Source organism: Engystomops pustulosus, chromosome 7 (genome assembly GCF_040894005.1).
Source record: "Engystomops pustulosus chromosome 7, aEngPut4.maternal, whole genome shotgun sequence".
NCBI lineage: Eukaryota > Metazoa > Chordata > Amphibia > Anura > Leptodactylidae > Engystomops > Engystomops pustulosus.
The window spans coordinates 142,957,066-143,029,154 of record NC_092417.1 but is presented as its reverse complement, the minus strand read 5'-3'; the positions used below and the strand labels follow the sequence as shown (position 1 = coordinate 143,029,154).

The window sequence follows — 72,089 nt, the reverse complement described above, 5'->3', positions numbered from 1 at the left end:
TCCACCAAGTTAACCCAATGTGCCATCAGCGATATATAGTGGCCCTGCCCGGCAGCACTCGTCCACGTGTCCGTGGTCAGGTGGACCTTGTCAGAAACGGCGTTGGTCAGGGCACGGATGATGTTCTCTGACACGTGCTTGTGCAGGGCTGGGACGGCACATCGGGAAAAGTAGTGGCGGCTGGGGACCGAATACCGAGGGGCGGCCGCCGCCATGAGGTTTCGAAAGGCCTCGGTCTCTACCAGCCTATAGGGCAGCATCTCCAGGCTAAGCAACTTGGAGATGTGGACGTTGAGGGCTTGGGCGTGTGGGTGGGTTGCACTATACTTCCTTTTGCACTCCAGCGTCTGGGGTATGGAGAGCTGAACGCTGGTGGATGCTGTGGAGGATCGTGGAGGCGAAGATGGGGTTTTCGCACGGGAGGTGTTTGGGCCGTGGTCCTGGGCAGGGGGCTGACTAGCAGATGACACAAGGGAAGGAGCAGTGGTGTGCCCGGCCGGAGGTGAACGGGCTTGGTGCCATTGAGTGGGGTGTTTAGCATTCATATGCCTGCGCATACTGGTGGTAGTTAAGCTAGTATTGGTGGAACCCCTGCTGATCCTGGTTTGGCAAAGGTTGCACACCACAGTCCGTCAGTCATCGGGGGTTTCTTTAAAGAACCTCCAGACTTCTGAAAATCTAGCCCTGGCCACGGAAGCTTGACTACGGGCAACATTTGGCACTGGTGCACCAGCTCTGGCCCTGCCTCTCCGTCTGGCCCCACCACTGCCTCTTCCAACCTGTTCTGCTATAGGACTCGCCTCCGTCTCAGAAGCACTGTGTTCACCCGGCCTATCAACCCAGCTTGGGTCTGTCACCTCATCATCCTCCTTCACCACTGTCTGACAACCGTGTCTCCTCATCGTCCGACACATCTTTACACACTTCTTCCACTACGTCAATAATGTCATCATCACCCACAGACTGCGACTGGTGAAAAACCTGGGCATCGGAAAATTGCTCAGCAGCAACCGGACAAGTGGTTTGTGACTGTGGGAAGGGTCCAGAAAACAGTTCCTCAGAGTATGCCGGTTCAAATGCCAAATTTTGCTGGGAGGGGGCAGACTGGGGGGAAGGAGGCTGAGGTGGAGGAGCTGGAGGAGTGCTGATTTCGGTGACATGGATGGACTGCGTGGAAGACTGACTGGTGGACAAATGGCTAGAAGCATTGTCCGCAATCCACGACATCACCTCTTCGCACTGTTCTGGCCTCAACAGTGCTCTACCACGAGTCCCAGTAACTTGAGACATGATGAACCTAGGGAGTGTAGCTCTGCGGCGTTCCCCTGCTCCCTCATCAGCAGGTGGTGTCTCACCCCGCCCAGGACCACGGCCTCTGACCCCTGCAGTAGTTGGACGCCCACGTCCACGCCCTTGTCCTCTACCCCTAGCCCTCGGGTTAAACATTTTCCAAATTAAAGTGTAAACTTTTAATTTTTTTTTTTTTTGTGTTTATTTTTTTTTATTTTTATTTTTTTTTAACAAAACGATGCTATCCTATTGCTATGGCTAGTTTCTAACCTACACTGACAGCACACAACTGGATTTTGTGCTGTGCCTGATGACTTTGAGCTATAAAATGAAATAAAGGTAAAAAAAAAAAAAATCAGCAGACTCTGCCTAATTCTAATCAAACCCCTAATAAATTGTCCCACTTCGGTGTTTGAGGTGAATATGCGTGTCACTAATAGCTAAACACAACGGTCGCAGGTCTCCCAGCAAATTCCTCACAATATGGTACTAGCTGCACTACTAATGCCAGCAAGCCCAGCCACAAGCAAACAAAAAAAAGGAAAATATAACGCTATTGTAGGCCTAAGTAAGCCGTTGGGGTTCTCCTATGGCTATTTTGTAGCCTACAATGAGAGCACACTGCTTTGCAAGATGAGTTTGAGCTATAAAATGAAATAAAGGTAAAAAAAAAATAAATCAGCAGACTGTGCCTAATTCAAATCAAACCCCTAATAAATTGTCCCACTTCGGTGTTTGAGGTGAATATGCGTGTCACTAAGAGCTAAACACAACGGTCGCAGGTCTCCCAGCAAATTCCTCACAGTATGGTACTAGCTGCACTACTAATGGCAGCAAGCCCAGCCACAAGCAAACAAAAAAAAAGAGAATATAACGCTATTGTAGGCCTAAGTAAGCCGTTGGGGTTCTCCTATGGCTATTTTGTAGCCTACAATGAAAGCACACTGCTTTGCAAGATGAGTTTGAGCTATAAAATGAAATAAAGGTAAAAAAAAAAAATAAATCAGCAGACTCTGCCTAATTCTAATCAAACCCCTAATAAATTGTCCCACTTCGGTGTTTGAGGTGGATATGCGTGTCACTAAGAGCTAAACACAACGGTCGCAGGTCTCCCAGCAAATTCCTCACAATATGGTACTAGCTGCACTACTAATGCCAGCAAGCCCAGCCAAAAGGCAAACAAAAAAAAGGAAAATATAACGCTATTGTAGGCCTAAGTAAGCCGTTGGGGTTCTCCTATGGCTATTTTGTAGCCTACACTGAAAGCGCACTGCTTTGCAAGATGAGTTTGAGCTATAAAAGGAAATAAAGGTAAAAAAAAAAAAAATCAGCAGACTCTGCCTAATTCTAATCAAACCCCTAATAAATTGTCCCACTTTGGTGTTTGAGGTGGATATGTGTGTCACTAAGAGCTAAACACAACGGTCGCAAGTCCCCCTGCAAATTCCTCACAATATGGTACTAGCTGCACTACTAGTGCCAGCAAGCCCAGCCACAAGCAAATAAAAAAAAAAAATGTATAACGTTATTGTAGCCCTAAGAAGGGCTGTTGGGTTCTTGTAGAATCACTCCTGCCTAACACTATTCTAATAGAACAGCCTAACGCTTTCCCTGACCAGCAGCAGCTCTCTCCCTAGCGGCATCCAGACACAGAATGATCCGAGCAGCGCGGGCAGGGGCTAGTCTATTCCAGGGTCACCTGATCTGGCCAGCCAACCACTGCTATCGACGTGTAAGGGTACCACGTCATGCTGGGTGGAGTGCAGAGTCTCCAGGCTTGTGATTGGCTCTGTTTCTGGCCGCCAAAAAGCAAAACGGCGGGAGCTGCCATCTTCTCGAGCGGGCGAAGTATTCGTCCGAGCAACGAGCAGTTTCGAGTACGCTAATGCTCGAACGAGCATCAAGCTCGGACGAGTATGTTCGCTCATCTCTAGTCGTCTGTAAGTTGGGTGTTCTTAAGTAGGGGACCGTCTGTATTTGATTTACAGCCTATCATATCTGTAATTTCATTCTTTGTTTACTACTCATGCAGTAGTTCTGATTACATATACATACCAGGGTAGTGTTGGCTGTTTTATCTGCCTTTTGCCTGATTAAGGGTATATTAGTGGAATATTGGCAAGCAACATAAGACCTTCAAGGTTTTTTTTGTTTTATGGCCCATGGTTAACTTGTGGCATTGTCCAGAAAATCAACTTTGAAGGGAAATCTTAATTGGTTGTATAAACTGAAGGAGTTGGAGTTTAACACTAAAGTCAAGGTGGGAAACTTTGAACACCTCCTCCTCTGTAAATGACATTGTGCACCGGACTTCTGGAGATCTGGTTAGTGATGTCTCTGGATGCAGGATCATTAATTACAGTGAAGGAAGCTTTCAGTGAAAGAGCAAGCTTGACTTCAGTGCTAAAATCTCCGCCTCCTTGACTTTATAAAACCAATTTACATCTTACTTGTAAGTTGCTTTTCTGGATGACGTCACTACACTGGGTCATCTGGAAGGTGCTTGGCAACATACTGGTAGTGGTTTATTAGGTCAATTTCTGATGGCAGTTTCTCTATTAACTATGGAAATTGTTTTCCCCTCTTGAATAGGTTATCAGATGTGTCTGTAAGACAATGGGGCACATTTACGAAGGGTCCGCATATTTGTGGGGTTTCCAGACTATTTTCGCGCAATCGCGCCGACTTGAATTCAGACAAACCGCGGGATTAACAATTCAAATGATGTCACAAGACAATGCACTCACATACACCGGGAAGAAGATGGTAAACTCCGGCAGACCTCAGCGGGGAAGCGACACATGCAGGAAAATGGACGCACGCTCTTGAAGAATCGCGACGGACTTCATCCTCGTTGGAGAATGCACCTTGGTGATCGCGACAGGACCGGGTAAGTAAATCTGCCCCAATGTATTATTATCATGATGTGGCACTGATCACTAGGGAGACATCACTTACTTACCGTCATCTACAAGATAAATGCAGTTTTGTTCTGTGGAATTGACTAAAAACTGGAGATTCTGGTTTATTAACATTTAAAAAGAAAAACTGTCCCTTTTGGCTATGTGCTTACTAGAATATTTTGTGCATGTGTTCCCCAGGTCCAGATACATGTACATTAACCCCTCAAAGTGAGCTGTTTCAGAAGTAACACATGTGGCCTTTTTTCAATTAAAATTGTGTCCCATTCTGTATTTCTATCTGCTGTCATATGATGATATGTAGCTAGTGCACAGTGACATATTTGGGATTCAGATTTATTGCATTGTTTTAGTCAGGCTGGATATAGAACTGAAATACAGTATTTTCCCGCATATATGATGACTTTTTAACCCTTGAAAATCTTTTCAGATTTTGGACATACAGTGAGAGATATTAACTCCATACAGTGAGGAACACTACCACCATACAGTGAGGAACACTACCGCCATACAGTGAGGAACACTACCCCCGTACAGTGAGGAACACTACTCCCATACAGTGAGGAACACTACCGCCATACAGTGAGGAACACTACCACCATACAGTGAGGAACACTACCGCCATACAGTGAGGAACACTACCCCCTGTGAGACACTGAAGGGGTTAACTGTGGATGGGCGGTATGTTTCCCCTAGGTTTTGCTTCTATGCAAGGCCTTAGTGCTGAGGTGGGTTTGTCCAGCACCTTGGACACAGGTGATGGGTGCAGACTAATGAGCCTGGATAAAGTCACTCAGCAGAGTTGAGTGTGTGGTCTCTCTCTGGAAGGAGGCTGGGGAGCACGCAGCCTTGTTCTCTGGGCCTGGAGCAACAAAAGTGTTTTGTTAGCGGTGAGTCAGAGAACCAATGTTTAGTTAGCGCCCTGACGGGTAGGATATTATTTTGTTTGGATGCCTGAATGTGAAGGCTGTTTTATTTTACTTTTGCTGCAATAATCGCAGGCGAGACCTGTTTTGGACTGTACCTTGGTGTCACTGTCTTGAACTGCATCACAGCACCCCGTTACCACGGTCTCTACTGGGCCAAATCCCCACATATGGTGCTTCGGATTGCGGGCAGTTCAAAGACACACACCTGAAAGGCTCGCTACATCCTGCAACATTGCATGGCCTGGGTGAAAGCAGCAGGCAAATTGCAGGATAAAGCCAAGATGGAGGACTTTATTAAATACCTGCAAGAGGAGGCCAGAGCTAATCGGCAGCAGCAGCAGGAAGAGTCCCAGGCTAATAGGCAGCTGCAGCAAGCCATGCTCCAACAGCAGGAGGAGAGGTCCCGCCAGCAGCAAGCCATGCTCCAGCAGCAGGAGGAGAGGTCCCGCCAGCAGCAAGCCATGCTCCAGCAGCAGGAGGAGAGGTCCCGCCAGCAGCAAGCCATGTTCCAGCAGCAGGAGGAGAGGTCCCGCCAGCAGCAGGAGGAGAGGTCCCGCCAGCAGCAGGAGGAGAGGTCCCGCCAGCAGCAGGAAGAGTCCCGGGCTGATCGGCAGCTGCAGCAAGCCATGTTCCAGCAACAGCGGGAAGAGTCCCGAGCCATGTTCCAGCTGATGATGAAAAAGTTTTCTGGCGTTATGGCAGCACCGCAAGCGACGACTTCTGAGGGGTCCCATACTGGTTTGCAAGGGTACCCGGTTGTCCAGCACTCCGTACGGGCTGCAGTGCAGAAGGCTTTACAAAAGATGACGGCGACCGACGATGTGGAGGCGTATCTCACTGTGTTCGAGCGAGTAGCTGAGCGAGAGGAGTTACCAGCCAAGCAGTGGGCAGATGTCCTGGCACCGTTCCTGACAGGCGAGTCGCAGAAGGCTTACTACGAACTGAGTGAAACGGAGGCCCGTGAGTACCCCCAGCTAAAGGCAGAGATTCTGGCTCGTCTTGGGGTCACCGTTCGTTCCAGCCGGGTCCACCAGTGGGCTTACTCAGAAAAACTACCCCCACGCTCCCAAATGCATGACCTGATCCATCTTGTCCGGAAGTGGCTACAACCAGAGGACTGCACCCCAGCACAGATGGTGGAGAGAGTGGTTCTCGACAAATTCACCCGTTCTCTGCCCTCTCGGCTCCAGCGGTGGGTTGGACAGGCCGGTCCCACAAAAGCTGAGGAACTCGTGTCCCTAGTAGAGAGATATTGGGCTACGGAGGACTTTCTACTTACCTCTCCCACACGAAGCAGTGCCAGTGACAGGGTCACCAAACCGTCTGGTAAGACTACTACTGCGGAAAAGGGGAGACATGTCATGTTGGGAGGGGGTTCATTGGGGGGCGTGGATACCCAGAAACCCAGTGAGGCTCGTGACCGAGGTCATAGCCGTATCCAGTGCTGGCGATGCCATGAAATGGGCCATATTGCTGCCAACTGTCCCCTGTCAGTGGAGCCAATGGACTGCAACCAGACCCGGCGAGTGTCACTGTTTGCCCGGCCGGTTCTGGCAGCCAAGTCAGTCACGGATGCAGAACCCCAAGTGTGTATGGTCACAATCGGTGGTCACACGGTGGAAGCCTTGCTAGACTCAGGGAGTCTGGTCACCCTGGTGCGGGGAACTTTGGTTGATCCTGGACTGTACAGTGGGCGGAAAGTGGGAGTGCTATGTATACATGGGGACACTCGCGAATATCCCACTGCCGTCATCAACCTACATACACCTTGTGGTACTGTCACCCATGAAGTGGGGGTGGTGGGGACCCTGTTTCATGAGGCTATTATCGGCAGAGACTTACCGGTGTTTTGGGACCTCTGGAGACGAAGAGCCACCTCAGGTGCTGTTGCAGATAATGGACGTCACGTGTGTCCGGCCTTGGCCCCTGAACCCTTTGAGGCCAATGTACCCACACCAGCAGTAGGGGTGACCCCATGTGATGAATTCTCTCCCCTAGAGGTCCTAGCTGGTGAGGTCGAGGGCCACGAGGAAGTGGCCGACATGCCGGACCTTGAGATTTCCCGTGAAAATTTTGGGGCTGCACAGCTACAGGACCCTACCTTGGTTAAATGGGGTACTCCAAATACCAGGGGCTGATAAAATATACCCCCGAATGGTGATTATTGGGGAACTGTTGTACAGGGTCGACCAGATACGGGGTGAGGAGGTTGAGCAACTTGTAGTACCCCAATCTCACCGTAGGCTGGTGCTAGAGTTGGCACACAAACATGTGCTGGGAGGGCACTTAGGTGCAGAGAAGACCCGAGAGAGGATCCTGCAGAGATTTTTCTGGCCCGGGGTGTGGGAGGAGGTAAACCGGTATTGTAGCTCCTGCCCTGAGTGTCAACTTACTGCCCCGGTGTCCCACTTCAGGAGTCCTTTGGTCCCACTACCAATCATAGAGGTGCCATTTGAACGGATTGCAATGGATCTGGTTGGCCCCATAGTCAAATCCTCAAGGGGGCACCAATACATCCTGGTTATCCTGGACTACGCTACGCGGTATCCCGAGGCGATTCCATTAAGGAACACCTCCTCCAAAAATATTGCTAGGGAGCTGTTCCAGGTATTCTCACGCACCGGCCTCCCCAAGGAAATCTTGACTGACCAGGGTACCCCATTCATGTCTAGGGTTATGAAGGAGATGTGTAAGTTACTGCAGGTTAAACAGCTCCGCACCTCTGTGTATCATCCTCAGACAGATGGCCTGGTCGAGAGGTTTAACAAGACCTTGAAGGGGATGCTAAAGAGGGTGGTCAGCAAAGATGGGAAGGACTGGGATTGTTTGCTGCCCTATTTGATGTTTGCCATACGTGAAGTTCCCCAGTCCTCTACGGGTTTCTCACCCTTTGAGCTGTTATATGGCCGTTCCCCACGTGGGCTGTTGGATGTAGCCAAGGAGACCTGGGAACAGGAGAGGACCCCCCACCGTAGTGTGATAGAACACGTCTCCCTTATGCAGGACCGCATAGCGGCGGTAATGCCCCTTGTAAAGGAGCACATGACAAGGGCACAAGAGGCCCAGTCTAGGGTCTACAATAGGTCAGCCAGACTCAGGACCTTTAACCCAGGCGACAGAGTGCTAGTTCTGGTGCCCACCGTTGAGAGCAAGTTCTTGGCAAAATGGCAAGGACCATATGAGGTCATGGAGAAAATGGGGGAGGTAACCTACAAGGTATCTCAACCGGGGAGGAGGAAACCCGAACAGATATACCACGTGAACCTCCTAAAGCCATGGAGGGAAAGAGAGTCCCTGATGGCCGTGGGAGTAGAAAAGGCGTCTGTCCCCAAGAAGGGGACACTGGAGGTAGGTGTACCCGATGCCAAGGTGCCTGAAGTACGGATCTCGGAGTCCCTCTCCAGGGCCCAGATTCAGGAAGCGAAGGAGTTTGTGCTCCGAAATGTGGATGTGTTCTCTAAATTACCGGGACGTACTTCAGTCATCAAGCATGACATCATAACCGAACCCCACATCCGGGTACACCAAAAACCCTACCGGGTCCCTGAAGCGCGCCGGCTTGCCATATCCGAAGAAGTCAGGCAGATGTTAGACCTGGGGGTTATCGAGGAGTCTAAAAGTGACTGGTCGAGTCCTATTGTGTTGATTCCCAAACCTGATGGTTCCCTACGGTTCTGCAATGATTTTAGGAAGTTGAACGAGGTGTCCAAATTTGATTCTTATCCCATGCCCAGGGTTGACGAGTTGATAGAACGACTTGGAAAGGCTAGGTTCTTCTCCACCCTTGACCTGACAAAAGGGTATTGGCAGGTACCCCTTACTGACAGGGCTAAAGAGAAGACCGCTTTTGTTACCCCTGATGGGCTTTTCCAGTACGTGGTACTCCCCTTTGGGCTACATGGGGCTCCCGCCACATTCCAGAGGTTAATGGATCTCGTGCTAAAACCTCACCGGAGTTATGCCTCGGCCTACTTGGATGACATCATAGTCTACAGTAACGATTGGGAGAGTCATCTAGCCAAAGTACAAGCAGTGGTAGACTCCCTGAGGGCAGCAGGGCTGACAGCGAACCCCCAAAAATGTGCACTGGGTCTGGAAGAGGCCCGTTACCTGGGGTACCGTATTGGGCGAGGGGTCATCAAACCCCAAGTAAATAAAGTAGAGGCGATCCAGCAGTGGCCGCGACCTTTGAGCAAGAAGCAAGTGAGGGCCTTCCTGGGCATAGTGGGCTATTATCGCCGATTTATCCCCGATTTTGCTACCATAGCGGCACCCCTGACTGACCTGACCAAGGGTAGCAAGGCGGTGATGGTAAAGTGGAGTGAAGAGGGTGAGGGGGCGTTTCAGCGACTTAAGACGATTTTGTGTGAGGGACCGATACTGATCACCCCTAACTTCACCAAGACCTTTGTTGTGCAGACTGACGCTTCTGACGTGGGCTTAGGGGCTGTCCTGTCCCAAGTAGTGGAGGGTGAGGAACATCCCGTGACATTCCTGAGTCGCAAGCTCACACCTCCTGAGAAGAACTATAATATAGTTGAGAGGGAGTGCTTGGCGATAAAATGGGCTCTGGAATCCCTGAGGTATTATTTGGTAGGGCGACAGTTTACTCTAGTGACTGATCACTCTCCCCTCACCTGGATGAGTCAGGCCAAAGAGAGGAACGCCAGGGTCACAAGGTGGTTCCTAATGCTCCAGAATTTTAAATTCACAGTGGAACATCGAGCAGGAAAGCTGCATGGGAATGCCGATGTCCTATCCCGTACCCACTGTCTGATGGCCAAAAGTGTTCGTCCCCACAGGGTCAAACAGAGGGGGAGGGTATGTGAGACACTGAAGGGGTTAACTGTGGATGGGCGGTATGTTTCCCCTAGGTTTTGCTTCTATGCAAGGCCTTAGTGCTGAGGTGGGTTTGTCCAGCACCTTGGACACAGGTGATGGGTGCAGACTAATGAGCCTGGATAAAGTCACTCAGCAGAGTTGAGTGTGTGGTCTCTCTCTGGAAGGAGGCTGGGGAGCACGCAGCCTTGTTCTCTGGGCCTGGAGCAACAAAAGTGTTTTGTTAGCGGTGAGTCAGAGAACCAATGTTTAGTTAGCGCCCTGACGGGTAGGATATTATTTTGTTTGGATGCCTGAATGTGAAGGCTGTTTTATTTTACTTTTGCTGCAATAAACGCAGGCGAGACCTGTTTTGGACTGTACCTTGGTGTCACTGTCTTGAACTGCATCACAGCACCCCGTTACCACGGTCTCTACTGGGCCAAATCCCCACACCCCGTACAGTGAGGAACACTACCGCCATACAGTGAGGAACACTACCGCCATACAGTGAGGAACACTACCGCCATACAGTGAGGAACACTACCGCCATACAGTGAGGAACACTACCGCCATACAGTGAGGAACACTACCGCCGTACAGTGAGGAACACTACTCCCATACAGTGAGGAACACTACCCCCATACAGTGAGGAACACTACCGCCATACAGTGAGGGACACTACCCCCGTACAGTGAGGAACACTACCCCCATACAGTGAGGAACACTGCCGCCATACAGTGAGGAACACTGCCGCCATACAGTGAGGAACACTGCCGCTATACAGTGAAGAATACAGCCATACAGTGAGGAGCACTACCCCCATACAGTGAGGAGCACTACCTCCATACAGTGAGGAACACTACCGCCATACAGTGAGGGACACTACCACCATACAGTGAGGAACACTCCTCCCATACAGTGAGGGACACTACCCCCATACAGTGAGGGACACTACCCCCATACAGTGAGGAACACTACCCCCATACAGTGAGGAACACTACCCCCATACAGTGAGGAACACTTCCCCCATACAGTGAGGGACACTACCCCCATACAGTGAGGAACACTACCGCCATGCAGTGAGGAACACTACCCCATATAGCCAGGAACACTACCCTCATACAGTGAGGAACACTCCTCCCATACAGTGAGGGACACTACCGCCATACAGTGAGGGACACTACCCCCATACAGTGAGGGACACTACCCCCATACAGTGAGGGACACTACCCCCATACAGTGAGGGACACTACCCCCATACAGTGAGGGACACTACCCCCATACAGTGAGGAACACTACCGGCATACAGTGAGGAACACTACTGTCATACAGTGAGGGACACTACCACCATATAATGAGGAAAACTACCCCCATACAGTGAGGAAAACTACCCCCATACAGTGAGGGACACTACCGGCATACAGTGAGGGACACTACCGGCATACAGTGAGGGACACTACCGGCATACAGGGAGGGACACTACCCGCATACAGTGAGGAACATAACCGCCATACAGTGAGGAACACTACCGCCATACAGTGAGGGACACTACCGCCATACAGTGAGGGACACTACCGCCATACAGTGAGGAACACTACCACCATATAATGAGGAACACTACCCCCATACAGTGAGAAACACTACCCCCATCCAGTGAGGAACACTACCGGCATACAGTGAGGGACACTACCGCCATCCAGTGAGGAACACTACCGCCATACAGTGAGGGACACTACCGCCATACAGTGAGGGACACTACCGCCATACAGTGAGGAACACTACCGCCATATAATGAGGAACACTACCCCCATACAGTGAGAAACACTACCCCCATCCAGTGAGGAACACTACCGGCATACAGTGAGGGACACTACCAGCATACAGTGAGGAACACTACCCCCATGCAGTGAGGAACACTACCCCCATACAGTGAGGAACACAACCCCCATACAGTGAGAAACACTACCGCCATACAGTGAGGAACACTACCCCCATACATTGAGCAACACTACCGCCATACAGTGAGGGACACTAACGCCATACAGTGAGGAACACTACCCCAATACAGTGAGGAACACTACCCCCATACATTGAGCAACACTACGTCCATACAGTGAGGGACACTACCGCCATATAGTGAGGAACACTATCCCCATACATTGAGGAACACTACCCCTATACAGTGAGGAACACTACCCCCATACAGTGAGGAACACTGCCACCATATAATGAGGAGCACTACCGCCACACAGTGAGGAACATTACCCCATACAGTGAGGAATACTACCGTCATACAGTGAGGAATACTACCCCCATACAGTGAGGAACACTACCACCATACAGTGAAGGATACAGCCATACAGTGAGGAATACTACCCCCATACTGTGAGGAACATTACCCCCATACAGTGAGGAATACTACCGCCATACAGTGAGGAACATTACCCCCATACAGTGAGGAATACTACCCCCATACAGTGAGGAACACTACCTCCATACAGTGAGGGACACTACCGCCATACAGTGAGGGACACTACCCCCATACAGTGAGGGACACTACCCCCATACAGTGAGGAACACTACCTCCATACAGTGAGGAACACTACCGCCATACAGTGAGGAACACTACCGCCATACAGTGAGGAACACTACCGCCATACAGTGAGGAACACTACCGCCATACAGTGAAGAATACAGCCATACAGTGAGGAGCACTACCCCCATACAGTGAGGAGCACTACCCCCATACAGTGAGGAACACTACCACCATACAGTGAGGAACACTACCACCATACAGTGAGGAATACTGCCCCCATACAGTGAGGAACATTACCTCCATACAGTGAGGAATACTACCCCCATACTGTGAGGAACATTACCCCCATACAGTGAGGAATACTACCGCCATACAGTGAGGAACATTACCCCCATACAGTGAGGAATACTACCCCCATACATTGAGGAACACTACCTCCATACAGTGGGGGACACTACCGCCATACAGTGAGGAACACTACCTCCATACAGTGAGGAACACTACCGCCATACAGTGAGGAACACTACCGCCATACAGTGAGGAACACTACCCCCATACATTGAGCAACACTACCTCCATACAGTGAGGGACACTACCGCCATATAGTGAGGAACACTATCCCCATACATTGAGGAACACTACCCCTATACAGTGAGGAACACTACCCCCATACAGTGAGGAACACTGCCACCATATAATGAGGAGCACTACCGCCACACAGTGAGGAACATTACCCCATACAGTGAGGAATACTACCGTCATACAGTGAGGAATACTACCCACATACAGTGAGGAACACTACCACCATACAGTGAAGGATACAGCCATACAGTGAGGAATACTACCCCCATACTGTGAGGAACATTACCCCCATACAGTGAGGAATACTACCGCCATACAGTGAGGAACATTACCCCCATACAGTGAGAAACACTACCTCCATACAGTGAGGGACACTACCGCCATACAGTGAGGAACACTACCGCCATACAGTGAGGAACACTACCGCCATACAGTGAGGAACACTACCGCCATACAGTGAGGAACACTACCCCCATACATTGAGCAACACTACCTCCATACAGTGAGGGACACTACCGCCATATAGTGAGGAACACTATCCCCATACATTGAGGAACACTACCCCTATACAGTGAGGAACACTACCCCCATACAGTGAGGAACACTGCCACCATATAATGAGGAGCACTACCGCCACACAGTGAGGAACATTACCCCATACAGTGAGGAATACTACCGTCATACAGTGAGGAATACTACCCCCATACAGTGAGGAACACTACCACCATACAGTGAAGGATACAGCCATACAGTGAGGAATACTACCCCCATACTGTGAGGAACATTACCCCCATACAGTGAGGAATACTACCGCCATACAGTGAGGAACATTACCCCCATACAGTGAGGAATACTACCCCCATACAGTGAGGAACACTACCTCCATACAGTGAGGGACACTACCGCCATACAGTGAGGGACACTACCCCCATACAGTGAGGAACACTACTCCCATACAGTGAGGAACACTACCTCCATTCAGTGAGGAACACTACCGCCATACAGTGAGGAACACTACCGCCATACAGTGAGGAACACTACCGCCATACAGTGAGGAACACTACCCCCATACAGTGAAGAATACAGCCATACAGTGAGGAGCACTACCCCCATACAGTGAGGAGCACTACCTCCATACAGTGAGGAACACTACCACCATACAGTGAGGAATACTACCACCATACAGTGAGGAATACTGCCCCCATACAGTGAGGGACACTACTGCCATACAGCGAGGAACATTACCTCCATACAGTGAGGAATACTACCCCCATACTGTGAGGAACATTACCCCCATACAGTGAGGAATACTACCGCCATACAGTGGGGAACATTACCCCCATACAGTGAGGAACACTACCTCCATACAGTGAGGGACACTACCGCCATACAGTTAGGGACACTACCCCCATACAGTGAGGAACACTACCCCCATACAGTGAGGAACACTACCTCCATACAGTGAGGAACACTACCGCCATACAGTGAGGAACACTACCGCCATACAGTGAGGAACACTACCGCCATACAGTGAGGAACACTACCCCCATACAGTGAAGAATACAGCCATACAGTGAGGAGCACTACCCCCATGCAGTGAGGAGCACTACCCCCATACAGTGAGGAACACTACCACCATACAGTGAGGAACACTACCACCATACAGTGAGGAATACTACCCCCATACAGTGAGGGACACTACTGCCATACAGTGAGGAACATTACCTCCATACAGTGAGGAATACTACCCCCATACTGTGAGGAACATTACCCCCATACAGTGAGGAATACTACCGCCATATAGTGAGGGACACTACCCCCATACAGTGAGGAACACTACCCCCATACAGTGAGGAATACTACCCCCATACAGTGATGAACACTGCCCCCATACAGTGAGGGACACTACTGCCATACAGTGAGGAACATTACCTCCATACAGTGAGGAATACTACCCCCATACTGTGAGGAACATTACCCCCATACAGTGAGGAATACTACCGCCATACAGTGAGGAACATTACCCCCATACTGTGAGGAATACTACCCCCATACAGTGAGGAACATTACCCCCATACAGTGAGGAATACTACCACCATACAGTGAGGAATACTACCCCCATACAGTGAGGAATACTACCCCCATACAGTGAGGAACATTACTCCCATACAGTGAGGAACAGTACTGCCATACAGTGAGGAACACTACCACCATACAGTGAGGAACACTACCACCATACAGTGAGGAATACTACCCCCATACCGTGAGGAACACTACCGCCATACAGTGAGGAACACTACCACCATACAGTGAGGAATACTACCCCCATACAGTGAGGAACACTACCCCCATACAGTGAGGAACACTACCCCCATACAGTGAGGAAAATTACCCCCATACAGTGAGGAACACTACCCCCATACAGTGAGGAACACTACCACCATACAGTGAGGGACACTACCCCCATACAGTGAGGAACACTACCTCCATACAGTGAGGGACACTACCGCCATACAGTGAGGGACACTACCCCCATACAGTGAGGAACACTACCCCCATACAGTGAGGAACACTACCTCCATACAGTGAGGAACACTACCGCCATACAGTGAGGAACACTACCGCCATACAGTGAGGAACACTACCGCCATACAGTGAGGAACACTACCCCCATACAGTGAAGAATACAGCCATACAGTGAGGAGCACTACCCCCATACAGTGAGGAGCACTACCCCCATACAGTGAGGAACACTACCACCATACAGTGAGGAACACTACCACCATACAGTGAGGAATACTACCCCCATACAGTGAGGAATACTACCCCCATACAGTGAGGAACACTATTGCCATACAGTGAGGAACACTACCATCATACAGTGAGGAATACTACCCCCATACAGTGAGGAACACTACCCCCATACAGTGAGGAACACTACCCCCATACAGTGAGGAACACTACCGCCATACAGTGAGGAAAATTACCCCCATACAGTGAGGATCACTACTGCCATACAGTGAGGAACACTACCACCATACAGTGAGGGACACTACCCCCATACAGTGAGGAACACTACCTCCATACAGTGAGGAACACTACCGCCATACAGTGAGGAACACTACCGCCATACAGTGAGGAACACTACCCCCATACAGTGAGGAACACTACCCCCATACAGTGAGGAACACTACCCCCATACAGTGAGGAACACTACCACCATACAGTGAAGGATACAGCCATACAGTGAGGGACACTACCGCCATACAGTGAGGAACACTTTGCCCCATGTAACATGTTGTGCTTGCGGCCATTTTGCTAATAAAGGGGGGAAAAAAATAGAAATTCAATCCCACAAAACAAAACTTCGAATTTCTGACGAATCGAATTTTCCCATAAATTCTAAATGAATTTAGAATCAATTTGCCCATCTCTACATATAACCTAATATCACCTCACATACAGTATTACCTCATATCACCTCACCTATTACCTCACATATTACCTCATATCACCTCATATATTACTGAACTTTACACTGTTGTCTGTGAAGTTTTATAGCTTCAAAACATAAAGATTCAAAAACTTTGTTACACCCCTAAACAACCTAGTTCTCCCATAGACTTCTGTGAGGCTCCAGCTCACCTCAGGATTAATGTGCACCAAGAAGGAGAAAAATTATTCCAATAGCTACTTATGTCCATGTCATGGCTGCCCTTTGTCGTTTCATATGATTGATATAGTGTTAGCATAGCACAGTAATAATAATAATAATACAGGAATATTTCAGAGATATTTCAATATTTTTTTTTCATTATGGTCAATGAAAACAAAATCATTACAGACAGTTAAATATTTTTTTTGTGCCTATTATTTCTGAAAGCGTAAAATCTAGAGGAAACAGAAAACATTTAAATAGCATTGTTCTATGTATGGAAGCCTATTGTCCTAGAGGCGTCAGGGTAATGTTATAACAATAACACAATGGTTTTGATAAGTGACGGAGACACTAGGTACTTGATATGGACCCTCTTTTGAATGTAAAATCCAGATATGGGTGAAGGGTCATTGTTTACTTCATGAAGATTATGGTCATGTGATGTCACACAGGTGTATGGCTCATTATAACACACAGTGTAATCAAATCATAGCAATTATTTGTTTCAAGTGGACAACCCCTTTAAATTCTGGAAGCATCAATTTACTGTTCAACAATAAAATATTGGTGTGAGAAGAACTGATATTTGGTTTTCCAATTAAATTTCTCTTGTAAAGCCAAAAAGCTAAATCTCTTACAATTCATTTTCTACAAAAACAAAACATTCAACAATAAATTTTATAAAATGTCTTTTTTATTATAAAAAATACAAAATACAGCATAAAAGCATTGTTTGACTGTATATGTGGTTTATGATTCATGAGTGATGGACCTCTATTGTATTACTTTGCTTGTATGGGGGTAAATTGAGTTATGTCAAGAGATTTAACAGAACAAATCAGGTCAATTCCCTGTACACTTTTTAAAACACATGAATTACAGAACAGATTTCCAGGCCAGAGTCAGTGACAGATCCTTGATCACGGGTGATTATCATCCATGGTCCTGACCACTGCAGACCCCGCTCTTGCCATTGCGCTTAATATTTAGTTTTGACCTAATATTCGCCAGATCCCTCTATCTCATTGATGAATAGGATTTTCTTTTGCTCATGGTCAGTAGTGCTGCTTGATACTTGGTTTTGTCCATATAAACCTCCAGATCCTTCTGTGTGACTGAAGATCTCACCAAGAATTTTCTCTTTGTCTGTATCGCTGCCTGATCCTTCGACTTGTCCATATGAATCTCCAGATCCCTCTATGTGACCGATGATATCACCGAGACTTTTCTCTTTGTCTGTATCGCTGCCTGATCCTTCGACTTGTCCATATGGATCTCCAGATCCTTCTAATTGACCAATGATATCACCGAGACTTTTCTCTTTGTCTGTTTCGCTGCCTGATCCTTCGACTTGTCCATATGGATCTCCAGATCCTTCTAATTGACCAATGATATCACCGAGACTTTTCTCTTTGTCGGTTTCGCTGCCTGATCCTTCGACTTGTCCATATGAATCGCCAGATCCGTCTATTGATCCGACTGCAAAAGAAAAGGGGGATTTAGTATGTAAAATATATTTATGTTATACAGGACACAATATACAGTAACTAAAAGAACCGGAAAATGTAGAAGACTTCAACAGAAAAACTTTAACAAAATTGTTGTACTCTGTTCTGGTGTTCTGGTTCTGTATAATTAACAGAAAAACATAATGACATATATGATATATATATATGTACACATTTTTTGATGTATGATAATAAAAAATAAAAACTATAATTTATCTGGACTTACATGGTAAGGAGTGAATCCGGGTCACACCACAGAGAACAAGCAGGAGGGCGAAGATCATTGTGGTCCTCATTTCTATCACAGTGCAGCAGAAGAGATGTGAGGAGCAGAGGAGAGAGGCCTCTTTATATAGGACAGTCCTGCTCCGCTATCTGGGGGAAGGGGAGGTCCTCAATGATTGTTAATAGCTCCACCCACTTGTACGCAATTTCTAAACAATAGTATCAAGGAGTAATGTAAATAACAATCAATGTGACATGGTAACATATGTTTGAAATATTATGCAAAACAAGGAAAGAAAAAGGTGGGATGCGTACACAGGATTAGACAATAAGACAATGTTTATTAAGTCATCATCAAAACAAATAACCCCAGGACAACAAAAGAAGATAAAATCACTTAAACATATACAAGAAGGGGTGTATGTAGCTGCCAAGGGCAAATGGGCCCTGAGCTCCCTCATACAATCTGACGATACAAAAGATGAGCAAATAAATAAATGAACAATGAGAAAACCAGGTAATACAATACCCAAAACATATATGAATTCCAAAAGTGCTTTTATTTTCTTCTGTTGTCCTGTGGTTATTTGTTTTGATGATGAATTAACCCCTTAACGCTCTGCGCCGTAGCTCTACGGTGCAGAGGTACAGGGAATGTATTAGGAGGGCTCATGTGCTGAGTCCTCTTCATACAAAGGTGGGGGTTGCTGCATATTGCAGTAAACCCCCACCGCTAATAACCGCGGTCAGTGCTGGCACCGATTGCGGCTATTAACCCTTTCAAAGTCGCTGGCGGCATTTAAAAGGCGGTCGCGCGCGGGTGCCGCCATCTTTATTCCGATTGCCGCACCCCCGAACGTCATCGGGGGGGCGGCGATCAGTTGCCATGGTAGCCTCGGGTCTTCGTTTCACCCGAGGCTATCTAGCTTCTGCAGATTCGTTACAATTAGCCAGTGGCTCATTGTAATGAATGACCTGCAAAAATGCCATATATTGCAATACAGAAGTATTGCAGTATACAGTAGGAACGATCTGACCATCTAGGGTTAATGTACCCTAAATGGTCTAAGAATTAGTGAAAAAAAAAGTTTAAAAAAGAAAAAAAATTATAAAATATTAAAAATTCAAATCACCCCCCTTTCGCTAGAACTGATATAAAACATAATAAACAGTTAAAATCACAGACACATTAGGTATCGCCGCGTCCCAAAATGCCCGATCTATCAAAATATAAAAACGGTTATGGCCGGCGGTGACCTCCGAGACAGGAAATGGCGCTCAAATATCCGAAATGCGACTTTTACACCTTTTTACATCTTATAAAAAATGGAATAAAAAATAATCAAAATGTCGCATAGACCTCAAAATGGTAGCAACGAAAACGTCGGCTCATTTTACAAAAAAATAACACCACACACATCTCCGTGCGCCAAAGTATGAAAAAGTTCTTAGCTTCAGAAGATGGCAAATTTTTTTTTTTCTTTTTTGTACACATTCGTTTAATTTTTGAAAATGTATTAAAACACAATAAAACCTATATAAATTTGGTATCACCGCGATCGCACCGAACCAAAGAATAATGCTGAGGTGTTATTTTGAGTGCACAGTCAAATTCGTAAAAACTGAGCCCACAAGGAAATTTTTTCAATTTTTCCACATTTGGAATTTTTTTTCAGCTTCGAAGTACACGGCATTTAAAATGAATAATATTACAGGAAAGTAAAATTTTGTTACGCACAAAATAAGCCCTCACACAGGTCTGTACACGTAAAAATGAAAAAGTTATGGATTTTTGAAGGTGGAGAGCGAGAAATGAGCGAAAAAACCCTGCATCCTTAAAGGGTTAATAAACATTGTCCTATTGTCTAGTCCTGTGTACACATCCCATCTTTTTCTTTCCTTGCTTTGCATTATGTTTCATATAGGGATGCGTGGACGCTCTACTTACATATCACGCTGGTAGTGCCTGCTCTTTTTCTGTTTTTCGGATATGTTTGAAATATTGTTGTTTATAAGACATTTTATGCTAAGCTTATATATTAAAGATAGCAGTTTGTATTGTTAGATTATATAGGACAGTCCTGCTCCGCTATCTGGCGGAAGGAAACATACTGGGGCAGATTTACTTACCCGGCCCCGTCGCGATCCCGCGGTACATTGGCTGATGAGGATTCGGGTCCAGCGCGATTCACTAAGATCGTGCGCCCGAGTTCCTGCATCCGTCACTTCTGCGCCGAGGTCCGCCAGAGTTCTTGCTGGTGCATGTGAGTGCTTGATCGTGCGACACAATTCTTTTTTAAAATTCGTCGGTTTGTCCGAATCCATCGTGTTGTCCGACGGCCTCGCCCCCCAATTTGTGTCGCATGTAGCTGGCGCCGATGCGCCACAATCCGATCGTGTGTGCCAAAAACCCAGAGCAATTCGGAGCGAAATGAAAATAATAGCGAATACCGACGAAAGTGTGGCGTTTGGACTCTTAGTACATGCGCCCCATAATTTCAATGGCCTGGACTACGCCAGTTTTCTGTCTGACATTGCACAAAAACGAAAGTCAAATCAGCTTGTACATGTATTTATGAAGTTTTGTGCTCCAGTTTTGTGTCAAGGCTGCACTATGTCTGACAAGACAAAGAAAATTGTGAATTTAAAGGGATGTGTTAGTGCATAGTCGGAGATTGTGACACTTTTAGTACAGAATTGTGTTGCATGCTGTATATCATAGGTGCACCCAAAAAATGGTGCACACTTCTAGAGAAGTGGAGGGTGCGCTAGATTAATTGTAGACTGTGCGGTAGTGTTCAATAATCTGGCGCACAATGAATAATCGTGAGATAAATTCCACTTAGTGTTGTTTGCCTCACTATTGATAAACCTGGGCCAATGTATGATATATTTCACCTCTGGATTACTTTTCACCAGAAAGGACATAGATTGATAGAAAGAAATTACGTTTAATTATGAAAAAAATTTAAATTTGTCAAAAATTTGGAAAAATTCTCAATTTTCAAAGTTCTAAATTCTTTTTCTTTAAGTAGATAGTCATAACACCCAAATAACTTTAAAACATTTCCTAAATGTCCGCTTTATGTTGCCATGGCTTTTTCCGCATCCTCTCGTTTTCCTACGTTGTTATGGGGCTTAGAATCGTGGGTGCATTTTTTCACATTTTTATGAAAATCGCCAAAACCTATATTCACAGGCACCTGCTCAGTTTTCAAGTGACTTTGAGAGGCCTAACAATAGTAAAAACACATAAATTACCCCATTATAGAAACTACACCCCTCAATGTATGAGAAACCAACTTTAAGAAGTTTGTTAACCCTTTAGGTGTTTTACTAGGGTAAAAACAAAGTGAAGGGGAAATTTACAATTTGTAACTTTTTTTGACAATATGTTAATTTTGGCCCAAAATTAAAAATTCCCAATGGATTAGATGACAAAAAGCTCTGCAAAGTTTAATACCCAATTTCTCCTAAGTAGACTGATACCCCATATGTCGTGGTAAACTGCTGTATGGGCACACTGCCGGGCATAGCATGGAAGAAGGTGCTCCATTCAGAGCACAGTTGCATTCTCACATTTAACAGGCCATAAAATGTTTATTTTATTGTAACGTGGACATGTGGGGGCTTATTTTTTCCGGGATGAGATCCACCTTTGAGTATAATCATTTAGGGGAGTTCAATTACTAATTGATGAGATTTTATTAACTCTTTATTGGTGAGAATAAGAAAATCATTCATTCTGGTTTAGGGTTTTTAGTTTTTCTTTGTAGGCCGTTCACTGTACAATAAAAATAATATGTTTATTATATAGGACACCACGATTACGGAGATACCCCATTTATATAGCTTTTTTATGGTTACCTTGTTTTGCACAATATAGAATTCATTTGTTGAGAAATTTGCTTGTTTTTTGCATCACCATGTTCTAAAAGGCATAAAATTTTTATTTTTTTTATATACCTAGCTGTATTAGCTCTTATTTTTTTGTGGGACAAGCTGTACTTTTCATTGGTATCATGTCGGGGTAAATGTTACCCTTTGATCACATTTTATAGGAAGTTGGATGTGAAAATATCATAATTTTTGTGGCTTTTTTAACAAAAATTTTTACTGCGTTAACCATACGGGTTCAGTAACAATTTTATTTTATTCTATGGTTTGTTACGGACATGTAGTGTAGTGTTTTGTGGTCATTTTCACTTTTTTAATGTAAAATTTGATTTTTTATATGTGATGGGCATTAGGAATCTTTATTCATTTATTTTATTGTTTTTTTGCTTACACTTTTTTTTTTTACTTTTTTTTTTACTGTTTTACTTTGTCCCAGGGTGGGACATGAACAAGTAATCATGAAATCACTTGTTCAATGTAATATACTGCAATACTTATGTATTGCAGCATATTACATAGTCAGCTTAAGCATTCTGCGTTGGCTGGGGACCTTCATAGGACCCCGGGGCTGCCATGGAAGCAGTTGGCAAGGCCTGGATCATACCGACCTGCTCGGTGAGTACTTGGCTATGCTCCATAGCTTCATAGTGACTGTGGCATTTATGGGCTTAAACAGCCCGGGATCGCGAGTATTGCGATCCCAGCTGTTACTTACTGAGATCGCACAGGCTCTGCTACTGCGATCGCCTATATGTACAGGATATATACTTCCAGGAAGAGGAGAGAACATTTCATTATACAACTGCAACTAAAGTTGGCCCAGAAAACCCCTTCAAGAAGTTTGTTCTCACTATTTGACGTGATAGGTAACTATTATTGGTCAGAGATATTTCATAATTTTTTCATATGGTCAATGAAAAGACAAACATTCTCATATAGAATATAACATAGTACAAACACTAGAAGTTACTTTGTGCTGATTATTACTGAGATATTGAGATCTAGAGGAAACAGACAACATTTAAATAGTATTGTCCTCTGTATGGAGACCGATTGTTCTGGAGGCTTAAAGGTAATGTCATCACAATAGCTGGAGACACCAGGTCCTTGATATGTAATCATTGCTCTGCTCATTTGCATGTGAAACCCAGATATGGTTGGAGGGGTATTTACATTAGGTAAGTGGGGGGCTTGAAGGGTTTATAACTGTTTGGATTCACAACTGTATATGGACAGGCAGAAAAGATCTTTATAATTGTATTAGTATAAACCCTGATGCTGCAGCATTGTAGGATCCGGCGCAGCCAGTTTGGTCTAAGTAATTTTTCTCTCGGCACATTGTAGTTTATGTTGGTAGTATAATTCTGATGATCAGTTGGGTTTTTTGGGGGTAAAAATTCAACAATTCAGAAAAAACTATTAATATCAAAGTTTGAAACTGTTTTACTTTTTTGACAAAAAAAGTTCTATTTCCATAATTTCTTTCATGTATTTTTTTCTACAGATGGTTATAGTTTTAGAAGGTTTATAGTTTAGTAGTAAGTTCTCAGATTTTCAAGAGAATTGAAAAAGCTATATTTTTGATGAACAATTTAGTTTGGAAGTTCCCTTTAAAGGCTCATGTAGTATAAACCCCCACAAGTTTCACCATTTTTGGAATTTTGCATCTCAAACTACCGTATATACTTGTGTATAAGCCGACTTTTTCAGCACAAAAAATGTGCTGAAAAACCTCACCTTGGCTTATGCAAAAGGCAATTAAAAAATAAACTTGCCAGCCGGCGCATACTATGACGTCATCAGCGGCTGCATTATAGTATGTGCCGGCCGGTAGAGCGCATGACAGCATCACTGCCGGCTGTTAAAGGAGACCGAAGAAAGAAGAGGAGCCACGCCGACATCAGAACCACTCCAAGGTATGTAAGTTTATTTTTTTAAGTGCTAGGTGGGCTGGCTGTATACTACAGGGGGCAGGCTGGCTGTGTACTACAGGGGGCAGGCTTGGTGTATACTACAGAGGGCTGGCTGGCTGTATATTACAGGGGGCTGGCTGGGTATATACTACTAGGGGATGGCTGTATACTGCAGGGGGCTGGCTGTCTGTATACTGCAGGGGGATGGCTATATACTAAAGGGGGCTGGATGGCTGTATACTGCAGGGGGCTGGCTGTATACTGCAGAGGGCTGCTGAGGGGGTGCTGGTGAGCCCATGCATTGTTGTTAATAGAACGACCTCTCACTTGTCCTTGTGACACACATTACAGAGTCGCTGCATAGTCCCCTCTTCCTGAGCCTTCTAAGTTTTTTTCCCATGCAGCAACTTTGGGAGATCTCTTAGATTTCTTCTTACAGTTCTGCATGCCGCAGTATGTCTTGAATTATGTAACACTGGTATAAAAATTGTCCTGGTAGAGGTGGCAGCCCTGGTCCAGTAGTGGGTGCACCAAATCCCACAACACCTTTGCAGTAATAAGTAGGAAGGAAGGTGGGGGCCGCATTCAAGGGGTACTTTAGTGCAGTCCTTCCCTTCAAACACCCTGAACTTTTACAAATACCCTGATGTACTCTTGCAAAGCTTATACATCTTGTAAACAATCTCTAAAATTAGAGAAAAGATCTGAAGGGTCTTTTTGAATGGTCGGGACCTATATTTAGAGACATATTATCATATTTCTTGCATTTCTGCTAGAAGAAGGAGGTCCTTGGACCAATATTTTTAAAACTTAACTTTTATTATTCCTTTCTAAATATAAATCAATTTTAATTCTTCTTAGTATTTGTCCAGAGTTGTGTGCTAACCAACATAAAAGTGAATTAAAAACTTGTCGTGGTGGAAGTGGGTACTGTGTTCTAATGGAGTTGGGAGATAGGAATTTGGGTCTTTGGAACGTAGGTATAAATTCGCACTGATGCGTTTTTCAGGGAGTTTGATATGTGTATCCCCTCGTAGGGGTATTTATAATAAGGATGACTCCTTAGATTATCTCCTACACTCCACTATTCAACACCCTGTTATTATGCAGCTGGTTTGATTTACCGCTATTTAGTTAGCTACTTCGCTACCCAAACAATTCCTATAAGCTCTCTCCTTGACTAGTGTCTGGTTGCGATGTATCGCTGCAGATCGACACACCGCTCCCTAGATTTTGTCCCACTTCTTATCATCACTATAAAAAGCACAAAGGTTCATACAGCCCCCCTGACATGTTTCGCCAAATTTTTGGCGTCCTCAGGGGGTATCGGGGCTGACCTAACGCGCTCGGCGTGTTTCCACTCCTTTTAAAACCTTGTGGTATGACGTCATTCGTGGGTGGATTCCAGGAGATCCAATCAGCAGCAAGTAAGGTTTCTGCAATACATCAGCTGTTCACCAGTTCTCACACCTCTTACCATCGATTGGCTCCTTACTGTTTCATCATCTTTGGGGGACTGGTGTTGTCGTCGTTATGTTGTTAGTTTCCAAGTTCTTGCGCATGCGTCCCGACTTAAAAAGGTCTTGGTAACTTTCGAAGTATTTGCACATACGTGCCGACTTATAGATTTTTTAGCAAGGACTTGCATTGTCATAATTACATTGGTAATTTATAAGTCCTTACGCGTGCGCGTCAACGTAGAAAATTTTTATAGTTTACAGGTCCCTGCGCATGCGTGCCGACTTAGAAATTCTTGGTGAGGACTTGGGTTGTTATGATTACATCGGTAAACTATAAGTTCTTGCGCTTGCGTGCCGACTCAGAAGTTCTTAACTTTCAAATTTCAGCGCAAGATCAAGCACTTACATGCACCAGGAAGAAGTAGATGAACTCCAGCAGACCTGAGCGGGGAAGTGACACATGCAGGATATGGGGCATGATCGTCGGACAATGCACTTTCTGTGATCTCCTCCGGAGGGGTAAGTTAATGTGCCCCATAAAATAAAAACACACATGCACAAAATGTATTAATAAATATTCATAAAAATGCATTCATATTTCTCCATATAATAAAATCCCCTGCTACACCACAAAAAACATTGCCATAATCTCCTCGTTTGCCTGAGACTCAGGCTAGGTCTGGCCTGCTGGGATACTGGTCAAAACCCAGGTGGGCCCTTATCATAAGTCACCATCTCCTGCCTGTGTCTGGGAGCAGGCACATTCAGCTGAGGCTGGAGGAGGGGGCAGCAGGGGGGATAATGTCGTCCTGCAGGAGGGAGAGACTCTCTGCTCTTCCCACAGCAGCGCTAGGGCAGTGAATAAGACATTTCCTCCTCCCTGCACTGAGCACCTCAGCCCCTGCGTCACTGCAGGAGAACATGGCCCCTGATTCACTGGAGGAGCAGACAGTGAGCTGTCACTAATTACAGACCAGAGGACGTGGGCCCCCCTAGTTGTCACAGTGGGCCCCCTTCCTCCTGGTCATGCTGGAGTGTCCTCCCCCTGGCACAGCACAGGCTGCACTCATGTGCAGGAGCTCAGGATGGATGAGGAGCTGCTGCTGGAGTGTCCTCCCCCTGGCACAGCACAAGCTGCCCTCATGTGCGCAGGAGCTCAGGATGGATGAGGAGCTGCTGATGGCTTCCAGCACAAGAAAAAGGTACAAAATAAAAGTGCATCACATGTACACACACACAGTGCACCTCATTACATCCCTGCAATGTGTACCTACATATAGAATAACAGTGGACTCATGAACTACAACTCCCAGCTGTTGAATGAGATGCTGACAGTTGTAGTACTTTGATTGTATTAAGTATTGATGTAGAATAAGCAGTGATGTCACACGTAACGCTGACTCTGTTTAGAAATGGAATCAAAGCGCACAGAGGTGGGATGCGCTTTTATGCAGATGCATGCGATCGGTAACCCGCACCCAGTGTCTTGTATTGTCCAAATGCTGAAGGAATCCAAGTGTTATGTGTGACCGCAGCCTCAGTATTACCAGCATACCCCGCGTTACGTGTGACCGCAGCCTCAGTATTACCAGCATACCCCGCGTTACGTGTGACCCCAGCCTCAGTATTACCAGCATACCTCGCGTTACGTGTGACCGCAGCCTCAGTATTACCAGCATACCCCGCGTTACGTGTGACTGCAGCCTCAGTATTACGAGCATACCCCGCGTTACGTGTGACCGCAGCCTCAGTGTTACCAGCATACCCCGCGTTACGTGTGACCGCAGCCTCAGTATTACCAGCATACCCCGCGTTACGTGTGACCGCAGCCTCAGTATTACCAGTATACCCCGCGTTACGTGTGACTGCAGCCTCAGTATTACCAGCATACCCCGCGTTACGTGTGACCGCAGCCTCAGTATTACCAGCATACCCCGCGTTACGTGTGACCGCAGTCTCGGTATTACCAGCATACCCCGCGTTACGTGTGACCGCAGCCTCAGTATTACCAGCATACCCCGCGTTACGTGTGACCGCAGCCACAGTATTATCAGCATACCCCGCGTTATATGTGACTGCAGCCTCAGTATTACCAGCATACCCCGCGTTACGTGTGACCCTAGCCTCAGTATTACCAGCATACCCCGCGTTACATGTGACTAGAGCCTCAGTATTACCAGCATACCTCGCGTTACGTGTGACCACAGCCTCAGTATTACCAGCATACCCCGCATTACGTGTGACTGCAGCCTAAGTATTACCAGCATACCCCACGTTACGTGTGACCGCAGCCTCAGTGTTACCAGCATACCCCGCGTTACGTGTGACCGCAGCCTCAGTATTACCAGTATACCCCGCGTTACGTGTGACCGCAGCCTCAGAATTACCAGCATACCCCGCGTTACATGTGACTGCAGCCTAAAAATTACCATAATACCCCGCGTTACATGTGACCGCAGCTTCAGTATTACCAGCATACCCCGCGTTACGTGTGACCCTAGCCTCAGTATTACCAGCATACCACGCGTTACATGTGACTGCAGCCTAAAAATTACCATAATACCCTGCGTTACATGTGACCGCAGCTTCAGTATTACCAGCATACCCCGCGTTACGTGTAACCACAGCCTCAGTATTGCCAGCATACCCCGCGTTACGTGTGACCGCAGCCTCAGTGTTACCAGCATACCCCGCGTTACGCGTGACCGTAGCCTCAGTATTACCTGCATACCCCGCATTACGTGTGACCGCAGCCTCAGAATTACCAGCATACCCCGCGTTACATGTGACTGCAGCCTAAAAATTACCATAATACCCCGCGTTACATGTGACCGCAGCTTCAGTATTACCAGCATACCCCGCGTTACGTGTGACCACAGCCTCAGTATTGCCAGCATACCCCGCGTTACTTGTGACTGCAGCCTCAGTATTACCAGCATACCCCGCGTTACGTGTGACCACAGCCTCAGTATTGCCAGCATACCCCGCGTTACGTGTGACCGCAGCCTCAGTATTACCAGTATACCCCGTGTTACGTGTGACTGCAGCCTCAGTATTACCAGCATACCCCGCGTTACGTGTGGCCCCAGCCTCAGTATTACCAGCATACCCCGCGTTACATGTGACTAGAGCCTCAGTATTACCAGCATACCTCGCGTTACGTGTGACCGCAGCCTCAGTATTACCAGCATACCCCGCGTTACGTGTGACTGCAGCCTCAGTATTACGAGCATACCCCGCGTTACGTGTGACCGCAGCCTCAGTGTTACCAGCATACCCCGCGTTACGTGTGACCGCAGCCTCAGTATTACCAGCATACCCCGCGTTACGTGTGACCGCAGCCTCAGTATTACCAGTATACCCCGTGTTACGTGTGACTGCAGCCTCAGTATTACCAGCATACCCCGCGTTACGTGTGACCGCAGCCTCAGTATTACCAGCATACCCCGCGTTACGTGTGACCGCAGTCTTGGTATTACCAGCATACCCCGCGTTACGTGTGACCCTAGCCTCAGTATTACCAGCATACCCCGCGTTACATGTGACTAGAGCCTCAGTATTACCAGCATACCTCGCGTTACGTGTGACCACAGCCTCAGTATTACCAGCATACCCCGCATTACGTGTGACTGCAGCCTCAGTATTACCAGCATACCCCACGTTACGTGTGACCGCAGCCTCAGTGTTACCAGCATACCCCGCGTTACGTGTGACCGCAGCCTCAGTATTACCAGTATACCCCGCGTTACGTGTGACCGCAGCCTCAGAATTACCAGCATACCCCGCGTTACATGTGACTGCAGCCTAAAAATTACCATAATACCCCGCGTTACATGTGACCGCAGCTTCAGTATTACCAGCATACCCCGCGTTACGTGTGACCCTAGCCTCAGTATTACCAGCATACCCCGCGTTACATGTGACTGCAGCCTAAAAATTACCATAATACCCCGCGTTACATGTGACCGCAGCTTCAGTATTACCAGCATACCCCGCGTTACGTGTGACCACAGCCTCAGTATTGCCAGCATACCCCGCGTTACGTGTGACCGCAGCCTCAGTGTTACCAGCATACCCCGCGTTACGTGTGACCGTAGCCTCAGTATTACCAGCATACCCCGCATTACGTGTGACCGCAGCCTCAGAATTACCAGCATACCCCGCGTTACATGTGACTGCAGCCTAAAAATTACCATAATACCCCGCGTTACATGTGACCGCAGCTTCAGTATTACCAGCATACCCCGCGTTACGTGTGACCACAGCCTCAGTATTGCCAGCATACCCCGCGTTACGTGTGACTGCAGCCTCAGTATTACCAGCATACCCCGCGTTACGTGTGACCACAGCCTCAGTATTGCCAGCATACCCCGCGTTACGTGTGACCGCAGCCTCAGTATTACCAGTATACCCCGTGTTACGTGTGACTGCAGCCTCAGTATTACCAGCATACCCCGCGTTACGTGTGGCCCCAGCCTCAGTATTACCAGCATACCCCGCGTTACATGTGACTAGAGCCTCAGTATTACCAGCATACCTCGCGTTACGTGTGACCGCAGCCTCAGTATTACCAGCATACCCCGCGTTACGTGTGACTGCAGCCTCAGTATTACGAGCATACCCCGCGTTACGTGTGAACGCAGCCTCAGTGTTACCAGCATACCCCGCGTTACGTGTGACCGCAGCCTCAGTATTACCAGCATACCCCGCGTTACGTGTGACCGCAGCCTCAGTATTACCAGTATACCCCGTGTTACGTGTGACTGCAGCCTCAGTATTACCAGAATACCCCGCGTTACGTGTGACCGCAGCCTCAGTATTACCAGCATACCCCGCGTTACGTGTGACCGCAGTCTCGGTATTACCAGCATACCCCGCGTTACGTGTGACCGCAGCCTCAGTATTACCAGCATACCCCGCGTTACGTGTGACCGCAGCCACAGTATTATCAGCATACCCCGCGTTATATGTGACTGCAGCCTCAGTATTACCAGCATACCCCGCGTTACGTGTGACCCCAGCCTCAGTATTACCAGCATACCCCGCATTACGTGTGACCGCAGCCTCAGAATTACCAGCATACCCTGCGTTACATGTGACTGCAGCCTAAAAATTACCATAATACCCCGCGTTACATGTGACCGCAGCTTCAGTATTACCAGCATACCCCGCGTTACGTGTGACCACAGCCTCAGTATTGCCAGCATACCCCGCGTTACGTGTGACTGCAGCCTCAGTATTACCAGCATACCCCGCGTTACGTGTGACCACAGCCTCAGTATTGCCAGCATACCCCGCGTTACGTGTGACCGCAGCCTCAGTATTACCAGTATACCCCGTGTTACGTGTGACTGCAGCCTCAGTATTACCAGCATACCCAGCGTTACGTGTGACCGCAGCCTCAGTATTACCAGCATACCCCGCGTTACGTGTGACCGCAGTCTCGGTATTACCAGCATACCCCGCGTTACGTGTGACCGCAGTCTCAGTATTACCAGCATACCCCACGTTACGTGTGACCGCAGCCTCAGTATTACCAGCATACCCCACGTTACGTGTGACCCCAGCCTCAGTATTACCAGCATACCCCGCGTTACATGTGACTAGAGCCTCAGTATTACCAGCATACCTCGCGTTACGTGTGACCACAGCCTCAGTATTACCAGCATACCCCGCGTTACGTGTGACTGCAGCCTCAGTATTACCAGCATACCCCACGTTACGTGTGACCGCAGCCTCAGTGTTACCAGCATACCCCGCGTTACGTGTGACCACAGCCTCAGTATTGCCAGCATACCCCGCGTTACGTGTGACCGCAGCCTCAGTATTACCAGTATACCCCGTGTTACGTGTGACTGCAGCCTCTGTATTACCAGCATACCCCGCGTTACGTGTGACCGCAGCCTCAGTATTACCAGCATACCCCGCGTTACGTGTGACCGCAGTCTCGGTATTACCAGCATACCCCGCGTTATGTGTGACCGCAGCCTCAGTATTACCAGCATACCCCGCGTTACGTGTGACCGCAGCCTCAGTATTATCAGCATACCCCGCGTTACATGTGACTGCAGCCTCAGTATTACCAGCATACCCCGCGTTACGTGTGACCCCAGCCTCAGTATTACCAGCATACCCCGCGTTACATGTGACTAGAGCCTCAGTATTACCAGCATACCTCGCATTACGTGTGACCACAGCCTCAGTATTACCAGCATACCCCGCATTACGTGTGACTGCAGCCTCAGTATTACCAGCATACCCCGCGTTACGTGTGACCGCAGCCTCAGTGTTACCAGCATACCCCGCGTTACGTGTGACCGCAGCCTCAGTATTACCAGTATACCCCGCGTTACGTGTGACCGTAGCCTCAGTATTACCAGCACACCTCGCATTACGTGTTACCGCAGCCTCAGAATTACCAGCATACCCCGCGTTACATGTGACTGCAGCCTCAAAATTACCATAATACCCCGCGTTACGTGTGACCGCAGCTTCAGTATTACCAGCATACCCCACGTTACGTGTGACCACAGCCTCAGTATTGCCAGCATACCCCGCGTTACGTGTCACGGCAGCCTCAGTATTACCTGCATACCCCGTGTTACGTGTGACCACAGCCTCAGTATCGCCAGCATACCCCGCGTTACGTGTGCCCACAGCCTCAGTATTGCCAGCATACCCCGCGTTACGTGTGACTGCAGCCTCAGTATTACCAGCATACCTCGCGTTACATGTGACCGCAGCCTCAGTATTACCAGCATACCCCGCGTTACGTGTGCCCACAGCCTCAGTATTGCCAGCATACCCCGCGTTACGTGTGACCACAGCCTCAGTATTGCCAGCATACCCCGCGTTACGTGTGACCGCAGCCTCAGTATTACCAGCATACCCCCCACCCCCTCCCCGCTGTGTGTATGAAGAGGACTGTGAACCTTCTTCATATACAGGCAGTCCCTGGCTTATTTACAAGATTGGTTCCTTAGGTTTGTACTTAAGTCGAATTTGTATGTAAGTCGGAATTGTATATTTTATAATTGTAGATCCAGACAAAAAATTTTTTTGCCCCATTGACAATTAGATTTTCTAAATTTTTTGCTGTAATTGGACCAAGGATTATCAATAAAGCTTCATTACAGACACCTTACAGCTGATCATTGCAGCCTGGGACCAAAGTAACATCCAGAGAGCATTACCAGAGGTCACAGGGGGCAGAGGGGTCTGTCTGTAACTACGGGTTGTCTGTAAGTCTGGTGTCCTTAAAGGAAACCTACCAGTTCAAAAGGTAGGTGTAAGCTGTAAATACCGAGCACCAGCTCAGGGAGAGCTGGTGCCGGTGCTTACTTTCATTACTTTTTAATGTTTATAGCAGAAGTTCCTTCGGCGCTGCGCGCGACCATGCACCAAGCGCCGAAGCAGCTACAGCTATAAACATAAGTGTTTAAACCGCGATACAGTAAGCTCCGGCACCAGCTCATCCTGAAACCTGTTAAGGACATACATGTACCATGTGCAGTACTTAAAGGACATCTATCACCAGATCAAGGATTGTAAACCAAGCACACGGACATACTGGTGTGCGCCCACTCTGGCAGGATCTGCTCTTCTTTTAGCTTCTTATTCCCTGGTTTTTGCAAAAAAAACTATTTTAAAATAATGCAAACGTATCCATGAAGCAGCTGGTGGGAGCCTAGAATTAATTTCACTGGTGGGCCCTTGGCACCCCAGTCCGACCCTGCTGAGACTATACATATTATATATCAAACCACCGCAACAAAATAGGAAATTCATTAATAATGTTAATTTTAGGTTAATTTGAACATTTAAAAAAATATGTACTATAAAGTACAAAAAAAAAGTTTCCACTTTTAACCCCAAATAAGAATATAAATGATTTTTTAAAACTTTTATTATTTTTTAACTAGCTCTATGTGATCCAAAAAAAAAAATGCAAAAAATTTTAAGGTAAAAAAAGTTATGGCCCTTAAACTGCCGTTTACAAAAATATTCACTAAAAATGTCTGGTCACTAGAGCCTTTTCAGGCCACGTCACTAAGGGGTTAAGTTAAAATAACTAAATATTTGCTGTGAGCAAAACTGATATTTGGTTTTCCAATTAATATTTCATATTTCATGAATATTAATTATAAATAGAGATGAGCGAACACTAAAATGCTCGGGTACTCGTTATTCGAGACGAACTTTTCCCGATGCTCGAGTGCTCGTCTCGAATAACGAACCCCATTGAAGTCAATGGGAGACTCGAGCATTTTTCAAGGGGACCAAGGCTCTGCACAGGGAAGCTTGGCCAAACACCTGGGAACCTCAGAAAAGGATGGAAACACCACGGAAATGGACAGGAAACAGCAGGGGCAGCATGCATGGATGCCTCTGAGGCTGCTTAATCGCACCATTATGCCAAAATTATGGGCAACAGCATGGCCATGACAGAGTGACAGAATGAAGCTAGATAGCATCTAAAACATCTAATAATTGACCCTGACACTATAGGGGACGGCATGCAGAGGCAGCGGCAGCAGGCTAGAGAGTGTCATGGAGACATACCCTAAATGGACTCAGGCTTCAAACCAATGGGTGGCAGAGAGGAACCAAAGGAGGTGAGCAAGAAGCGCTCAAATAATATCGGTACATGATAAAAGTTTGCCAGTATATTTTGTGGATTACACAGCAGGGTGGCGACAAAGTTAACAAGTTTGTTGTGGAAGCCATGAAAACAACCCAAAATTCTGCCTGACACAGCTCGTTTGATAAGGGGACCATGTATGCTTACAGTTCATGCCAGTCGCTGCACTGGCTGCCAGTCTCCTTTCGAATACAGTTTAAAATAATAATAACCCTCATCCATAAAGCTCTGTATAATGCTGCACCCCCCTACCTCTCCTCTCTTATCTCAGTCTATCGCCCAACCCGTGCTCTTAGATCCGCCAGTGATCTTAGATTAACCTCTACCCTAGTGCGGACCTCCCACTCGCGTCTCCAAGACTTCTCTAGAGCTGCACCAATTCTATGGAATGCTCTGCCCCGGACTATCAGACTAATACCTAACCTCCAAAGTTTCAAACGTGCTCTTAAAACCCATTTCTTTAGGCAAGCCTATAACACTCATTAACTGCATGAAGTTTTAACTCTTCTACTAACCCGTCCTGTGTCGTCCTCCCATCTGTTATCCAGCAACCAACAGGCACCAGACTTCTCTGCAGTCCCATTCACCCTGGACCTGGTATATAAGATGACGGCTGAGTGGTTCAAGCGACAGCAAATCCATTTATTATATTTTGTTCTATTCCCTAAGAAGAATGGCTTGACCATTAAATATTCTTTTACCTCGTGTTACCCCATCATCTTCATAAACCGTAAGCTCTGGCGAGCAGGGACCTCACTCCTGTTGTTCCATACAAATGTTGTGCTCTGTTACATTACATTTGTATTTGTTTCCTATGATTTGTAAAGCGCTGCAGAATATGATGACGCTATATAAATAAAGATTATTATTATTATGGAGGCAGTGAACTAGTAGTAGATTAAAGGTGCTGCAACTATGTTAGTTGGATCTTGTGATGGAGCTGGCGCTCTGCAGCCAGGCGAGCTTTCGCCAATCCAAGCCCCTGTTTCTAGGCTACTCCCCAAACAGCACTTCTAAGAACCTTTTGTATAAGATCAAGTGTAGTAGCGTTCTTATAAGTTTAGGATATGCCGGGTGAGGGGAATGTAAACAGATGCGCAAGAAGCGCTGAAATAATATCCCTAAATGGTAAAAGTTTGCCAGTATATTTTGTGGATAACACAGCAGGGTGGCGACAAAGTTAACAACTTTGATGTGGAATCCATGAAAACAACCCAAATTTCTGCCTGACACACCTCGTTTGATAAAGGGACGATGTATGGAGGCAGCTATATGGACGACTTTTGGAGGTAGCAATGGAGACAACGTGTGGAGGCTGCTATGGAGACAATTTAATTTGGATAGTGCCTGTATGTGGCAGTCCCAAACATTTTTCAAACCAGAGGAGCAGGTAGGTGGCCCTCCAGTAAAATGGAATAGATTGAGTGCCTGTATGTGGCAGTCCCAAAAATGTTTCAAACCAGAGGAGCAGGTAGGTGGCCCTCCAGTAAAATGGAATAGATTGAGTGCCTGTATGTGGCAGTCCCAAAAATTCTTCAAACCAGAGGAGCAGGTAGGTGGCCCTGCAGTAAAATGGAATAGATTGAGTGCCTGTATGTGGCAGTCCCAAAAATGTTTCAAACCAGAGGAGCAGGTAGGTGGCCCTCCAGTAAAATGGAATAGATTGAGTGCCTGTATGTGGCAGTCCCAAAAATTGTTCAAACCAGAGGAGCAGGTAGGTGGCCCTGCAGTAAAATGGAATAGATTGAGTGCCTGTATGTGGCAGTCCCAAAAATGTTTCAAACCAGAGGAGCAGGTAGGTGGCCCTCCAGTAAAATGGAATAGATTGAGTGCCTGTATGTGGCAGTCCCAAAAATTGTTCAAACCAGAGGAGCAGGTAGGTGGCCCTGCAGTAAAATGGAATAGATTGAGTGCCTGTATGTGGCAGTCCCAAAAATGTTTCAAACCAGAGGAGCAGGTAGGTGGCCCTCCAGTAAAATGGAATAGATTGAGTGCCTGTATGTGGCAGTCCCAAAAATGTTTCAAACCAGAGGAGCAGGTAGGTGGCCCTCCAGTAAAATGGAATAGATTGAGTGCCTGTATGTGGCAGTCCCAAAAATTCTTCAAACCAGAGGAGCAGGTAGGTGGCCCTCCAGTAAAATGGAATAGATTGAGTGCCTGTATGTGGCAGTCCCAAAAATTTTTTAAAACAGAGGACCGGGTAGGTGGCCCTCCAGAAAAATGGAATAGATTGAGTGCCTGTATGTGGCACTCACAAAAATTGTTTCAAACAGAGGACCGGGTAGGTGGCCCTCCAGAAAAATTAAATGCATGAAGTACTATAGCAAGAGCCAGTGGGCCCTGTCAAAAAATAGCCATTTTCCTCTGCTTTACTGTACAAAGAGGAGGAGAAGGAGGAAAATGAGGAGGAGGAGTGGATCAATTATTCAGGTTGAGCTTCCTTCACCTGGTGGAGATTGGAAATTCTGAGAAATCCAGCCTTTATTCATTTTAATAAGCGTCAGCCTGTCAGCGCTGTCAGTCGACAGGCGTGTACGCTTATCGGTGATGATGCCACCAGCTGCACTGAAAACCCGCTCGGACAAGACGCTAGCGGCAGGGCAGGCAAGAACCTCCAAGGCGTACAGCGCCAGTTCGTGCCACATGTCCAGCTTTGAAACCCAGTAGTTGTAGGGAGCTGTGTGATCATTTAGGACGATGGTATGGTCAGCTACGTACTCCCTCACCATCTTTCTGTAAAGATCAGCCCTACTCTGCCGAGACTGGGGACAGGTGACAGTGTCTTGCTGGGGTGACATAAAGCTGGCAAAAGCCTTGTAAAGCGTACCCTTGCCAGTGCTGGACAAGCTGCCTGCTCGCCTACTCTCCCTCGCTACTTGTCCCGCAGAACTACGCACTCTGCCGCTAGCGCTGTCAGAAGGGAAATACTGTTTCAGCTTGTGCACCAGGGCCTGCTGGTATTCATGCATTCTCACACTCCTTTCCTCTGCAGGGATGAGAGTGGAAAGATTTTGCTTGTACCGTGGGTCCAGGAGAGTGAACACCCAGTAATCGGTGCTGGAATAAATTCTTTGAACGCGAGGGTCACGGGATAGGCAGCCTAGCATGAAATCTGCCATATGCGCCAGAGTACCAACGCGTAAGAATTCACTCCCCTCACTGGCCTGACTGTCCATTTCCTCCTCCTCCAACTCCTCCAACTCCTCTTCTTCTGCCCATACACGCTGAACAGTGAAGGACTCAACAATGGTCCCCTCTTGTGTCTCGCCAACATTCTCCTCCTCTTCCTCCTCATCCTCCTCCACCTCCACCTCCTCCGATATGCGCTGAGAAACAGACCTCAGGGTGCTTTGGCTATCAACAAGGGAATATTCTTCCCCCGTCTCTTGTGACGAGCGCAAAGCTTCCGACTTCATGCTGACCAGAGAGTTTTTCAACAGGCCAAGCAGCGGGATGGTGAGGCTGATGATGGCGGCATCGCCACTGACCATCTGTGTTGACTCCTCAAAGTTACTCAGCACCTGACAGATATCAGACATCCACGTCCACTCCTCATTGTAGACTTGAAGAAGCTGACTGACCTGACTACCAGTTCTGGTGGAAGTTGACATCTGGCAGTCTACAATCGCTCTGCGCTGCTGGTAAACTCTGGATAACATGGTCAGTGTTGAATTCCACCTCGTGGGCACGTCGCACAACAGTCGGTGAGCGGGCAGTTGGAGGCGGCGCTGCGCTGCCCTGAGAGTGGCAGCATCTGGGCTGGACTTCCTGAAATGCGCACAGATGCGGCGCACCTTCGTGAGCAAATCAGACAGATTGGGGTATGTCTTGAGGAAACGCTGCACTATCAGATTTAACACATGGGCCAGGCATGGCACATGTGTCAGTCTGCCGAGTTGCAGAGCCGCCACCAGGTTACGGCCGTTGTCACACACAACCATTCCCGGCTTGAGGTTCAGCGGTGCCAGCCACAGATCAGTCTGCGCCGTGATGCCCTGTAATAGCTCTTGGGCGGTGTGCCTTTTGTCGCCTAGGCTCAGCAGTTTGAGCACCGCCTGCTGTCGCTTAGCGACGGCACTGCTGCTGTGCCTAGAGCTACCGACTGATGGCGCCGTGCCCACGGATGGTAGTTCGGAGGAGGAGGTGGAGGAGGGGTGGGAGGAGGAGGAGGCATAGTAGGCCTGAAACACCTGGACCGAGGTAGGCCCCGCAATCCTCGGCGTCGGCAGTATATGAGCAGCCCCAGGGTCAGACTCGGTCCCAGCCTCCACCAAGTTAACCCAATGTGCCGTCAGCGATATATAGTGGCCCTGCCCGGCAGCACTCGTCCACGTGTCCGTGGTCAGGTGGACCTTGTCAGAAACGGCGTTGGTCAGGGCACGGATGATGTTGTCTGACACGTGCTGGTGCAGGGCTGGGACGGCACATCGGGAAAAGTAGTGGCGGCTGGGGACCGAATACCGAGGGGCGGCCGCCGCCATGAGGTTGCGAAAGGCCTCGGTCTCTACTAGCCTATAGGGCAGCATCTCCAGGCTAAGCAATCTGGAGATGTGCACATTAAGGGCTTGGGCGTGCGGGTGGGTTGCACTATATTTGCGTTTCCGCTCCAGCGTCTGGGGTATGGAGAGCTGAACGCTGGTGGATGCTGTGGAGGATCGTGGAGGCGACGATGGGGTTTTTGTGGCAGGGTCCTGGGCAGGGGGCTGACTAGCAGCTGACACAGGGGAAGGAGCAGTGGTGTGCACGGCCGGAGGTGAACGGGCTTGTTGCCACTGAGTGGGGTGCTTAGCATTCATATGCCTGCGCATACTGGTGGTAGTTAAGCTAGTAGTGGTGGAACCCCTGCTGAGCCTGGTTTGGCAAATGTTGCACACCACAGTCCGTCGGTCATCCGGTGTTTCCTTAAAGAACCTCCACACTTCTGAAGATCTAGCCCTCGCCGCAAGAGCCCTCACCACGGGAGCTTCACTAGTTGACAGTGGCGCTGATGCACCAGCTCTGGCCCTGCCTCTCCGTCTGGCCCCACCACTGCCTCTTCCAACCTGTTCAGGTCGAGGACTCTCCTCCGTCTCAGAAGCACTGTGTTCACCCGGCCTCTCAACCCAGCTTGGGTCTGTCACCTCATCATCCTCCGATCCCTCAGTCTGCTCCCCCCTCGGACTTCCTGCCCTGACAACAACTTCCCCACTGTCTGACAACCGTGTCTCCTCATCGTCGGACACCTCTTTACACACTTCCACTACGTCAAGAAGGTCATCATCACCCACAGACTGTGACTGGTGGAAAACCTGGGCATCGGAAAATTGCTCTGCAGCAACCGGACAAGTGGTTTGTGACTGTGGGAAGGGTCCAGAAAACAGTTCCTCAGAGTATGCCGGTTCAAATGGCAAATTTTCCTGGGAGGGGGCAGACTGGGGGGGAGGAGGCTGAGGTGCAGGAGCTGGAGGAGTGGGGATTTCGGTGACATGGGTGGACTGCGTGGAAGACTGACTGGTGGTGGACAAATTGCTCGAAGCATTGTCAGCAATCCACGACATCACCTGTTCGCACTGTTCTGGCCTCAACAGTGCTCTACCACGAGTCCCAGTAACTTCAGACATGAACCTAGGGAGTGTAGCTCTGCGGCGTTCCCCTGCTCCCTCATCAGCAGGTGGTGTCTCACCCCGCCCAGGACCACGGCCTCTGACCCCTGCAGTAGTTGGACGCCCACGTCCCCGCCCTCGTCCTCTACCCCTAGCCCTGGGGTTAAACATTTTTAAAATGAGAGTTATAACTTTTTTTTTTTTTTACTTTTTTTTGTTTTTTTTGTGTTTTTTTGTGTTTTTTGTTTTTTTTTGTGTTTTTTGTTTTTTTTTGAGTTTTTAGAACCAAACAATCCTATCCTATTGCTATGGCTATTTTCTAGCCAAGTATCAAAGGAAGCACACTACTATGCCAGATGAGATGACACTGAGTTAGTGCCTAATAGAAATCCAACCCCTACTGAATTTTCCCACTTCAGCCTTTGCTATGGATATGTGCGCCACTAAGCGCAGAACACAGCGGTCGCAAGTCTCACTACAAATTGCTCAGAATTGGCAAGTACATGCACTGCAGAAACTACAGCCACCAGCAGATCAACCAGAAATCAAATATATAGAACGCTACTGTAGGCTTCAAGAAGCTATTTGTATTCTCCTATGGCTATTTTCTAGCCAAGTATCAAAGGAAGCACACTACTATGCCAGATGAGATGACACTGAGTTAGTGCCTAATAGAAATCCAACCCCTACTGAATTTTCCCACTTCGGCCTTTGCTATGGATATGTGCGCCACTAAGCGCAGAACACAGCGGTCGCAAGTCTCACTACAAATTGCTCAGAATTGGCAAGTACATGCACTGCAGAAACTACAGCCACCAGCAGATCAACCAGAAATCAAATATATAGAACGCTACTGTAGGCTTCAAGAAGCTATTTGTATTCTCCTATGGCTATTTTCTAGCCAAGTATCAAAGGAAGCACACTACTATGCCAGATGAGATGACACTGAGTTAGTGCCTAATAGAAATCCAACCCCTACTGAATTTTCCCACTTCAGCCTTTGCTATGGATATGTGCGCCACTAAGCGCAGAACACAGCGGTCGCAAGTCTCACTACAAATTGCTCAGAATTGGCAAGTACATGCACTGCAGAAACTACAGCCACCAGCAGATCAACCAGAAATCAAATATATAGAACGCTACTGTAGGCTTCAAGAAGCTATTTGTATTCTCCTATGGCTATTTTCTAGCCAAGTATCAAAGGAAGCACACTACTATGCCAGATGAGATGACACTGAGTTAGTGCCTAATAGAAATCCAACCCCTACTGAATTTTCCCACTTCAGCCTTTGCTATGGATATGTGCGCCACTAAGCGCAGAACACAGCGGTCGCAAGTCTCACTACAAATTGCTCAGAATTGGCAAGTACATGCACTGCAGAAACTACAGCCACCAGCAGATCAACCAGAAATCAAATATATAGAACGCTACTGTAGGCTTCAAGAAGCTATTTGTATTCTCCTATGGCTATTTTCTAGCCAAGTATCAAAGGAAGCACACTACTATGCCAGATGAGATGACACTGAGTTAGTGCCTAATAGAAATCCAACCCCTACTGAATTTTCCCACTTCGGCCTTTGCTATGGATATGTGCGCCACTAAGCGCAGAACACAGCGGTCGCAAGTCTCACTACAAATTGCTCAGAATTGGCAAGTACATGCACTGCAGAAACTACAGCCACCAGCAGATCAACCAGAAATCAAATATATAGAACGCTACTGTAGGCTTCAAGAAGCTATTTGTATTCTCCTATGGCTATTTTCTAGCCAAGTATCAAAGGAAGCACACTACTATGCCAGATGAGATGACACTGAGTTAGTGCCTAATAGAAATCCAACCCCTACTGAATTTTCCCACTTCGGCCTTTGCTATGGATATGTGCGCCACTAAGCGCAGAACACAGCGGTCGCAAGTCTCACTACAAATTGCTCAGAATTGGCAAGTACATGCACTGCAGAAACTACAGCCACCAGCAGATCAACCAGAAATCAAATATATAGAACGCTACTGTAGGCTTCAAGAAGCTATTTGTATTCTCCTATGGCTATTTTCTAGCCAAGTATCAAAGGAAGCACACTACTATGCCAGATGAGATGACACTGAGTTAGTGCCTAATAGAAATCCAACCCCTACTGAATTTTCCCACTTCAGCCTTTGCTATGGATATGTGCGCCACTAAGCGCAGAACACAGCGGTCGCAAGTCTCACTACAAATTGCTCAGAATTGGCAAGTACATGCACTGCAGAAACTACAGCCACCAGCAGATCAACCAGAAATCAAATATATAGAACGCTACTGTAGGCTTCAAGAAGCTATTTGTATTCTCCTATGGCTATTTTCTAGCCAAGTATCAAAGGAAGCACACTACTATGCCAGATGAGATGACACTGAGTTAGTGCCTAATAGAAATCCAACCCCTACTGAATTTTCCCACTTCAGCCTTTGCTATGGATATGTGCGCCACTAAGCGCAGAACACAGCGGTCGCAAGTCTCACTACAAATTGCTCAGAATTGGCAAGTACATGCACTGCAGAAACTACAGCCACCAGCAGATCAACCAGAAATCAAATATATAGAACGCTACTGTAGGCTTCAAGAAGCTATTTGTATTCTCCTATGGCTATTTTCTAGCCAAGTATCAAAGGAAGCACACTACTATGCCAGATGAGATGACACTGAGTTAGTGCCTAATAGAAATCCAACCCCTACTGAATTTTCCCACTTCAGCCTTTGCTATGGATATGTGCGCCACTAAGCGCAGAACACAGCGGTCGCAAGTCTCACTACAAATTGCTCAGAATTGGCAAGTACATGCACTGCAGAAACTACAGCCACCAGCAGATCAACCAGAAATCAAATATATAGAACGCTACTGTAGGCTTCAAGAAGCTATTTGTATTCTCCTATGGCTATTTTCTAGCCAAGTATCAAAGGAAGCACACTACTATGCCAGATGAGATGACACTGAGTTAGTGCCTAATAGAAATCCAACCCCTACTGAATTTTCCCACTTCAGCCTTTGCTATGGATATGTGCGCCACTAAGCGCAGAACACAGCGGTCGCAAGTCTCACTACAAATTGCTCAGAATTGGCAAGTACATGCACTGCAGAAACTACAGCCACCAGCAGATCAACCAGAAATCAAATATATAGAACGCTACTGTAGGCTTCAAGAAGCTATTTGTATTCTCCTATGGCTATTTTCTAGCCAAGTATCAAAGGAAGCACACTACTATGCCAGATGAGATGACACTGAGTTAGTGCCTAATAGAAATCCAACCCCTACTGAATTTTCCCACTTCAGCCTTTGCTATGGATATGTGCGCCACTAAGCGCAGAACACAGCGGTCGCAAGTCTCACTACAAATTGCTCAGAATTGGCAAGTACATGCACTGCAGAAACTACAGCCACCAGCAGATCAACCAGAAATCAAATATATAGAACGCTACTGTAGGCTTCAAGAAGCTATTTGTATTCTCCTATGGCTATTTTCTAGCCAAGTATCAAAGGAAGCACACTACTATGCCAGATGAGATGACACTGAGTTAGTGCCTAATAGAAATCCAACCCCTACTGAATTTTCCCACTTCAGCCTTTGCTATGGATATGTGCGCCACTAAGCGCAGAACACAGCGGTCGCAAGTCTCACTACAAATTGCTCAGAATTGGCAAGTACATGCACTGCAGAAACTAAAGCCACCAGCAGATCAACCAGAAATCAAATATATAGAACGCTACTGTAGGCTTCAAGAAGCTATTTGTATTCTCCTATGGCTATTTTCTAGCCAAGTATCAAAGGAAGCACACTACTATGCCAGATGAGATGACACTGAGTTAGTGCCTAATAGAAATCCAACCCCTACTGAATTTTCCCACTTCGGCCTTTGCTATGGATATGTGTGCCACTAAGAGCTAAACACAACGGTAGCAAGTCCCCCTGCTAATTCCTCACAAAATGGTAATAGATGCAAATTAAAATAAAAAAAGTAGAACGTTATTGTAGCCCTAAGAAGGGCTGTTGGGTTCTTGTTGAATCACTCCTGCCTAACAGTAATCTACTAGCACCCTAACGCTGTCCCTGACCAGCAGCAGCTCTCTCCCTAGCGGCATCCAGAGACAGAATGATCCGAGCAGCGCGGCCAGCGGCTAGTCTATCCCAGGGTCACCTGATCTGGCCAGCCAACCACTGCTATCGACGTGTAAGGGTACCACGTCATGCTGGGTGGAGTGCAGAGTCTCCTGGCTTGTGATTGGCTCTGTTTCTGGCCGCCAAAAAGCAAAACGGCGGGAGCTGCCATTTTCTCGAGCGGGCGAAGTATTCGTCCGAGTAACGAGCAGTTTCGAGTACCCTAATGCTCGACCGAGCATCAAGCTCGGACGAGCATGTTCGCTCATCTCTAATTATAAACCAAAAATAAATATTGTAATATATTTTACAGTTAATTCCCTTAAAAAAAGGAAATATTCAACAAGTAATTTAATAAAATGGCTTTTTTTATTATAAAAAATACAAAAATACAGCATACAAAAACGTACATGTACATGAGGTTGATGATTAATGAATGATGGACCTCTATTGTATTACTTTGTTTCTAAAACACGTGAATTACAGAACAGATTTCCAGGCCAGAGTCAGTGACAGATCCTTGATCACGGGTGATTATCATCCATGGTCCTGACCACTGCAGACCCCGCTCTTGCCATTGCGCTTAATATTTAGTTTTGACCTAATAATCGCCAGATCCCTCTATCTCATTGATGAATGGGATTTTCTTTTGCTCATGGTCAGTAGTGCTGCTTGATACTTGGTTTTGTCCATATGAATCTCCAGATCCTTCTATGTGACTGAAGATCTCACCAAGACTTTTCTCTATGTCTCTATCGCTGCCTGATCCTTCGACTTGTCCATATGGATCTCCAGATCCTTCTAATTGACCGATGATATCACCGAGACTTTTCTCTTTGTCTGTATCGCTGCCTGATCCTTCGACTTGTCCATATGAATCTCCAGATCCTTCTAATTGACCGAGGATCTCACCAAGACTTTTCTCTTTGTCCGTTTCGCTACCTGATCCTTCGAGTTGTCCATATGGATCTCCAGATCCTTCTAATTGACCGAGGATCTCACCAAGACTTTTCTCTTTGTCCGTTTCGCTGCCTGATCCTTCGAGTTGTCCATATGGATCTCCAGATCCCTCTATTTGCCTGACTGCAAAAGAAAAGGGGGATTTAGTATGTAAAAGATATTTATGTTATACAGGACACAATATACAGTAACCAAAAAATGTAGAAGACTTCAACAGAGAAACTTGTTGTATTGAGCATTTACTAGCTGTGCAGGTTATCTCATGGCATGGAAATGATGATACCATGTGGTAGGTATGTCAGGTATCAGTATATTTGTGTGTCCTCTCGTGGCTACCATTCCTTTTCATTAATCTATTTACAGACTTTTCCATTGTTATAATATATACATTCTTGGTTAGCGCAGTTCTGGTGTTATCATATCTACACTATTAGATTATATAATTAATAGAAAAACATAATGATAGATGATATGAAAATAAATACTGCAGATTTCAAGTAGCTGTAAGAAATCAGAAATACACAATGGATCTGGACTTACATGGTAAGGAGTGAATCCGGGTCACACCACAGAGAACAAGCAGGAGGGTGAAGATCATTGTGGTCCTCATTTCTATCACAGTGCAGCAGAAGAGATGTGAGGAGCAGAGGAGAGAGGCCTCTTTATATAGGACAGTCCTGCTCCGCTATCTGGGGGAAGGGTAGGTCCTTAATGATTGTTAATAGCTCCACCCACTTGTAAACAATCCCTAAACAATAGTATCAAGGAGTAATGTAAATAACAGTCAAGTGACATGGTAACATATATATGAAATATTGTCATTTATAAGACATTTTATGCTAAGCTTATATATTATTTATGGAAGTTTGTATTGTTAGTTGTAGGTTTTCTCAGTTTCTGCTGAAGATATAGAAACACATAGGGGCACATTTACTAACAACAGTGCAGACTGCACTAACTGCCTGTGTATTGTGCAGAGGGCATCAGATTCAGGATTTCTGGCGCCTGTTCCCGATGAATCTGGCGCCCCCTGAATTGCTCCAACAGAGTGGACAATTTTTTTTGGTGCACCTTTAACATGGAGCGTGTGACACACTTCTGTCGGATTTTGCATGTTAAATCTGGCGCACAGTCCAACTGAGCGCCGGAATGGAACCTAATCTGTGTCACATGATGCCTAACGCAGCTGCAGCACAAAAGGGTCGCGTGCGAAACAAATGTGGCGTGGACGCTTCTTAAATACCTGTGCAAGCAGTTTGCACTAAAAAGAATGTGCAGAGCCCGACAGAAATCTGGCGCAGGGGCTTTAATAAATGTGCTCCATTATGAGTCAATGGCCCATATCTATTAAACTGGCTGCGCCAATCTTCTGCCTGTCATTGCACATAAAAGAAGGTCGAATCTGATTGTACATGTATTTATGAAGTGTTTGCGCCACTTTTGTGTCGTGGCTGCACTGTGTCCGACAATAAAAAAAAATGCACACCCAAAGGGGCGTGTAAGTGCTTAGTCGGAGTTTGCGCACGCTGTATATCATAGGTGAACCAAAAAAAAGATGGCGCTCACTTCCCAAGTAGTGCAGGGTGCGCCAGTTAATTGAAGACAGTCTTTAATAATCTGGTGCACCCTGCACATTTGTGAGGCAAACTGCACTTTTGATAAATCTGGGCCAATGTATGATATATTTCACCCCTTGATTACTTTTTACCAGATAGGACATAGGTAGATAGTTACAGCAGCTACTTATATACATGAGGGGTCATGGCTGCTCTGTGTGATTTCAGGTGTACAATATAGTGGTAGCATAATACAGCAATAATAATAATAATAATAACAGTATAGCAACCGTGCAATAATAATAATAATAATAATAATAATAATAATAATAATAATAATAGTGTAGCAACCGTGCAGTAATAATAATACAGCAACAATAATATTGTAGTAACAGTGCAGTAATAATAATAATAATAATAATAATAATAATAGTAATAATAATAGTAATAATAGTGTAGTAACCGTGCAGTAATAATAATACAGCAACAATAATAATGTAGTAACAGTGCAGTAATAATAATAATAGTAATAATAATAATAATAGTGTAGTAACCGTGCAGTAATAATTATACAGCAATAATATTAATAGTAATAACAATAATGTAGTAACAGTGCAGTAATAATAATAATAGTAATAATAATAGTAATAATAGTGTAGTAACCGTGCAGTAATAATAATATAGCAACAATAATAATGTAGTAACAGTGCATTAATAATAATAATAGCAATAATGATAATAATAATAATAGTGTAGTAACCGTGCAGTAATAATTATACAGCAATAATATTAATAGTAATAACAATAATGTAGTGACAGTGCAGTAATAATAGTAATAATAATAATAATAGTGTAGTAACCGTGCAGTAATAATAATAATAATACAGCAACAATAATAATGTAGTAACAGTGCAGTAATAATAATAATAATAATAATAATACAAAAAAATAAAAATAATAATAAATAAATAATAATTTAGCACTTCTGGTTGACCTAGCACTTTGTACTTTATGAAACCTGTAAGAAATAAAAGTGTGCAGATAATAGTCACACTAATGTGCAGTTTTTGTAAACCTTTAAGGGTTTTTCTGACCCAAAATATTAATGACATATCTAGGATAGATACTTCTATGAAGAGAGAGCATCATGATTTCATTACACAACTGCAACTCAAGTTGGCCCATAAAACCCCTTCAAAAAGTTTGTTCTCACTATTTGATGTGAGAGGTAACTATTACAGGTCAGAGATATTTCATATTATTTTTTTCTGTTATGGTCAATGAAAAGACAAGCATTATCATATAGAATATAACAGTACAAACAATAGAAGTTGCTTTAATTCTTTTTGGATTGTGCTGATTATTACTGAGATATTGAGATCTAGACGAAACAGACAACATTTAAATAGTATTGTCCTCTGTATGGAGACCTATTGTCCTGGAGGCTTGAAGGTAATGTCATCACAATGGCTTTGATAAGTGATGGAGACACCAGGTCCTTGATATGGAATCATTACTCACCTCATTTACATGTGAAATCTAGCTAGGGGTGGAGGGGTATTTACATTAGGTGTGTGTGTGGGGGGGATGTTGGGGGGGGGGGGGTAATACCTGTTTGATTTTACAACTAATAAACAACTTAAATGCAGTAAAATCCCTAGGTAGAAGTTTTGTTTTATGCTTCTACTTTTATTGTAGGAAATTTTCAGTATAAAGGTTACAAGCTAATTGAGCGTTTGGTTTTAATAGAAACATTCTAAAGAGCTTGTTAGAAATCTATGCACACCCCCAAAAAACATACTGGTAGGTTGTTTAGATTGTGAGCCCCCTGGGGACAGGGACCAATTTGTCATGCTTTGTGCAGCGCTGCGTAATCTGTGTGCGCTATATAAATAAAGAATTATTATTATTATTACATGTATTATTGTATAGAAAAATCCCCATTCAGTTATACGGATATGATGGTCAGTTACAGAAACTTCAGCAGCAAATTTGTAACCACAGAAAGTACTTATGGGGGTGCAGAAAATAAAAATGGGTAAAAGGTATAGAATGGCAATTGACTTTGACAAATCAAAGTAGAAAAAGACTGGAAATAGGGGGTTAGGAACGATACTGGAAAAGTTGTTATTATTTACCTATATCTTAATGTATAAAGGTGTAAGTATCTGTATTCTAACGTTTCTTTTGCACTAACCCAGATTCAAGGATATCCAGTATTTAGAATTTCCTGTTATTTTTGAGCAATTCTTTAAATTTTTTAAAACAGTTTTAACCCATTCAGTGGTTTGTAGTGATATCTACTCATATTTTGCATTGGGTTCTTTTAATGACTTCATTTCTATATTTTGGGCTAGCGCTGTCAGTCTTAATTGTTTCAGAGAAATGGGCAAGTCTTATCGAGTACATTTTTTTGTTCATAAGGTTCGGTTTCAAAAGAAATTTTACGCCTTAATGCTTAAAAAGATATTAAATGCAAATTTTAAACTTCAGTGGCTTTTTTTCCTTTTGGCCTTAATATAGTTTTGCGCAAAGACAGACATTTTAATTGGGTTTTTGGACTTTTTTAAGTGTTATTTTAGAGAGAACTCGATGTCATCAAGGGTAACATCAGCAATTTATAGTGAAAACTAACTATTATGTAGGCATTTTTTATGTTTTTTGTAAGCTATGTTTTTCCAAGGTTCTTTTTCGCATTTATTTTGTGTTAGAAAAGCTCCTTAAAACATTGCTATTTATTCATTTATTAATTGCTTGTGTTTTTTCTTTACTTATCCTGTGTGACACAGTTACATGTAAAAACTGTTGTTCTATAATAAGAGTTGTTTTTCAGGGGGGGGGGGGGGGCTTGATTTTAAGGTAGATCCATTTAGAGGGCCCATAGTCCTCTGTATTTCTGTATTAAAGGGGTTATCCGGGTTTAAATTTTTTTTTATGGCCGGGCTGGGGAGGGCTATTTAAACATAATAAACATGTACTTACCTCCTCCGGTGCTGCCGATGTCCCGCACCGCGGCCCGTCTTCTCCGTGCGCCGGTTTCATTACACCGGCGCACAGGGAGCTTCCGGCCGGCCGGATGCTCCCATGCGCACCATCTCCCAGCGCTTACAACGCTGAGAGATAGGGACGGATGGGAGGAGCCGTCCACAACGCGGACCGGAAGCTCCCTGTGCGCGGCTTTCGTGCCCCTGTTTGTTTACAGGGGCACGGAATGAAGTGACCGCGGCGCGGGACATCGGCGGCGCCGGAGGAGGTAAGTCCATGTTTATTATGTTTAACTATCCCTCCCCAGCCCGGCCATAAAAAAAAAATTAAACCCGGATAACCCATTTAAGGAGAAACCTTTGGCTTTTCGGAGGTTTGATTGTAAGGAGTTGGAGGATGAATAAAAGGGTAATACTGAAAATATCCCAAGAAAAGCCTTTACTAGGCCAGCCTTATAAAAAATAACACGTACCTCAATCCATATCCAATTTGAGGATGCAGTTATTAAAAGAGTTGATCCTTGTTTAATTTAAGGTATGTATTGAAGACATGATTATTTGTAATACATTAGATTTGTAAGATATTTTAGATCAACCTTGTTACAACTTCTCCATACAGCCTTTACCCTGGACCATACTGTACTCCCATCTGGGGTCCGCACATAATTGTTTATCCAGGACATTTGTTAGATAAAGGGTCCAAATCTTTAAGTGTTTTATCAGCGTAAACCCAAGTTGCATCTTATATCTATTCTCACCGATTCGATTAGCTTACCGGTAACTTTTCAACAAGCCATTAGGCCAGACCATCTGTACGTGTCATTCTGTGTGTTATCAGAGTGTTGTCCGTTTTATTATTATGTGATACCTTCTTACAATAAAGGATGCTCAGCTAAAATTAAATGGCAAAACACCTAGTTCTCCCACATCATTGGAGGAAAAAAAATGTTTGCAAATGGATGACATTGGGGCAAATTTACTTACCCGGCCCATTCGCGATCCAGCGGCGCGTTCTCTGCTCTGGATTCGGGTCCGGCCGGGATTTATGAAGGTAGTTCCTCCGCCGTCCACCAGGTGGCGCTGTTGCGCTGAAAGCCATCTCATCGCGCCGGAATGCACCACCTCGGACCAGGTGAAGGTAAGCGCTCCCCAAGCGACACTTTTTCGGTTTTTAAATGCGGCGGTTTTTCCGAATACGTTGGGTTTTCGTTCGGTCACGCCCCCCGATTTCCGTCGCGCGCATGCCGGCGCCGATGCGCCACAATCCGATCGCGTGCGCCACAATCCCGGGGCAATTCAGGTACAATCGCCGTAAATCGGAAATATTCGGGTAACACGTCGGGAAAACGCGAATCGGGCCCTTAGTAAATGACCCCCATTGTGTGAGGTGAATTTTTTGCAGACCCATTGACGTCTATAGATGGGTTCTGTTGGACACATAAAAAATGGCACATGCTTCCTGGGAGCATGGATTAGGGATCTGTGAAAAAAAAAATAGGAAACAGGAGAAAAGGGAGACATTTGAAGTAGGATTTTCTTGACTTTTTGGCGTAAAAAAAGTGGCAAAAAATGGCAATTGGAATTTTTTTTTCAGATTTTAATTTTTTGTGTCAAAAAATTGTTCCTATTCTATTTTAGAAAAAGCCTATAAAGAAGTATTAAGTGGAGAAGAAACTGGGGCTACAAAGGGCGATGATAGCATCCATAGAGAACCCATCTTCATTACGGGCTACTGTAAAGAAGCACTTTTGGTTAAGAAGATTATTGAAAAAAAACTGGCATATAATTTCCAATAACCCCATTCAAGAAAAAATAGTAAAGCATAAACCTAAAATAGTTTTTAAAAAGCGGCCAACATGAAATATTTAACTATATCCAGCTTTCTAAAAGAAAAGGGAAACAGAAGAGAAGCATCTATGAAAGGTTTTCATGCCTGTAAAAAAATGTGTTTGTTGCAAAATTAGGCATGGGATGACAGAGGAGTCGTTAGAGATTATAGTGGGAATAGGGACAACAGAATATCTAAAATTTTGGAATATATGAGTTGTGACACTTGTTCTGTGATTTACATGATAATGTGGGCAGAATGGGGAGAAAATTGAAAATACGTATAGGGGAGCACATTATAAATATAAGAAAGGGGGTCACCATACAGTTTATCTGCGCATCTCAAAACTGCACATAATCAAAATCCGAAAGGGTTAATTTTTTTCTGGAAGTAGTGATAGCGGACTGGAGAGGTGAGGATCTGAATAAGAAGCTTAATATGAGGAAGGGTTTTTAGATCTGTCACCTAAAAACTCTACAGTCTTAATATAGACTTTGAGATCAAAAGCTTTCTTGTTAGAATGGGGTATTTTATGTGTGACTTCACGTGGGACTTTTTATTATATAGTGTAGTTTATTGTTAAAAAGAAGGGCTGTGTGTAAGCAACATGTGAAGTTTCCCTTTTAGGATGAGCTATACCTTTAAATAAAATCAGGGGACTAAAAAGAAGACTGAAAGGGTTTGGAAAGAGCGAGTAGACAGAAGTGATCTGTATATCATTATGGTGATAATATTGTAATACACTTTGCTTTAGGGGTACTTTTTTGAAAAATGAAGGATATATGCTGCTAGGGAGCAAAGGGTTAAAATGGAATGTTTTTTTTATTTGGAAATGAATTAACCCCTTCGTGTCTATGCCATTTTAGACCTTTAGGACCAGGCCTGATTTATTAAATTTGCCCTGTGTCATTATAGGAGGTTATAACTTCGCGACGCTTTAACATATCCAGGGGATTTTGAGATTGTTTTACCGTCACACATTGTACTTCAAAGTAATAGAAAAATTTTGATGATATCTTTTGTGTTTAGTAATGAAAAAAATTGAAATTTGGCAAAAATTTCTGAAAATTTTTCATTTTCAAAGTTCAAAATTTTCTGCTTTTCAGGCAGATAGTCATAGAACCCAAGTAACTTTATAACTAACATTTCCCGAATGTCTGCTTTATATCGGCATAGGGTTTTATGCATCCTCTCTCTTTTCTAGGTTGTTAGGAGGTTCAGAATTTTGGGTGCAATTTTTCTCATTTTTATGAAAATCGCCAAAACCCTTATTTAGAGGCACATGCTCAGCTTTAACTGACTTTGAGAGGCCTAAACAGCAGTAAAACCCCATATATCACGCCATTTTAGAAACTACACCCCTCAATGTGTAAAAAATCAACTTTAAGAATTGTGTTAACCCTTTAGATGCTTCACATGGGTTAAAACAATATGAAGGTGTAATTTACAAGCTGTAATTTTTTTAGACAATGTATTAATTTTGGCCAAAAATTAAACCGTTACAAAGTATTAAATGACAAAAAACTCAACAATTTCTCCCGAGTATGAGGATGCCCCATATGTGGTGGTGACTGCTGTATGGGCACACGGCCGGGCATAGGACGGAAGGAGCCATTCAGAGCAGATCTGCCTTGTCACATTTTACAGGCTATAAAATGTTTATTTTTTTGTAATTTGGACATATGGGAGATTTTTGGTGATTTTCACTTTTTTTATGTTTTATTGTATTATTGCATGGGATGGGACTTCAAGGGACTTTTATTCTTTTTTAATAATTTTTTTTAATTGCACTTTGTTTTTTTTTAACTTTTTTTTACTGTTTTATTTTGTCCCAGGGTGGGACATGAACAAGTGATCATTTGATCACTTGTTCATTGTAATATACTGCAATACTAATGTATTGCAGCATATTACATAGTCAGCCTATGCATTCTGCATAGGCTGACATCAGCACTGTTAGATCGTGCTTACAGTACGATCCTAACAGGCTTCTAGTAAAGGCAATCCTGGGGTCCTTATCGGGCTTCAGGGTTGCCATGGCAACGATCGGCACCTCCGTGCCATGCATGGAGGGTGCCGATCGTCGCGGCAATTCACTATAGACGCTGCGGTCCCAATGACCGCGGCATCTATAGGGTTAAACAGCCGGGATCGCGATAGTCGCGATCCTGGCTGTTACTGCGGGATCCCTGCTACCGCGTACCGCCGGAATTTATTTTTTCATAAACATACATATAATATTCCAACATAAAAATTTGTACATTGGGATTCTTGTCTTAGCCAAAGCAGGTTATTTTTATTTTTTTTACAGTCCATCACCTTGAGTCTTGTTGCTAGATTTCTCTCTGCTTTGGTACAGGTTTAGTTTGCATAGATATGTTCTCTATGTTAAAGCTGGCATTAATAATACAATCAAATATTGCACGTCATAGTGACGGTATTTAATATTCCATGCCGTGTACTGGGAAGCGGGAAAAAAATTGCAACGTTTTCTTGTGGGCTTGGATTTTACAGCTTTCACTCTGCGTCCCAAATTACATGTCTACTTTATTCTTTGGGTCGGTACGATCACGTGTATACTAAATTTGTATAGGTTTTATAATGTTTTCATACATTTAAAATAATTAAAACCTCCTGTACAAAATATTTTTTTTATTTTGCCATCTTCTGGCGCCAATAACTTTTTCATACTTTGGTGTACGGAGCTGTGGGGACTGTTATCTTTTTTGCGAATTTTGATGGCGTTTTCATTGCTATAATTTTTGGGACTGTGCAACCTTTTGATCACTTTTTATGAATTTTTTTATGTTTTTCAAAATGGCAAAAAAATTCCATTTTCGACTTTGGACGCTATTTTCCGTTACGGGGTTAAACACAGTGAATAACCGTTATTATATTTTGATAGATCGGGCATTTTCGGACGCGGCAATACCTAATGTGTTTATGATTTTTTGTATTTTTTTGATGTATTGAGACCACAACTCGATTAAAACTTCTATATTAACTGTCTTACGAAATCAGTGTGAATTGGTGCTTGGTGTATTTTCTCTTCTGTTTATGATTTTTACTGTTTATTTATATCAGTTCTAGGGAAAGGGGGTGATTTGAATTTTTAGTTTTTTTTATTATAATTTTTTTTTAACTTTTTTTTATTTTTACTATTTTTCAGACTCCCTAGGGTACTCTAACCCTAGGTAGTCTGATCGATCCTATCATATACTGCCATACTACTGTATGGCAGTATATGTGGATTTTATTCCCCATTCATTATAATGTTCGATTAGCACATTGTAATGCATGGGTTAAAACGAAGTAGCCTCGGGTATTCGGAAAACCTGAGGCTACCATGGCGAAGGATCGCCGCTCCCTGTGACGTCATCGGGGAGCGACGATCTGCGACAAGATGGCGGCGCCCATGCGGCGCCATCTCTTTGAAGCTGCCGGCAGCACCGATCGCGGGTGTTACCGGTAAGCCTTTGCTGCAATATGCAGCTAAGACTTACCGGCCATGGAGAGGGCTCGGCCCGCGAGCCCTCTCCATGCACCGGGACCCGGCGCGCGCCGTACTAGTACGGTGCGCGGCGGGAAGGGGTTAAACGCCTACTGCCCCGTCAAGCACCATGCCTAAGAAGAAGCCTGAAGTCAGGCAGGTGCTCTGGAGTTTGGAACTTTTTAAACTTTAAATGCGCATCTTAATCGATGTTTGTGAGTATTTCAATGGCTTGTCTTCCATTACATAGGATTTATGGCTGTTTTTTTCCATCTGAAAGCAAGATTTTGTTAAATGGATCAATGCTGACAGCATATACTATGACTGGGAGTAACTGCCAAGCCTTGAAGCACTAAGAGTCTTCCATTTCAGAACAGAGTGGTGTATGTGATCTTCAATTCAAAGTGCTGTTTCTTTCTTTATTTTATTTGAAGCCCATTTTCTATGAATTGTCCTTGTTTTGAAGGGAGAGTTGAGCTTTGGTGATATTTTTTATTACAAGTTCCTATTCCTGCTCTGTTTTACTGGACTCTCATTTTCTATGTCCACCAGGCCGCACCGGACTGCAAACAGGGGATCACTTTCACTGTGCATAAGTGATAGAATCTTGGATTCTCAATAAAATAAGTCACTATAATAAGCAAACATTTCCGTTGTACAATACAGCAAAATGTGATTACAGGGCACATTTATCATACACTGGCACTAAATATGTTTTATGAAGATGCCTTCCCTTTACCCACTGGATCTATCGTTAGGCTCAGACCTCCTGATAAATCTGGGCAGGCAGATGCTATGTTCCAGGTATGACCTGGAACCCGGACCCGGAGGAAAAGGAACCGAGATTTATACATTAGTGTGAACTGGGCCTAATTTTTCATACTGTATATTCCCTCTACAATCTGGTCTAATAAAAATGAACACTATATAAATTGATCTTTTCCTTTCATTAGATTCACAAAATTGGGTCAATGTGATGTTTTCAAGTTAAACAATTAACTCTTCACTTTATTTACATCTGAGACAAGGCCTTGGTCAGGGGTGTTTATAGAAGATAAGTGTGAAACTTGTTTCTTTAACATATAAAAGACAATGAAGCCGGCTATAGACATTTGTGTATTCATGGGAACCTCCCACCGATCCCCTGATTTCACCTTCGCTTTGTTCTTCTATCATCTACCCTACATTACATTTCCAACTGATAAGTTATTTGTCTGCTTGAAGAAGTTGATACTTTTCTCTTATAATTTTATCAATACTCCGGACCCCTGTACATCTGCTGACAACTTTAAACGAACCAGCACCAACAAAATAGATAAGACAAAAGAACATAAAAAGCCAGGGGTGTGAAGTGGCTGGAGGAGACCACCAACAACATAGATATTCAACACAAATAAAACATATCACCAAGATAATACCAATTATAAGACCCAAAATGGTATTGTAAAAAGGAATTACATAATGGGTCGACTGAAAGACCCCATGTATCTGACATACAAAACACTCTCAATGTGCCTTACATGAACTATGTCAATGATGGTTTAGTTTATAATTCATTCTGCCATTATGATTATTTATTATATCTAATTATCTGTATTCTGTTTGTTGGTTATGTGGTCACTAGAGTATTTTTCTAGGCTTTGTGTAGCACAACTGTATTATTATTGGAAGGAAACATATTATTCATTAGTGGTGATTTATCATACACCCTTAAATGCCATCTCTCCATCTTTTTGTCATGTTGGTCTTTAAGTTTTATTATTTTTTTATACCCCATTACTTATTTTTAAATACTTTTTATTTGTTTTCTTATTTACATTTTGTTTTTCAATGTACTCTTGACTATACATAGTGCATGTTTCTGACATTTATTTATTATGACACTCGCAAAACCCTTTAATATTTGTGTATATGAAGATTCACTTGGGGCCTAGGGGACATGCTCAGCAGGGGTCCTGCGATGCCTTCTTGGGGGCCCAATGCCTTCTTTGGGGCCTCTCATCACCAGCGGAGGAGGAAACATAAAGAAATGGGGTATCCTCCTCATCAGAGTCAGTATCAGCAAGGAAGAAGCAAGTAGCCTCATCTCCTGAAAAAGATATTTGGGATGAATGGGAGATTTTTATTGGTGGGGAGTGTGAAAATATTGTACTTGAAAACTTTATTCAAGGGTGTGTGTATTTGGTGCTTTAACATGTGCGGGGTGATAAAACAGCAAACCCTAAACACTAGTACTTTTAAAAACTTTTTACACCAAAAAAGCGACAAGATGTCACTGATCAACGCTCAGTTGTCGCATCACGCACACAAGATGGCTTGTGCACATGCAAAAACTAAAAAACTAAAGAAAAACACTTCTTTTTCACACCAAAAATTGTGACAACAAGACAGTAAATGCTGATCAGCAAGATGTTACTGATCAGCGTTTAGTTGTCGCACCACGCAAGATGGGTTGTGAATGTGCAAAAAAAAAAAACTGCAGCAAAAAAAGTGTACTGTGTTTCTTTTAAAGATGAAAAAGAAAGTTCCAACCAGTGATGTTCTTCACTAACTGCAATTGGCAGTCACAGGAACCACACAAATATCCAAATACAAACCCCCCCCCCTGTATAAAAAATACATTCATAGAAGCTGAGCAGTTATGCAAGTCACTGAGGAGTGCCCGGCAGTTACAGGATGCACCCAGGGAAGTAGTGCAGGGGGAAAATTGGGAAAAGTGAAAAATAAGTAAACTGTGACAAAAAAAAAATGAGCATACAGGATTGCCGTTGCAGGTCGCACACAGGGAAGAGGGCAAGGGGTCAGAAATAGGGATTGGGTACAGGGAAATGTCCTGGGATGACTGCGTCCCCAATGCGCGTTTCAGCTCATGGAGAGCCTTCGTCTGAGGGTTACTCCTCATGCACATGTGTTATTGTTTAATTCATGCCAATAAAGATTGTAACATTTTTTTATATTTATTCAGATCTGTAGTCCTGCCTTGTTTTCTCCTTTCTAGGAGTACAATATGCAATATAATTCTGATCTTTTGAGGTAGCTGACTTGGTGCTTCTAATTATACAGGGGTACACTCTTCAATTTTGCTGGGAATAGGCTCAGTTCCCCATCTTTCTCCCCTGGTTTTCCTGTGTCTTCTTTTGATTAAATTAAACCTAATAAAACCTATATAAATTTGATATCCCTGTGATCGTATTGACCCAAAGAATAAGGAGGAAGTGTCATTTGGAGCGCAGAATGAAAGCTGTAAAAACAGAGCCCAGAAGAAAATGCAGTAAATTTGTTTTTTTGTCAATTTCACTGCACTTTTTTCCAACTTTCCAGTACATTATGTGGAATAGTAAATGGTGCTGCTAAAAGTTACAATGTCCTGCAGATAATAAGACCTTACACATCTCTGTAAGCATAAAAATAAAAAAGCGCTTTTGGAATGAGGGGAGTAAAAACTATAAACGCAGAAGTGGAAAAGGGCTGAATCCTGTAAGGGTTAAAACCTATCTCTTTAGGAAGGACTATCACATTCCCTAACTCCATGAAACTTCAACTCTCCCTTTAATAATCCATCAGACACTAGATATATACCAAGCTCCAGGCTTTTCTGCAGTCACTTTCACCTTGGACCTTGTATATAAGATGGCGGCTGATGGCTGGTTCAAGCAAAAGAATTCTTATTTATTAAATTATTTTATACTGTTCCCTTATAAAGAATGGCTGGACCACTATACAAGCTCTTATACCTCTTGTGTCACCCCCTCATCCTCATAGACTGTAAGCTCTTGTGTCACCTCTCATCCTCATAGACTATAAGCTCTTGTGTCACCCCCTCATCCTCATAGACTGTAAGCTCTTGTGTCATCCCCTCATCCTCATACACTGTAAGCTCTTGTGCCCCTTCATCCTCATAGACTGTAAGCTCTTGTGTCACCCCCTCATCCTCATAGATTGTAAGCTCTTGTGTCACCTCCTCGTCCTCATAGACTGTAAGCTCTTGTGTCCCCTTCATCCTCATAGACTGTTAGCTCTTGTGTCACCCCCTCATCCTCATAGACTGTAAGCTCTCGTGTCACCCCCTCATCCTCATAGACTGTAAGCTCTTGTGTCACCCCATCATCCTCATAGACTGTAAGCTCTTGTGTCACCCCTCATCCTCATTGACTGTAAGCTCTTGTGTCACCCTCTCATCCTCATAGACTGTAAGCTCTTGCATCCCCCCTCATCCTCATAGACTGTAAGCTCTTGTGTCACCCCTCATCCTCATTGACTGTAAGCTCTTGTGTCACCCCTCATCCTCATAGACTGTAAGCTCTTGTGTCACCCCCTCATCCTCCTAGACTGTAAGCTCTTGTGTCACCTCCTCATCCTCATAGACTGTAAGCTCTTGTGTCACCCCTCATACTCATAGACTGTAAGCTCTTGTGTCACCCCTCATCCTCATAGACTGTAAGCTCTGGGGTCACCCCTCATCCTCATAGACTGTAAGCTCTTGTGTCACCCCTCATCCTCATAGACTGAAAGCTCTTGTGTCACCCCCTCTTCTACATAGACTGTAAGCTCTTGTGTCACCCCCTCATCCTCATAGACTGTAAGCTCTTGTGTCCCCTTCATCCTCATAGATGTAAGCTCTTGTGTCACCCCTCATCCTCATAGACTGTAAGCTCTTGTGTCACCCCTCATCCTAATAGACTGTAAGCTCTTGTGTCATCCCCTCATCCTCATAGACTGGAAGCTCTTGTGTCCCCTTCATCCTCATAGACTGAAAGCTCTTGTGTCACCCCTCATCCTAATAGACTGTAAGCTCTTGTGTCATCCCCTCATCCTCATAGACTGTAAGCTCTTGTGTCACCCCTCATCCTCATAGACTGTAAGCTCTTGTGTCACCCCTCATCCTCATAGACTATAAGCTCTTGTGTCACCCCCTCATCCTCATAGACTGTAAGCTCTTGTGTCACCCCCTCATCCTCATAGACTGTAAGCTCTTGTGTCACCCCTCATCCTCATAGACTGTAAGCTCTTGTATCCCCTTCATCCTCATAGACTGTAAGCTCTTGTGTCACCCCCATCCTCATAGACTGTAAGCTCTTGTGCCACCCCTCATCCTCATAGACTGTAAGCTCTTGTGTCATCCCCTCATCCTCATAGACTGTAAGCTCTTGTGCCCCTTCATCCTCATAGACTGTAAGCTCTTGTGTCGCCCCTTCATCCTCATAGACTGTAAGCTCTTGTGTCACCCCCTCATCCTCATAGACTGTAAGCTCTTGTGTCACCCCCTCATCCTCATAGACTGTAAGCTCTTGTGTCACCCCTCATCCTCATAGACTTTAAGCTCTTGTGTCACCCCTCATCCTCATAGACTGTAAGCTCTGGGGTCACCCCCTCATCCTCATAGACTGTAAGCTCTTGTGTCACCCCCTCATCCTCATAGACTGTAAGCTCTTGTGTCACCCCCTCATCCTCATAGACTGTAAGCTTTTGTGTCATCCCCTCATCCTCATAGACTGTAAGCTCTTGTGTCACCCCTCATCCTCATAGACTGTAAGCTCTTGTGTCCCCTTCATCCTCATAGACTGTAAGCTCTTGTGTCACCCCCTCATCCTCATAGACTGTAAGCTCTTGTGTCACCCCTCATCCTCATAGACTGTAAGCTTTTGTGTCACTCCTCATCCTCATAGACTGTAAGCTCTTGTGTCACCCCCTCATCCTCATAGACGGTAAGCTCTTGTGTCACCCCCTCATCCTCATAGACTGTAAGCTCTTGTGTCACCCCTCATCCTCATAGACTGTAAGCTTTTGTGTCACTCCTCATCCTCATAGACTGTAAGCTCTTGTGTCACCCCCTCATCCTCATAGACGGTAAGCTCTTGTGTCACCCCCTCATCCTCATAGACTGTAAGCTCTTGTGTCACCCCTCATCCTCATAGACTGTAAGCTATTGTGTCATCCCCTCATCCTCATAGACTGTAAGCTGTTGTATCCCCTTCATCCTCATAGACTGTAAGCTCTTGTGTCACCCTCATCCTCATAGACTGTAAGTTCTTGTGTCACCCCTCATCCTCATAGACTGTAAGCTCTTGTGTCATCCCCTCATCCTCATAGACTGTAAGCTTTTGTGTCACTCCTCATCCTCATAGACTGTAAGCTCTTGTGTCACCCTCATCCTCATAGACTGAAAGTTCTTGTGTCACCCCTCATCCTCATAGACTGTAAGCTCTGGGGTCACCCCCTCATCCTCATACACTGTAAGCTCTTGTGTCACCCCCTCATCCTCATAGACTGTAAGCTCTTGTGTCACCCCCTCATCCTCATAGACTGTAAGCTTTTGTGTCATCCCCTCATCCTCATAGACTGTAAGCTCTTGTGTCACCCCTCATCCTCATAGACTGTAAGCTTTTGTGTCATCCCCTCATCCTCATAGACTGTAAGCTCTTGTGTCACCCCTCATCCTCATAGACTGTAAGCTCTTGTGTCCCCTTCATCCTCATAGACTGTAAGCTCTTGTGTCACCCCTCATCCTCATAGACTGTAAGCTCTTGTGTCCCCTTCATCTTCATAGACTGTAAGCTCTTGTGTCACCCCTCATCCTCATAGACTGTAAGCTCTTGTGTCACCCCTCATCCTCATAGACTGTAAGCTTTTGTGTCACTCCTCATCCTCATAGACTGTAAGCTCTTGTGTCACCCCCTCATCCTCATAGACTGTAAGCTCTTGTGTCACCCCCTCATCCTCATAGACTGTAAGCTCTTGTGTCACCCCTCATCCTCATAGACTTTAAGCTCTTGTGTCACCCCTCATCCTCATAGACTGTAAGCTCTGGGGTCACCCCCTCATCCTCATAGACTGTAAGCTCTTGTGTCACCCCCTCATCCTCATAGACTGTAAGCTCTTGTGTCACCCCCTCATCCTCATAGACTGTAAGCTTTTGTGTCATCCCCTCATCCTCATAGACTGTAAGCTCTTGTGTCACCCCTCATCCTCATAGACTGTAAGCTCTTGTGTCCCCTTCACCCTCATAGACTGTAAGCTCTTGTGTCACCCCTCATCCTCATAGACTGTAAGCTCTTGTGTCACCCCTCATCCTCATAGACTGTAAGCTTTTGTGTCACTCCTTATCCATATAGACTGTAAGCTCTTGTGTCACCCCCTCATCCTCATAGACTGTAAGCTCTTGTGTCACCCCCTCATCCTCATAGACTGTAAGCTATTGTTGCATCCCCTCATCCTCATAGACTGTAAGCTATTGTGTCATCCCCTCATCCTCATAGACTGTAAGCTGTTGTATCCCCTTCATCCTCATAGACTGTAAGCTCTTGTGTCACCCTCATCCTCATAGACTGTAAGTTCTTGTGTCACCTCCTCATCCTCATAGACTGTAAGCTCTTGTGTCTCCCCCTCATCCTCATAGACTGTAAGCTCTTGTGTCGCCTCTTCATCCTCATAGACTGTAAGCTCTTGTGTCACCCCTCATCCTCATAGACTTTAAGCTCTTGTGTCACCCCTCATCCTCATAGACTGTAAGCTCTTGTGTCACCCCTCATCCTCATAGACTGTAAGCTCTTGTGTCCCCTTCATCCTCATAGACTGTAAGCTCTTGTGTCACCCCTCATCCTCATAGACTGTAAGCTCTTGTGTCCCCTTCATCCTCATAGACTGTAAGCTCTTGTGTCACCCCTCATCCTCATAGACTGTAAGCTCTTGTGTCACCCCTCATCCTCATGGACTGTAAGCTTTTGTGTCACTCCTCATCCTCATAGACTGTAAGCTCTTGTGTCACCCCCTCATCCTCATAGACTGTAAGCTCTTGTGTCACCCCTCATCCTCATAGACTGTAAGCTCTGGGGTCACCCCCTCATCCTCATAGACTGTAAGCTCTTGTGTCACCCCCTCATCCTCATAGACTGTAAGCTCTTGTGTCACCCCCTCATCCTCATAGACTGTAAGCTTTTGTGTCATCCCCTCATCCTCATAGACGGTAAGCTCTTGTGTCACCCCTCATCCTCATAGACTGTAAGCTCTTGTGTCACCCCTCATCCTCATAGACTGTAAGCTCTTGTGTCACCCCTCATCCTCATAGACTGTAAGCTCTTGTGTCACCCCTCATCCTCATAGACTGTAAGCTTTTGTGTCACTCCTCATCCTCATAGACTGTAAGCTCTTGTTTCACCCCCTCATCCTCATAGACTGTAAGCTCTTGTGTCACCCTCATCCTCATAGACTGTAAGTTCTTGTGTCAACCCTCATCCTCATAGACTGTAAGCTCTTGTGTCATCCCCTCATCCTCATAGACTGTAAGCTTTTGTGTCACTCCTCATCCTCATAGACTGTAAGCTCTTGTGTCACCCCCTCATCCTCATAGACTGTAAGCTCTTGTGTCACCCCTCATCCTCATTGACTTTAATCTCTTGTGTCACCCCTCATCCTCATAGACTGTAAGCTCTGGGGTCACCCCCTCATCCTCATACACTGTAAGCTCTTGTGTCACCCCCTCATCCTCATAGACTGTAAGCTCTTGTGTCACCCCCTCATCCTCATAGACTGTAAGCTTTTGTGTCATCCCCTCATCCTCATAGACTGTAAGCTCTTGTGTCACCCCTCATCCTCATAGACTGTAAGCTCTTGTGTCCCCTTCATCCTCATAGACTGTAAGCTCTTGTGTCACCCCTCATCCTCATAGACTGTAAGCTCTTGTGTCCCCTTCATCTTCATAGACTGTAAGCTCTTGTGTCACCCCCTCATCCTCATAGACTGTAAGCTCTTGTGTCACCCCTCATCCTCATAGACTGTAAGCTTTTGTGTCACTCCTCATCCTCATAGACTGTAAGCTCTTGTGTCACCCCCTCATCCTCATAGACTGTAAGCTCTTGTGTCACCCCCTCATCCTCATAGACTGTAAGCTCTTGTGTCACCCCTCATCCTCATAGACTTTAAGCTCTTGTGTCACCCCTCATCCTCATAGACTGTAAGCTCTGGGGTCAACCCCTCATCCTCATAGACTGTAAGCTCTTGTGTCACCCCCTCATCCTCATAGACTGTAAGCTCTTGTGTCACCCCCTCATCCTCATAGACTGTAAGCTTTTGTGTCATCCCCTCATCCTCATAGACTGTAAGCTCTTGTGTCACCCCTCATCCTCATAGACTGTAAGCTCTTGTGTCCCCTTCATCCTCAAATACTGTAAACTCTTGTGTCACCCCTCATCCTCAAATACTGTAAGCTCTTGTGTCACCCCTCATCCTCATAGACTGTAAGCTTTTGTGTCACTCCTTATCCTCATAGACTGTAAGCTCTTGTGTCACCCCCTCATCCTCATAGACTGTAAGCTCTTGTGTCACCCCCTCATCCTCATAGACTGTAAGCTATTGTGTCATCCCCTCATCCTCATAGACTGTAAGCTATTGTGTCATCCCCTCATCCTCATAGACTGTAAGCTATTGTGTCATCCCCTCATCCTCATAGACTGTAAGCTCTTGTGTCACCCTCATCCTCATAGACTGTAAGTTCTTGTGTCACCCCCTCATCCTCATAGACTGTAAGCTCTTGTGTCACCCCCTCATCCTCATAGACTGTAAGCTCTTGTGTCACCCCTCATCCTCATAGACTGTAAGCTTTTGTGTCACTCCTCATCCTCATAGACTGTAAGCTCTTGTGTCACCCCCTCATCCTCATAGACTGTAAGCTCTTGTGTCACCCCCTCATCCTCATAGACTGTAAGCTCATGTGTCACCCCTCATCCTCATAGACTGTAAGCTCTTGTGTCACCCCCTCATCCTCATAGTCTGTAAGCTCTTGTGTCACCCCCTCATCCTCATAGACTGTAAGCTCTTGTGTCACCCCCTCATCCTCATAGACTGTAAGCTCATGTGTCACCCCTCATCCTCATAGACTGTAAGCTCTTGTGTCACCCCCTCATCCTCATAGTCTGTAAGCTCTTGTGTCACCCCCTCATCCTCATAGACTGTAAGCTCTTGTGTCATCCCCTCATCCTCATAGACTGTAAGCTCTTGTGTCACCCCTCATCCTCATAGACTGTAAGCTCTTGTGTCACCCCCTCATCCTCATAGTCTGTAAGCTCTTGTCAGCAGGGCCCCCACTCCTATTGTTTGGAAACCAATGCTATTTTGGCACATACAGTAATAGGGAGTTCTTCACTGTGATGTTTCTGTCTTAACACATGGAATATAATTCTCAAACCCTCATATAGTCATTTTTGGAATAGTGCGCTCTTTATGTAGACTAACAGTAGTCACAAATACCCACTGCACACCATGCAAGCAAAGCCCTTCACCGAAGCAGGGTGTGAAACGTATTTCGGGGGGGGGGGGGGGGGCGGACAGTGTGTCACTAGTCTGTGGAGCATGGCCTGTGATGGGTGCTTATTGGTGCGCTGAGTGTTAGCCTAGAAGGATTTTTTGATGGGACGTTTTTAGGTTGTTTTATGTTGTCATCTTTATGTAACCTGTCTCCACCTTAACCAGTTCACGCTCAGCGTCCGATATATTGGACGCTGAGCGCAGTGACTTAGCGCTCAGCGTCCAATATATCGGACCCAGAGCCGAAGCCGGTTCAGCTCAAGATCTGAGCCGAACCGGCATCAGAAAACACGGGGTGCCGGCTGTAACATATAGCCGGCACCCCAGTGTAACACCCGCGATCAGAGTGGGCTCCGATTGCGGGTGCTTAATCCGTTAAATGCCGCGGTCAGTGTTGCCTGCAAGAACTGCCGGTAAGATGGCGTCTATTGACGTCATCTTACAGGCAGAGTGTCAGCCTAGGCATATGCATAGACTGACACTGCTAATACCCTGCAATACATGAGTATCAGATGATTGCTTGTTCATGTCCCATGGTGGAAAAAGTGAAAAAGTAAAAAAAAAAAAAGTTCTTCAATAAAAAATAAAGTAATAAATCAATAAAAATGCCCAAAAGCCCCAAAACATATAAAGAGACATATAACTAAAAGAAAGTGTAAATCATAACACAAACCCCACATATATAGTATCACCGTGTCCGTAACAACCCATAGAGTAACAGTAAATAATTATTGAACCCGCACGATAAACGCCGTAAAAAAACAGTTATAAACCCTCCAAAAATTATGATTTTTACCTATTCAATCCCACAGAAAATGCTATAAAAAATGATCAAAAAAACATATGTACTCCAGAATGATACTTGCGCAAAGTACAATATTTCCTGCAAAAAACAAGCCATCAACCAGCTCCGTAGCCAAAAAAGTAACAATGTTATGCCACCTGGAAGACGGCAATACAAAAATTATAGATTTTTGTTTGACAAATTTAGTAAAACGTAAAAAAAATATGTATGGTATCCCCGTAATTTTATTGACACGTAAAATAAAGATAACATGATGATTAGGCTAAACGATGAAAAAAGTAAAAAATCCAGTACAGAAGTGATCCTTTTCTACTCCTGTATGCAAAAATTTGGGATCTAGATGCACTATGGAAACCCTATCTAGGGCTGAACACACGCAAAAAAGCCTATAAAATGAAGAAGAAGCATGTGTCATGTAGCCAAAAAACACAATTTTATTCAAATTACCAACATGAACATGGCACAAAACATCCAAAGAGCAAGAGATAAAAACATTTAAAAAGGGTGAAAAGAGTTGCACCCATCAATGAAAAATCACCTGGAGCCAGACACCTGGTGTTGTCCGGTCCTCCAGGCCTGAGCCCCCCACAATGGCATCCCACAAACACACTGGCTGAAATAGTGAATGCAAGGTGGCTGAGTGTGTGTGTGTATACCTTGCGGTGGAGTAGCCACACGCAGAGGACACAGCAGGGAATGATAAAAATCTGTGCACAGATAGTGCAGAGGTGTCCTGCTGTGTCGTGAATGTGGAGAATGAACCCACTGGTCACATGCCACCCATGGAAAACCAATACCTAAGTGTTACCAGAGAGTGTGGGATGAAGGTGAGGGCTCAGGAAGGGTAGCCCCACGCGTTCCGCCACCAACCGCAGCTTCCTTTTCTACTCCTGTCATCAAAAAAAGTTCCTAAATTTTCAACAATAGGTGATACCAACCCCAAAAATGGTAACAATAGAAAAAAGCATCTCATCCTGCAAAAAAATGCCATCACATGGCCCCAATAATGAAATAGCTAAAATTTTATAGCCTTCAAAAGGGGCCAATGAGGAAACTAAAATCCTGGCAGCTATAGATCCCTTCTACGCCTCGCCGTGCGCCCATAAAACAAGACACGGCCACATGAGGGGGGTCTCTGCACTCAGGAGAAATTATAGAACAAATTGTATGGTGAGTTTTCTCTTTTTATCTTTTGGAAATGTGTAAATTTTAGGGCTAAATGAACGTATAACCGACAAAATTTGACCGTTCTAAATTTCACCGCCATTTTGATTCAATTACTATGAAGATCTCAAGGGGTTAACAATCTTTGTAAATGCTGTTTCTGATAACTTGAGGGGTGCAGATTTGAAAATGGGTTGATTATATTGGGGGTTTTGATGCTAAATATGTAAAATTTCATTCAAAAATGTATTTATTCCAAAAATAGTTAATTCTGAAAATCTATAAAAGCGATATTCTATTTGTAAGCCGCGCAGCATGAAAATATATTATCCAGACATTTCAAAAATTATGAAAATGTAAAGTAGACAAATGGGAAATGTTATTCAGCAATTTATTTAGGTGCTAAATCTATCTACCTGAAAACGCAATGATTTCGAATTTCGAAAATTTTTCAAAAAATTCAACGCAAAACTTATCAGCCAAAATTTACCACTAAAATGAAGTACAACATGTGAGGAAAAACAATCTCAGAATTGTTTAGATAAGTAACAGTGTTCAAAAGTTATAACCATATAAAGTGACGCAGGTCAGAATCCAAAAAATCGTGGTGAGTCTTAAGCTACAAAATGGCTGCGTCCTTAAGGGGTTAATGTAACCTTATAATGACTTATGGTTCACTTTTTTGTGATACCAGGACCTAGAATTTATTTCATGGTCTCTCTTTCCAGATATTGTCACACTGTCCATTATTACTTTTGTTTTTAGGTGTGTCTATTTTAATGGGGTGTTTTTAAATATTGATTTGTGTTATGCATTAGAAGTTATATCAATAAAGATTTGTATCAAGCATTGTATCAAGCATTGGTCTGAATAACTATGGGCTCTGTTGAGGTATGGTAGGCAAAACCCCAATGCATGTTTAGCACCCAACTTTATCTGCTACCGCACCTGAATCCCCCGTAGACTCCATGCATAATACCCCATAATGCAACAACATATAAAGGCCGTCCTTCTTGAAGTATATAATTCCCCACTTCTTAAAAATACCCCCTTCCTGTACCCCTCACACTTAATGCCCCCTTAAATTGTGGTCCCTTACTTAGTGATCCCTTTTATTATTCCCCTCTACCCACTTATAATGATCTTCTTGTAGCCCCTTGCTTGCCCTCCCCAGCGCTATGCTGCGCATCAAACCAGCCACTGAGGTACCAGGGGAATCCAGCTGGAATCCAGCTGCCCCCACACCAAAGGGTGAGGTCCTGGTGGAGGATGTTGGAAATTATGTTAACGTTATGTTTAACCTCTTCATGCATTGTTTGCACTACCCTTAGTAAATGTGCCCCATTGGACACTAAATGCACTTTGCCTTTGTTGTGTGCATGATGCACCAGATGCACGTTCTTCATGACTTGCACTTTCCCCCAAAGAGTTCATCAACCTTTTTTTGGTGCACCTTTAATATAGGGTGTGCAACACAATTCTGTCGGACATTGCAGGATAAATCCGGTGCACGGTCTGACTAAGCACCGGAACGCCACCTAATTTGTATTGCATGAAGACTAGTGCAGCTGTGCCACAAAAGGGTCACGTGCAACACATTTGTAGTGCGGACACTTCTTAAATATCTGTGTAAGCAGTTTGCAGCTAAAAGAACATGCAAAGTCTGACAGAAAATCTGGCGCAAAGCCCTTAGTAAATGTTCCCCATTTGCCCACATTTATTTAAGCGTTTGCGCCAGTTCGCTGTCTGATTTTGCACTGAAAAAAACATGCACACTACTTGAACATGTATTTATTAAGTGTTTCCCCCAGCATTGTGTCACTTCTGCGCTGTGCGGACCACAAAATTGTGCATCTAAAGGGGTGTTCTGTTGGACCGTGCACCACATTTATTACTACAGCTAAACAGAATTGTGTTGCACACTCTGGGGGGGATTTACTAATTCTGGCGCAAGCAGGACTGTCGGCATCGGAGATCAGTCTCCGGAAAGCACAGCCCAATGTTTTAAAGTGGCGCACGTCGGTAAGTAAATAATGGGTAAACGGTAATAATAGTCGTGTGCCATAAAAATGCCGACATCAATGAGATGTACGCCAAAATCTTACATGGACTGCGCCTTAATTTTGCTCTCTGACCATTTTTTTTCCAGGTCTATTGTGCCACAAAAATTGTGCATAAAAATGCTGACAAAATACACATAAATGTGACAGATAATTTGAAAAAGTAAAGCCCCGCCCATTTGCACAAAAAAAAAGACAGAGGAGTCGGGATAGTCGGAAACTTCTGTTCTTTCTGGTCCAAACTCATTATAAATGATCCGCAACAATTATGCGCCCAAAAAACTAAAGATCCCGGCATTTTTTAGGCGCAGATACGATAATACATGTCCCCCTCTATGTTAAAGGTACACCAAAAAAAGATGGTGCACACTTCCTGAGAAATGCAGGGGGCGCCAGATTAATGCCGACCATTTGCCAGTATTCAATAATTTGGCGCACATAGTGCAGGTTGCACTACTTCTGATTAATGTGGGCCATTGCAAACACAACTGAAAAATGCTACAAAATACTTCAAGGTTTTTTACAATCATTAGGGCACCATTTACACAAACGTATGCGGGACGTATATAAGTGCACAAATTTTCAACCAGATATATGTCCCCCATAGTCGTTTATGGCACCAGGGCTTGTTACGATGAGCCCAATGTGTACTCACTGTACCGTGCCATGGCCACATAAAAGATATAACATGCTCCATCTTTTGCTGTAAGAAGGGCTGTGGGGCACTATTTGCTATGGAGAGGGGAGGGGTGTGTAGCGCTCATCCCTCCTCCTCTCCTGGGTGCCCAATGTGTGCCCGCCCCGGCCGTAACCGCATGGCCACACCTTTGTATGAATGCAGCCTAAAATGCAGCATGTGAAAGCGGCTGAAGCAATATTTCCATGTAGCATTTGGTGGGTCCCTAGAATCCATTTCACAGATGGGCTCTAGGACTCCCAGTCTAACACTGCATAAATGCGATGTTAATTTAGGAAGGTGAAAAAACTAGTAAAGTTAAGACCTCGAGGGATATAGTCTGGCCTAGAAGTATATAGTTTGTATTTTACTCCCACTAGTATAGTGATTATCCTCAGGGATATACTGTGACCTGGCCAGAATTTACCCAGGCTCCATATTAGAGGGATATATTCTGAGGGGGGGGGGGATTAGTTTGGCCCTTTTATACCTTTGGTATATTTCCCACTGGGGTACTCTCACCTAGGCCATACTATACCCATCTACACAATCTGGGCGGGGGTTTTATGGCCTGCTACACCGGGTAACACTGCTGAGACCAACCAGGAAGGTGAACATCACTGTGGGGTACTGGGTAAAGTTATTAACTAGCAATAATCACACCTTGGATAGACCTCATTGGCTATGATACTGCCACTGCACAAAGCTCAGTTACTTACAAAATAAAAATAAAAACACTTAAAAGTATATTTAATAAAATGTCTTTTTTTTATTAAAAAAAATACAAAATTCAATATACAAACAACAATGGACTGTATTTGGGGTTTATGATTAATGAGTGATGGACCTGTATTGCATTACTTTTTTTTTCCTTTTAGGGATGAAATGAGTTATGTAGCAGAAATCAGTCTTAGTTGGTTCCTTGATCAATTCTGTATACACTTTCTATAACACATAAATTATAGGAAAGATCCCATGCCAGAGTCCTTGATCCTGACTGATTATGCTGCCGGATCCATGGTCTTCACCACTGCAGTCCCAGGCCACCTTAATCTGCCGTGGTGCTTAATATTTAGTATTGACCTAATAATCACCAGATCCCTCTATCTCATTGATGAATGGGATTTTCTTTTGCTCATGGTCAGTAGTGCTGCTTGATACTTGATTTTGTCCATATGAATCGCCAGATCCATCTTTTTGACCGATGATATCACCAAGACTTTGCTCTTTGTCTGTTTCTCTGCCTGATCCTTCAACTTGTCCATATGAATCTCCAGATCCCTCTATGTGACCGATGATATCACCGAGACTTTTCTCTTTGTCTGTTTCGCTGCCTGATCCTTCGAGTTGACCATATGAATCTCCAGATCCCTCTATGTGACTGAAGATCTCACCAAGACTTTTCTCTTTGTCTGTTTCGCTGCCTGATCCTTCGAGTTGACCATATGAATCTCCAGATCCCTCTATGTGACTGAAGATCTCACCAAGACTTTTCTCTTTGTCTGTTTCGCTGCCTGATCCTTCCAGTTGACCATATGAATCTCCAGATCCCTCTATGTTACCGATGATATAACCAAGGCTTTGCTCTTTGTCCGTTTCGCTGCCTGATCCTTCGACTTGTCCATATGAATCTCCAGATCCCTCTATGTTACCGAGGATATAACCAAGGCTTTGCTCTTTGTCTGTTTCGCTGCCTGATCCTTCGACTTGTCCATATGAATCGCCAGATCCATCTATTGACCCGACTGCAAAAGAAAAGGGGGATTTAGTATGTAAAACATATTTATGTTATACAGGACACAATTTACAGTATCTAAAAGAACCAAAAAAATGTAGAAGACTTCAACAGAGAAACTTTAACAAAATTGTTGTACTGAGCATTTACTAGCGGTGCAGGTTATCTCATGGCATGGAAATGATGATACCATGTGGTAGGTATGTTAGATGTCAGTATATTTGTGTGTCCTCTCGTGGCTGCCATTCCTTTTCATCAATCTATTTACAGACTTTTCCATTGTTATAATATATACATTCTTGGTTAGCACAGTTCTGGTGTTATCATATCTACACTATTAGATTATTAATAATATATAATAATTAGATAATTAATAGAAAAACATAATGATATAATGACATAATGATATACTGTTTATATATTTTTTTGCATGATTA

The 72,089-nt window shown here is 44.8% G+C and overlaps 1 non-coding gene across 1 annotated transcript; it reads right to left on the bottom strand.

Annotated features, from left to right (window-relative positions):
• Nucleotides 1–70,490: 70,490 nt before the first annotated feature.
• On the bottom strand, nt 70,491–70,625 carry LOC140071468 (U4 spliceosomal RNA). Its single transcript, XR_011849163.1, has one exon. It is a non-coding gene; the product is annotated as a U4 spliceosomal RNA (small nuclear RNA).
• Between the last annotated feature and the right edge of the window lie 1,464 nt (nt 70,626–72,089).